Raw genomic sequence first — 72,089 nt, forward strand, 5'->3', positions numbered from 1 at the left:
AATTTGGAATTGAAAGTACAATGCAGTTAGTATGATGCGCCGAGCCTGGTGCATGCAAAAACAGATGAATGATGCAAACATGCTGTCATACTGTATGCTAATTGAAATATGCCCTAATCTAACCATCATAAGCGGATAAATAAAAGGGAGAAAGACGTGGGGTTGGAAGACATACAACGAACTCACGCACACTTATTACAGTTGTGCCCTCGCGCAGAGGGTCCGAATAAATAATACAGTCCCGAATAAAAGAATATTACAGTCCAAATATTACAGTCCAAATAATATACAAATTCCTAATTAATTAACAAATTAACTAAGAAAGCTGTAAAAACTGGCGTGCAAGCCAGGGACTGCCTTGTTTCTGATTAATGATGTATGTTTAGGCTGCCTTGCGCGAAAATCCACCGGGATGCCCCAATTAGCCTCTGTTTAGCAATTATTCTTGGAAAGCGTGCCGAGCTCTGAAAAGTTGCTGATTCTCTATTTTGCTGCAATAGAGAGCAGGAAAGGGGCATAGCAATGTATTTTCACAGTATATGCATGCCTCGATCCTCGTGCCACCAATCACGCATATCGAGGCATGATGGCCGAGGAGTCGAAATGCACAATTCAATATAGGATGAATGCACATGAAAACACAACAAAAACCTAACTCCATCATGGATGATCCGGAGTGTCGATGACTGGGGAATTGAGACACGTTCCATCACTCGGAGTACGAAACGCACCTCGTCTCCCGCGCCCGGGCTAACTCCTATCCCGAACGCGATGCAATATGCATGACATGTATGAATGCAACTAAGACACAGCCTAGCATGCGCAATGTTTATGAAAATGAGGTGCCTCGAAATGCGCGGACACGAGAACACAAACCGAGGAAAATGCATGAATGTGATCTAAGATACAACCTAGTATGCACTATGCGGTTCAAAATGAGATGCCTCGAAATGCGTGCACACGGGCACGCAAACCGAGGAAAATGCATGAATGCGATCTAAGATACAACCTAGTATGCACTATGCTGTGAAAATGAGATGCCTCGAAATGCGTGCACACGAGCACGCAAACTGAGAAAAAAGCATCAAAAATGGCATATAGAATGCAACATGGACTTATACTAACATGAGAGAGCCTCAGCCACACTCACATAAGAGGCCGATGGATGAAAATGAAGTGCCTCGAAATGCGTGCACACGGGCACGCAAACCGAGGCAATGGCATATGGAATGCAATATGGCTAAAATGGCATATAGAATGCAACATGGACTTATACTAACATGAGAGAGCCTCAGCCACACTCACATAAGAGGCTGATGGATGAAAATGAAGTGCCTCGAAATGCGTGCACACGGGCACGCAAACCGAGGCAATGGCATACACAATGCAATATGGCTAAAATGGCATATAGAATGCAACATGGACTTACACTAACATGAGAGAGTCTCAGCCACACTCACATAAGAGGCCGATGGATGAAAATAAAGTGCCTCGAAATGCGTGCACACGGACACGCAAACCGAGGCAATGGCATACGCAATGCAATATGGCTAAAATGGCATATAGAATGCAACATGGACTTACACTAACATGAGAGAGTCTCAGCCACACTCACATAAGAGGCCGATGGATGAAAATGAAGTGCCTCGAAATGCGTGCACACGGGCACGCAAACCGAGGCAATGGCATACGCAATGCAATATGGCTAAAATGGCATATAGAATGCAACATGGACTTACACTAACATGAGAGAGCCTCAGCAACACTCACATAAGAGGCCGATGGATGAAAATGAAGTGCCTCGAAATGCGTGCACACGGGCACGCAAACCGAGGCAATGGCATACGCAATGCAATATGGCTAAAATGGCATATAGAATGCAACATGGACTTACACTAACATGAGAGAGCCTCAGCCACACTCACATAAGAGGCCGATGGATGAAAATGAAGTGCCTCGAAATGCGTGCACACGGGCACGCAAACCGAGGCAACGGCATATGCAATGCAATAGCATGAGAAATGATATGCAAACATGCTAATGGAATTTCAGCACTGAAATGTGGGGGAAAACAGCCCCGAAATGAGGCGAAAGTACACCCAATGCATGGAATAGTCCCGAAACATGAATTTTGGCACCCGAAATGGGCTATAGCTATACCAAACACACACAATATGGACATGCAATGAATAGACAATAGCAAGGCAGCCCCAAAATTAGCCTTTTTCCAGTTCTAAGCATGGCCAAACAGGAAACAAAAATAGGGCAAAACAAGCATACAAAAATGGCCCTAAATGTGAGACAAAGAAGCAACTCACAGCTGCTGACCCAAAACAGGCTAGGGGCCTTCTACAATATTGAAGAGGGACCAAAAATATGATGTTTTACAGAACTGTAAAAACCCCAAAAACAAACATAGGTATGGCTAAGCTCTTATGCAAGAATTGATCCGAAAGATGGACGAAGAAGCAAGTGGTATATGCAAAGCCCAAACAAAGAAAGACTCTTCTACAACACTGAAGAGAGACCAAAAATATGACTATTTACAGTAGATGGAAAGCCCCAAATCAATATACAAACATGCTCAAAATGCAACGCAAGATTAAGGCCACTAGAAGGCTATAACACAAGGTATACAAAATAAACCCCCCAAAAAAAAATATTCTCAATGAAACATGACAAAGGGGTCAAAATATGGCCACTTTCAGTTCTGATCATGGCCGAAAAACAAAAACAAAATAGGCTAAAAAAACATGCAAAAATGAGGGGGAAAGAGGGCTATAATCGTAGGTGGCGTATAGAAACATCAAATGGTGATGAGCCTTTCAACAATGTTGAAGAAGGGCTCAAAATAAGCACACTTACAGTTTATAACATGCCTCAAAACAGATCACACACAAGCCAAAAATATCATGCAAGAAAGATGGCATATAAGAGGGTAATGAAGCAAGTGCAACAAGGAGGTCCCAAATAGGGTAAGACCCTTAATGAAAGATGAAAATAAGCTCAAAATATGGCCACTTTCAGTTTTGGTCGGAGCTCAAATGTATAAGCAAGAGGGGCTAAGATATAGACCAAGGAAAGAGCAAAAAAGGGAAAAACGAGACTCACCCTTGAAGACTAGTCTTTAGCAACCTCTTGGCTTGAGAAAAAGATGCTCCTTGCCTCTGTAAATGACCTCCAAACTGCTGGTATAGAGTGGTGGTGGTGGTGCTAGGTGGTGGTGAAGGAATGGTGAAGAAATTGTGTAGGGAACTTGGAGTTTTGATGGTTGGAATATAGAGAGAGAGAGATATATAATATAGGAGCTCTAAACAAAAATTTATAACCCTTAATACAGACCTAGGGTGCTGTATATATAGGCAAAAGGGGTGGAAAAAGGGGGGGGGAAATGGAGGGAAAACAATCCAAGTTTCCCTCCAAAAAAAGCCAAAAAGTGGGATATAAAGGCAAGTGGTAGCTTCTAGACCCAAATGATCGAGAGCCCTTCAACAAAGTTGAAGAGAGGCTCAAAACAAGACACTTTGTAGTTTGTGACCAAGTCCGAAACAGCTCACAAGTAAGCCTAAAATACCGCGCAAAAATAGGCCTAAAAGAGCGTTAAAGAAGCAAGTGATAGGAGGAGATCTCAAACAACAAAAGGTCCTTAATCAAACATGAAAAGGACCTCAAAATATGACTATCTCAAGTTTGGGTCGGAGCCCAAAAATGCAAAATGATGGTTCGGGAGCCAAAACACGCAATTTGGGGCCCCGAAAGTGGGCTGTTAGGCACTGGAAGTGGTTCCGACCACGAAGTTGGTCTCTCGGACCACAGTGTCCCTCAAAAGGGAGCAAATAATATGCATGCCAAAAATCGGAGCAAGTGGAAGTGGTTAGGCGGTCCCGAACCGAGGCACACGGCCTGACGGCTCCGAAAATTGGGAACCGGGCTCCGAAACGGGCAAAATGGCCTACGACCACGAAATGTAGCCCACGGCCACTGAGAGATGGTCTACGGGACCTCTCCCTCCCCTCAGGAAAAGAAACAGAGAAAACCGAGTCTGGTTCGCGAACCGAGGCAAGGTACAAAAGAATTCGGAAGTCTGGAGGCAAGGCTCGCAGCCGAGACTCTGAAACTTCTGAACGAGCACAATATGCAACGTCACCGAGCGCTCAATCGGTGATGTCTGAGTCTTAAGGTCGGTCAAAAATGGGGTGTCTACAGTCGCCAGTTTTGGTAGCGGGGTATGAAGAGAGATGTGCCTGTTTTCGTATCGAAGTACCTTACCTGCCAGCAAGTGAAGGCCGAGCATCAGAGGCCAGCGGGTTTGTTGCAACCCTTGCCTATTGCCGAGTGGAAGTGGGAGCATATCACTATGGACTTCGTTGTGGGTCTTCCGAGGACTCAGCGGGGTAGTGATGCCATTTGGGTGGTTGTAGACCGGTTGACTAAGTCGGCGCACTTCATTCCTATGCGCGTGAGAGATTTGGTAGATCATCTTGCCGACTTGTATATTCGGGACATAGTGAGGTTGCACGGGGTCCCAGTGACGATCGTCTCAGATAGAGACCCTCGTTTTACTGCGAGGCTGTGGCAGAGTTTGCAGAGTGCCTTGGGCACTAAGTTGACCTTTAGTACGGCTTATCATCCTCAGACTGATGGGCCGTCCGAGCGTACTATTCAGATCCTCGAGGATATGCTTCGGGGTTGTGTCCTTGATTTCAGTGGGACATGGGAGAGGCACTTACCCTTGGTAGAGTTTGCCTATAACAACAGTTTTCAGTCTAGCATTGGTATGGCACCGTTTGAGGCCTTGTATGGCCGACCGTGTAGGTCTCCAGTTTGTTGGGCCGAGGTGGGTGATGCACCTTTGTTGGGTCCGGAGTTGGTTAGGGAGACGACGGAGAAAGTTGAGCTTATCCGTAGGAGGCTTGTTACAGCCCAGAGTCGCCAAAAGAGTTATCCCGACCGTAGGAGGAGGCCTTTGGCATTTGAGGTAGGTGATCATGTCTTTCTGAAGATATCACCTAGGCGAGGTTTGATGAGGTTTGGGAAGAGTGGGAAGTTATCCCCTCGGTTTATTGGTCCTTTCGAGATCCTTGAGAGGATTGGCGAGGTTGCTTATCGGTTAGCTTTACCGCCGCAGTTGTTCGGAGTTCATGACGTGTTTCATGTGAGTATGCTTCGGAAGTATGAGCCAGATCCATCACATGTGTTGGATTGGACCGGTTTAGAGGTAGATGAGGATGCCTCGTATGAGGAGAGACCGATTCGGATCTTGGATAGGTGGGATCAGGTCCTGCGTGGCAAGACCATTCCTTTGGTGAAGGTCTTGTGGAAACATCACGGAGTGGAGGAAGCCACTTGGGAGCGTGAGTTGGAGGTCCGTGAAAAATATCCGGACTTGTTTGTTGTTGTATAATCTTGTATTTACATTTTGGACTATTGCTGAACTTAAGAGCTTTTATATATGTCTTAAGTTGTGAAACATTGAAAATGTTTTGGTTTATTGGAAGTATGTTTTGGAACTTGCCTCATATGGAAGTTGAATGTAACATTATATATATGTTGAATATATTGTTGAAATTGGAAAGGAAATGCGTAATGTTGATGCATGTTGAAAGTACATATGTTGTTTACATATTGTGAAATGCCTCTTGATAAGAGATGGGATGACCGGTAATGGGTCGAGTTTTTGAATGTTAAAATGTAACATTGTTAAAAATGGAGGAAAACCTGTTTTCGAAATTTATGCTTAATTTCGGGGACGAAATTCTTTAAGGAGGGGAGGTTATAGCGATCCCGGTTGTCCCTTTACTGTTCTGTTGTATTCCAGACTCGGCTCCGTGGAGTGGTAGTGGTATCTACCTTGTTGTTGTCCTTTAATTCCCTTTGATTGAGTTTTAGGATGTTTTGAGGAAGGTTGTTACAGGTTGGTTAGGCCTTGGTTTCAAATCCTTGTTGTTCAGCTTTTAGGCGGTCCGCTCGAGCGGGTCTTCTTGCGCTCGAGCGGAGATTGCACACTTCCAGTATTTTCGTGTTCCTGTAAAACTTCAGCAGATGTGATTTTTACGCTCGAGCGGGTTTGTTTACGCTCGAGCGGTGGCGCTCGAGCGGGTCGTTTGGGGCTCGAGCGGGTAGTACTTTCTGGGTGTAAGTTCTGGGAGGTGGAAATCTGCGCTCGAGCGGACTGGTTTTCGTGCTCGAGCGGATGTGCTTTATTCTTGTGTCTTGGCGCTCGAGCGGGCCTTATTGCGCTCGAGCGTGTCCAGATTTTTGTTCTTGGCGCTCGAGCGTCGTGTTCTCCGCCCGAGCGGGTCATACGTATATGAGTTATCCGCTGGGTGATTTTAAATCACTTTTTACATTTCTTTCTCTCTCCTACTTTTTCAAAAAACTACTTTGAGAGCTCCTCTCTCTAAAACCTTGCCTTCTCTCTAGATTTTGATCTAGCTAGGGTGAGTTCCTTACCTTTAGCCTTTACAAAAAAAGTTATTGATCGTCGAGGGCTACATTCTAATCTGAAAATTTCGAGATTTGGAGCACGTTGGGTTTTGTCATCTTCTTCTTTGGGGCTATGGATTTGAGGTAGGGATATCCTACTCCTCTCTATGGATTTTGTCTTTAAATTTTAGTATTTTGAGATGTTGGGGTTGGTTTGGTAATTTTGTGAAAGTTTGGGGCTTTTGTGTAATTTTACAAAAGTTGGGGTTTTATTTATAATAAACCTAGATGCATGGTTGGCATAGAGAAATGGAATAAATGTTAAATCATTGATGAAAATGGGGCCCTAAGGGTTGTAATGTTAATTATGGAAAATGACCTAATTACATTGTTTGATTAATTGGGATAATTAATGGTGAGAAATGAGGAACATAAATGGAATTGTCGAGATCGGGAATGTATGGGTTAAAAGGGTGTAGTTGAATTAATTATCACTCACCGAACTGAAATGTTGATTGAATATCCATTTGCGCATTTATTTTCTGTTTAGAAATAACTGCTTTGGGCTATTGGTGGAGGATAGTCGTGATTGTTGTAGACAATGCATGATGATTAGGCAAACGAAAACTAATCAATGGAATGTGTCATGAAATTTGACGGTTGATAGAATACATTAACTGTATGTATTGAATGATGGTATATAGAACCAATGTGTTTGTATACGTTATGTGTAGATGAGGAGATGGGGGATGTACTCCATGGTTTAGGGGAAGATGGGGGATGTACCTCTAAACCGGATAGACTTGGGAGGAGATGGGGGATGAACTCCGTAGATACAGCTTATATGCTTGTCTAGAGAAGTGAAGATAGAGCTAATATGCTTATCTTTGAGAAGTGTAGATACAGTTCATATGCTTGTCTAGAGAAGTGAAGATAGGGCCAATATGCTTATCTTTGTGAAATGTGGATGTAGCTTATATGCTTATCTGTGAACGTGGGATAGTTGAAATGATGATGGAGCTAATACGCTTATCTGTTGAAAAAGGGAAAATGAAAAGTAACTTGGACTCATAAGTCGAATGACATAAAATGTGATTTATGTGGATGTATCAGTGTTGGCCATCTATCAATTGCTAATCTTTTAGTCATTGTTCATGGTTGGTTTAGTGTATTTCTACTGGGCTGTGGCTCACCCTATATGGGAATATCATTTTCAGGTGCAGGTAGCATGCCACCTCCAAGGACGTAGCTTGGGAGGCTAGAGGCAGGCGGAATTTTTGTCGTTTTATTCCTTTGATATATTACATGTATATTCAAGCCAAGGGCTTAATGTGTAAATGAGTTAGCACTCTTTTGTTGTAACCAAATGTTAACTTGGAAAGCTGTAAGCCCGTAGGGCATTTGCTTTTGTTGTTAACATGTAATACTTTTGTAAGAAACTACTCTGATGAATAGAAGAATGTTTATCTTTTTTTTTCCAATGCATATCTCTATTGATGGGTTAATGTTATTTTTTTGAGGGCGTTACAATGCATAACTTTCACAACTCAAATAGCCTACCAAACAAAAAATAACCCATTTTACGTTAGATATTATATTTGTTTGATGAATAACGAGAGTATCACATTGGAGTATCACATTGAAGCATGATGACATAATTATGACAATTAGACAATAATGAGCCATACTGAAATTTAAGTTACAATTAAAGGGTAACAAATATAATTTACCATTTCATTAATTGAAATCGGGTAAAAAACTAAATATCCTTCTTTAAAGGGAGCTTTATTCATAAATCCCATTTCTAAGACTTTTATACCATAAAACCCAAATCATTTTTGATTATTCCATTAGGTCCCATTCAGTGCAGTAAGATGAAAATATCCTTCTTCCATTTCTCCTGCGCATACTCCATTCTGAAAACTCAACCGTTCTTATTCCATCTCTTCACTTCATAACACATTCATGCCCCCAAAAAAACTCATCGTTGGCACCAAAAAATTCCCAAACCGTAACCCTAGATTTCACATCGCCTCACCACCGTCGTGCACCACCGCTAACCATCGCTGGCCACTGCTATTCCACATCAACGTACCACTGTGAAGGTTTACATTAAAAGGATTGGGGTTTGTTCTTCCTAAGTTCTTACCGGTTGTCGATTTACATATCCCACCCACAATGAGGACCAAAGGTAAGCACCATCCTTCCACCATCTGTTTTTCAAACAATGATAATATAATCTAATCACAAATGTATATGTTTACATTGCCCTTATTATTATTGTTGTTTTTGCATTTCATTTTGTAATGAACCCCTTATTTTCACTCTCTATTTTTTTCCCTCTGTCAATGTTGGTACTGTTGATTGTTGATGTCCATAGAACCCCTAATTTCCCCCCAAATTGAAATATGATAGAATATGATGTAAACATCATATTGACAACTGTACAACATTTACAGGGTGATCAACTATGATGTGAATATGGTGTAAATATTAACATTGATGTAAATATCTACTTCAATGGCAATATTCACATTATGAATATAATGTAGATATTCAACTTCTAACATCAATGGAATATGATGTAAATATTTACAGAGTTGTTGGTATTGTTGTGTGTTGATGGTTATAAAGCAATTAGAGCCCTTAATCTTGGATGGTTGTCAACCATCTTTTAGTTCAATGTATATTCCATTATACATAATCTATACAATATTTAAAATGTGATCAAATATGATGTGAATATGGTGTAAATATTCACATTATGAATATAATGCAGATGTTCAACTTCTAACATCAATGGAATATGATGTAAATATTTACAGAGTTGTTGATATTGTTGCGTGTTGATGGTTATAAAGCAATTACAGCACCTAATCTTGGATGGTTGTCAACCCTCTTTTGGTTCAATGTGTGTTCCATTATACATAATCTGTACAATATTTACAGAGTGATCAAATATGATGTGAATATGGTGAAAATATTCACATTGATGTAAATATCTACTTCAATGTCAATATTCACATTATGAATATAATGTAGATATTCAACTTCTAATGTAATCACCAATGTATATATTTACATTCCTTTCCATCCCTCTGTTTTTCAGTCAATGATAACATAATGTAATCACAAATGTATATATTTACATTATTATTGTTGTTTTTGGATTTGATTTTGGAATGAACTTCCTATTTTCACTCTTTGTCCATGTTTTTAATCTTCATTTTCTTGTTGAATATTACATTCATTTGTTATTAATGTTGTTTGTGGTTGTGGTTTGGTAATGAACTTTCTAGTTTTTTCCCTCTATCAATATTGGTATTGTTGATTGTTGACGTCCATAGAACCCCCTTTCTTTACCCAAAAATTTGATGGAATATGATGTAAATATTCACATTGTGAAATCAATGGCAATATTCACATTGTGAACATCAATGGCAATATTCACATTATGGTTGTCAATCCGCTTTTGGATAAATGTGAATTCCATTATACATAATGTCAATATTTACATCAGATTGTTAAATATTGGTAATGTCTTATTTGTCTTAAATTGTCATGTGTTATTGTTTTGTAATACACTTCTTATTTCCTCCCTTGTGTCAATGTCAGACTTGTTGGTATTGTTTGTTGTTGATGGTCATGAAATCATTACAATCCAAACTTTGGATGGCTACCAACCCAGATTTGGTTACATGTGAATTCTTGTAGGCATGCTGTAAATAATAACATCATATTGTTTCACTTGTTATTGATTAACATCAATGTCAATATCCACATTCTGAACATAATATTAATATGCACATTATGACATCAATGGCAATATTCACATTATGAACATAATGTCAATATTCACCTTTCGACATTAATAGAATATGATATAAATGTTTACAGAACTGTTGGTATTATTGCTTGTTGATGGTTATGAAAAATTAGAGCCCCTAATCTTTGATGATTGCCAACCCTCTTTTGGTTCAATGTGAATCCCATTATACATAATGTCAATATCCGCATTAGATTGTCAAATATTGTTAATGACTTATTTGTCTTAAATTGTCATGTGTTATTATTTTGTAAAACACTCATTATCTTCTCCCTTGTGTCAATGTCAAACTTGTTGGTATTGTTGGTGTTGTTGGTCATGAAATAATTATAGACCAAACTTTGGATGGTTGTCAACCCTATTTTGGTTACATCTGAATTCTTGTAGGCATGTTGTAAATAATAACCTCTTATTGTTTCACTTGTTATTGAGTGACATCAATTTCAATATACGCATTCTGAACATAATGTCAATAATTACATTCTGAATATAATGTTAATATTTACATTGTAACATTTTGAACATAATGCCAATAATTAAATTCTAAACATCATGTTAATATTCACATTGTAACATTCTGATCATAATTTTAATATTCACATTCTGAACATAATGTTAATATTCACATTGTAACATTCACATTGAATATTCACATGATATATTTGGCTGTAAACATTCATAGTTAAATATATAATGTAATGATGTGAAGATTAACATGATGTATACATCGTGTTAGTTTAATATTTATAATATGTTATTATTCCATATTTCATCTATTATTTTCCTCCACTGTTTTGGTTATTATCCTTGTTGGAATTGTTGATTATGATCAAATAATTTGAACTCCCAAAATTTTGTTCATTTTTCAAACACATAAACTAATGACATGATATATGATCCATGTGATTGTTCACACAATTTATTTGATTTTTATTGTTTTTATCTTATGTTGTACAGTGTTCATGTGAATATTGACATCATGGTTTTGCTCAATGCAACCATGGTCACATTATTCAACTATTCACAACACATATAGTTTGCACTTATTATGATTTACCATTTGTGACCATTAATAGTAAATTTGTTTCTAATTAAACAGACAGAAGTTGCTCATAGATTTCATGGCAAAAGAAAAAGAGAACAGTTCCACGTCAGAGACAAACTTGAACAAATAGCCAACCCCCGAAAGTGAACATGAAAAAGGCCATCTACCGATCTAACATCATTGGGTTAGTGAAACTAATGACGAGTACCAAGTTCTCGGATCCTCAGCTGGATTGTTCGAAGGAAACGCCATTTTGGCAGTTGTTCGATGTGTTGAGGATTAGTAAAGTTGACCTCAACAAATGCATGAAGTTCAACGATGTCATCGCATGCGTGCTAGAGACGTTCAAGGCATCAAAAGACACATTTTACATCGGTGAGAAAAATATAAATTTCAAATCATTTGCGATTTTGTAAATATTAGAATACATTAGACAAAAGAACCATAATTAGTTATTTGATTGTGCTTAATAAGATACAATGACATGTTGTCATAATATTTGCTACTAGAAAGTCAATGTTAATAGTCATATTGGTTTATATTGTCTTATAATTATGTGCACATAACCATCGGCTTAATGTAACTAAATTAATTTATTTGATATTTTATTTGTGATATTAACATTCACATCAATAATCTAATTGTGCATAAATGTACAATTATGACAATAACAGAATCATGTTCACCTTAACAGAATCATGTTCACTAACCTAGCTTTTTGTCCAAAACACCCCTGCTACGTTTTTGAATGTCTCTTGCCATTCAAACCAACAGAATCTAAAAATATAGGAGCACTCCTAGGCAAAGCGGAAATAATTCCACAAAAATGTTATATTCCATACGTGTGAAATTGTCTCATCATCTCATCGTTTCATCACCTTAACTCCTTTATTGTCTCCTTTACGTCGTCGGCCGTCAGAATCACCATTGTCATCCTTCGTTTCTGCTGTGAATCTTCACAATGATTATCTATGACAATCCAACCGTCTCATAATGGGTATCAAACATCACTGATTTCACTTAACCCTAACTATTTTTTGTCCCAATGTGAACTTCTACACATCCCTATGATTATATTGATATGCTTTTGGTATTTATTGTTCATATTATTGTTGTTATTTCCCTTTCTTGCAGTTGTTGTTGGTATTGATGATATCCCTGAATGGATGTAAATCCCCTAAAGTTTTTGTTTTTTTCCAGATATATATATATATATATATATATATATATATATATATATTTTAACTGTTGTTGTTGCTATTCCCATGATGTAAACATTCACATAGAAACCATGGTGTGCATAAAATTGTTACATGATTGTTGTGGACCACTTCATTTGTATGTTACATTGTGAGATTTACATCAAGCTAATACTTATGAAAAACCTCATTTCTTAGACTTGTTATGTGATATGTGGATAAAACTATTGCTTTCTAATGTTGACATTCATACCAATGTGAATATTCACAATATGTTTTGATTCCCACAAAAATTATGGTGTGTGGTTAATGTATTGTTAATACTGTCATGTTTTTGTGCTTTGTAAGTTATAAATGTGAACATTCACATCATTCTTATATTCAAAACAAGACTTGTTTTTGTGGTTGTGTAATATGATACACTGTTAATGTCAATCTCCACATTAACATTGTGAATTAACATGTGTATGTGGATATAATGTGAAACATACCTTTGACAATTATCCATTCTCACTTAATGTTGTCCATGTTTGTCAACTTCATATTCACATCATGTTTGGGTATGATGCAAAAATTTATAGTTTGTAGTTGATGAATTGGTGCTATTGTCACGGTGTTTGGTAGTATGTAGTTATTGTGAATATTTACATTGGTGCTATTTGGTTATAAATGTGTGCACATAACCATTGTTTTAATGTGCATCGTTTTAAATGTCATGTTAATGTAAACTTTAACATTAGCAGTGGTAATGAGCTTCCCATTCTACAAAACTTAGTCACACCCAATGTTACATAGGTGTGAATATTATCATTCATGTTTGTGACCATTCCTATTTATGCCTCATTAGCAATGTGGACATTTACGTCTCTAATTGCATGAATATTGTTGAATGTGAACATTCACAGTGACTAATGATGTGATGATGTCAATGTGCACATATGCCCCACAATTCTATTGAAACCTAATTTAATGTTCATATAGACACTCACTATTGTGCATGTCCATATAACAGATATTGCACCTTAAATCTACACAAAAAGAAAGAGGAAGGAGTATCATGTCAAAAGGAGAGCATGCCTATAGAGAGAAGCACCCACATCAACATGAACTGTGTCAATTACTAATCGAACATTATGAGCTTAGTGAAACTGATAACAAGCACCAAGTTCTCAAAGGCTCAACTGACTGCTTGAGGCAAACTCCATTTTGGATATTATTTGATGTATTGATGAATGCTAAGATCGACCAATGCATGAAGTTTGATGACACCATCATACGTGTGTTGGAAACATACAAGCCCATCAAAAACTATTATTGCTATGAATATTATGATTTTCTTTGATACAAAACTCATGATGTGCAAAATCAATGTATCCACTACCAATGGATATGAACTTCATATCTTTTGTGATTTTGTAAATATTGGAATACATAAGATAAAAGAATTAGAATTAGTTATTTTAATTATGCCTACTAAGGTACATTGGTATGTTGTCATAATGTTTTCCATTACAAAGTCAATATTAATATTTACATTGGTTTCTGTTGCTTTGTAATTGTGTATACATAACTATTTGCTTAATGTGACTAAACTAATTTATTTGATATTCTATTCATGATGTTAACATTCACATCAATAATCTAATTGTGAATAAATGTATAATTCATGTTTGTGAACATAGAAATAACGATTTGTGGTTAATGTAATGTTTATGTTGTCATATTTTTAAAGATTGTAAAATCAATGTAAGCATTCACATTATTGTCAGTTGTTTTACAATTATGTACACATAATCATTGGTTTAATGTGACTTGTGGGCAATATAATTTTGATGTGAACTTTAATATCACCATTACATAATGGTAATTAACACTTTAAAATCATATTGTCTTTATCTGTATTCCAGAATTCATGTGAACCTTCACATTTGTATGTTTTAGTGTGAACATTCATATCATGTTTGTATTCAAAATGAAAATTGCGACTAGTGGTTGTGTAATTCGATCCAATACTGATGTGAACCTTAACATCATCTTGTCACAATGGTAACGAAGAACAGTGAAAACGTATTTACCATTTAATATTATATGTGTGTGTGAATATTAATATTGATTGACTACGCAATGACAATTTCTCATTTCAAATTAATGTGAATATTAACATTGGTTAATAATGTGATGATGTTTACAAAAAAATTAGAAACAATGGTGTGATAATGTTTACAAAAAATCAAAAACAATGGTAGCAACGTAACCAGAAATCCAAAAAATCTCAATCTCTCCAAAAATAAAAACCATCACCTACATCCTTATCTTCAGCATTATCATCATCATCATCACTATCATTAACAACCCCTGCAATTCCATCATTACACCAATTCAAATTAAACCAAACCCAACTTTGATGAACGAGTCTATAAGAAAATAAACTTAATACAATATCGAGCTTCAAATCATTCTCTCTCTTTTCGATTGACATCCTTCTCTCTACTTTCCATCTCCAGTTAAAATTGCAACCATGGCAGAAATAGTGCTTTGAAACGTTCTCTCTCCCTTTAATCTCAACCAACATGTAAGAACATACTTTGACACTCATCATCATTGTCCAAATTACACCTATTAATCTCAGGTAGCCGATAGAACAATAAAACACAATCAGCAGATAACTCGCTCCATTTTTCACACATATACTCCACAAAATGTGAATAAGACAGCGTTCGCACCATATTTATTACAATAGTACTACACTCATATGAGCACACCAACAACATGAATGTATTCATCTGTTGCAAAAATACAAAAATAAGGAAATGAACAACCACATTATAGCCAATGATATGTGAATATTTACATTGTTCACATAATCTAAATTATCTAACCAAACAGAGATGGCACACCAAATACTACAAAAATCGTATGAAAACAATCACAAAACAACAAGAAAAAATAAACTAATCAACAAAAAATAACATTTTACCAATGATCCACCACAATCAATTTGTTCAAACAACTGTACATGCATCTCTGTCAAATATTTGAAACTTAAACAACAAAAAATATGCATGCACTACCACTAAAAAAATCAGAATCTCATTCATCAAACATTCACTTGCATTACCCATGTATTCTAAAAAATGCACATGATTCAAAAATAGAGCATGCAATCCTTCACATAAATGAACAATACTAACCTTGAGAAAGAAATTCTGTAATCATATATTGTGAACATTTACGTTTGTGCTATATGCTTATAAATGTGTGCGCATAACATTACCATTACCATTTTTTTTTATAGTTGTTGTTATTATTGTTGTTGGCAGGGGTAGGGGCAGCATGTGACCACGGGGGTCGCGTGCCCCCCCTGGATTTTGGAATTTTTTTTTTTTTGCAAACATAAAAAAAAAATTTAAATAAAAAATTACAAAAATATTATTAAAGTGAAATGTCAATGACATTTTAAAAATTATGAAAACAATAATGGTTGTTTTGATTGAAAATGAAGAGACTATTATCAATAAACTATATTAGCTATAAAATTTTTTGAATGTAACGACGATATCATTATTAGTGATATGTAAGTATAAGTAATCCCACTATAAAGATATGAAATTTATTAGATTGTTAGTTACATTTGACATGTGAGGTTCACTTTTTATGCATTTATTTACCATTAGTGGGTGATATTACATACCAATGATGACATGATATTACCATTATATTGAATTTTTAATCAAATTTTGTATCAAAAAATAATTTATCATTATATAATTTATTTTAAGGCTTACATCCATATTTTTTTTTTGGTATTGTCCATAATACACTAGTTATAAATAATATTTTTTTTTTTATGCTTCCTGAAATCAATCGTAAAAAATTTACGTGAAATATTTTTGGTAAAAATTATTATAATTAGTAAGTGTCCCCTCTAAATTAAATTTCTGGCTCCGCCACTGGTTGTTGGTATTGTTCAAAAGATGTGAACCCCTTTAAAAAAAAAATCCAAAAAATAATGATATAATTGTCTGTTATGATGTCCATTTTTGTACACTTGGTTTGCTATGACCATTCACACAATGTAGACATTCACATGGGAAATATGTTGTGATGTTTTCTAAATATTCACATTGATAATAATATTTGCATATAAATGTATACACATTACAATTGTCCTAATATTTTCTAACCATTCACCAGTCCATAATGGTTATTATATCTTTTGGTTATGTGACTTAATAAAATGTTGATGTCAATGGCAAAATCACATATGTGTACTCACTTGTGTTTGTTAATGTATCCATTAATACTTACATATAAATGATCAACTGCTTATTTTCAATATGGCAGTAACCCTACGTCGAATTGATTATAATAGAGATTTATCATTCTAGTTGGAGGTAAGTTGGCAGCCCATAATGTGAATGTTCCAAACAATGTAAAGTGTGAACATCCACATCTGGTCTCTTATGTTGAAATTGGTGTGAATGTTCACATCATAATTTATGTTAAGACCCATTTTCAATTACATTATATCCTATGTTTATTATAGTTGACTATAGATGTAAATATTCACATTGTACATAAATAAAGTGTATGTCCATCCACAAACATACTAGAATTAATGTGAATCTTCACATCTATTTATTACATTGTGAATATTCATCATTTTTTTGTCCAAATAAACATTGTGGCTTGTGGTTATATGACTGAATACAACAGTTTGATGTGAACTTTAACATCATAATCGCATAGTAGTAATGAACACGGTAAAAATATATAGGGAGCTTTTTCCATAAATCCATCTTTAATTACTTATGTTCCATCCAATCCATATTCTTTTTGACTATTCCATTAGGTCCTATTTGAGATAAGAAGACCAAAATACCCTTTTCATCTACTTATGTTCTATTTAGTTCATATTATTTTCTTATGTTTCAATAAGTCCTATGGGTGACATAATTACCAAAATACCCCTAATGTGAATGTTCACACCGTCAATGTGAATGTTCATATCGTCAATGTGTAGGGGCTCGGCCCATGTACAATGTGAATATTCACATTGACATGTTAACATTCACATATGATAGGAGTGTAAAATTAGCCCACGGCCCGGGGCGAGCCCGGTCCAGCCCGTAACAATGTGAATATTCACATTGACATATTAACATTCACATTGATAGGACTGTAAAATTGGCCCGCGGCCTGTGGGCGGCCCGAAGCCCGCCCGTTGTCGGGGCGGACCTAGCCCGTTGATAATGTGAATATTCACATTGACATGTTAACATTCACATTGATAAGAGTGTAAAATTGACTCACGTCCCGTGGGCGGCTCGGGGCGAGCCTGGCTCGGCCCGTGATAATGTGAATATTCACATTGACATATTAACATTCATATTGATAGGAGTGTAAAATTAGCCCGCGGCCCGTGGGCGGCCCGAAGCCCGCCCGCTGCCCGGGGCGGGCCTGGCCCGGCCCGGCCCGTGACAATGTCAATATTCACATTGACATATTAACATTTACATTGATAGGAGTGTAAAATTGGCCCGCGGCCTAAAGACGACAGCCTCAGGTCGGGCCGGTGGACCTAGGCCTAGGCTCGAGCTTAGGCCGGGCTTGGGCGGGCCTGGCCATTTTTTTTAATTCTTTTTAATTTTTTCTACCAAAATTTTATTATTTTCCACAAAAAAAGACATTGTACCTCAGGCGGGCTGAGCCTTGAATAGGCCTTAAGCGGGCCAATGGGCCGGGCTTCAAAATGATGGCCTAGACCCTAGCCTAGGGCCTCGGACATGCTCGGGCCCGGACCCAAACGAGCCTGGCCCGGGCCGTGGGCGTGCTTCGAGCAGCCCAAGGGCAGCAGACCAATTCTACATTCGTATCAATGTGCATGTTAACATATCAATGTGAATATTCACATTGTCAACAGGCTAGGCCAGGCCTACCCCGGGCCGCGGGCGAGCTTCAGGCAGCGCTCAAATTTTACACTCCTATCAATGTTAATGTTAACATGTCAATGTGAATATTCACATTGTCACGGGTCGGGCCAAGCCCGCCTCGGGCTGCGGTCGGGCTTCAGGCCATCCACGGGCTGCGGGCTAATTTTACACTCTTATCAATGTGAATGTTAACATGTCAATGTGAATATTCACATTGTCAATGGGCCGGGCCGGGCCCGCCCCGGGTTGCGGCGCGGGCTTTTGGCCGCCCATGGGCCGCGGACCAATTTTATACTCTTATCAATGTGAATGTTAACATGTCAATGTGAATATTCACATTGACAACAGGCTGTGCCGGGCCGCCCACGGGCTATGGGCGGGTTTCGGGCAGCCATGGGGCACGGGCCAATTTTATACTCTTATCAATGTGAATGTTAACATGGCAATGTGAATATTCACATTGTCACCAGGCCGGGCCGGGCCCGCCCTGGGCTGCCTACATGCCGTGGGCAGGTTTTGGGCAGCCGCGGGGCGCGGGCCAATTTTATACTCTTATCAATGTGAATATTAACATGTCAATGTGAATATTCACATTGTCAACGGGCCGGGCCCGCCCCGGGCCACCCACAGGCCATGGGCTGGTTTCGGGCAGCCACGGGGCGCGGGCTAATTTTACACTCCTATCAATGTGAATGTTAACATGTCAATGTGAATATTCACATTGTCAACGGGCCGGGCCGGGCCCGCCCCGGGCCGCCGGCGGGCTTTTGGCCGCCCACGGGATGCTGGCCAGTTTTATACTCTTATCAATGTGAATGTTAACATGTCAATGTGAATATTCACATTGTCAATGGGCTGGGCCGAGCCCGCCCCGGGCCACGGGCGGGCTTTTGGCCGCCAATGGGCCGCGGACCAATTTTATACTCTTATCAATGTGAATGTTAACATGTCAACGTAAATATTCACATTGTCAACGACCCAGACCGGGCCCGCCCCGGGCCGCCCATGGGTAGGTTTCGCGCCGCCACGAGACCCGGGCCAATTTTACACTCCTATTAATGTGAATGTTAACATGTCAATGTGAATATTCACATTGTCAACGGGCCGAGCCCGCCTCGGCTCGCCGACGGGTTTCGGGCCGCCTACGGGCCAATTTTACATTCCTACCAATGTGAATTTTAAAATATGAATGTTCACATCATAAAATTGCTAACCGTTCAAAAAATATTTATAAGGGTATCAAAATTAAATATAAGGGCATAAGTGTCCAAGAAAATAGTGTAAATCAAGAAAAATGACTTTATGGAATAAACTATACATACATGGGACTAAATGGGTTAAAAAATTCCTTCATGGATTTCTTGGGTTAAAACACTTCTAAATAGGATTTATCAATAATTTTCTCAAATATATATACTATTCAATATTATATGGATGTGTGAATATCCACATTGATTGACAACACAAATGACAAATTTCTATTACAGATAATGTGAATATTAACACTAATTAATGATGTGATAAGATTAACAAAAAACCAAAAATAATGGCAGCAACAGAATTAGAAATTTGACAAATCTCAATCTCTCAAAAAATAAAAAACCATCACTCACATCTTCATCTTCATCTTTATCTTCATCTTCATCTTTATCACTATCAATAATAACCCAAGCAATTCCACTATTACACCAATCTAATTCAAATCAAACCAAATGCACATTCAAAGAATAAGTTTGTAACAAATTCGACTGGATACAAAATTGAGTTTTGAATTCGCTCTCCCTCTTTGATTCAAATCCTTCTCTCTCCCTTTGATTTTTGGCTGGAATTACAACAATGGCAGAAAATAGAGTTTTGAATCACAACAATGAAAGAAGACAATCTTCGAACCCAAAAATTATTAAATTTTTTTTTTAACTACATCTATGGAAGAACTTATATGAGAAAACCAAAAAAAATATACATGCATTACCAGTAAAAAATCAGAACCTCATTCATCAAACATACACTTGTATTATCCATGTATTCAAGAAAATGTCATGATTCAAAAACAGAGCATGCAATCCTTTACATAAATGAACATGCATTCATAAACAAAATGATACTAACCTTGAGAAAGAAATTCTATAATCATTCTCCACCTTCGATCAACGACTGGTCTCCAACAATTATGTAACAAACCAAAGCACACACAAACACCAAACTACGAAAACGAACACACCTATGGACAGAAACCCAGCGTCATCTTTTTCTCTCCCACTGCACAGAAACTCGTCGTCGTCTTCTCTCCACAGCACCGAAATCCTACCATAATGGAACCTTACCATAAACAATCGACATTGATTAACTGAATCAGATCCATCAACATGAATAACACTAACAAACAAAACAGAGACATGTATTTCCCTTTTTTTTGTATATATTACGTATCAACGTAATATATAAGGGTATAATAGTCCCAAAAAAATATAAAATTAGGAAAAATGATCTCATGGAATAAAAGTACAAACATATGGGACTAACTAGGTTATAAATTTTCTTCTTGGACTTATAGGGTTAGAACACTCCTAAATGGGATTTATCAATAAAAATCTCTTCTTTAAACCAATCTAGTACTACGTACGTTAGCTAAAAGTGTGTACATCGATGGGCATACCTTATCTATTCAAATAATCTAGTGATTTTTTTATAAGATTTTTATAACATTTCTTGTGAAAATGAACTATGGTATAATAGAAAAATGCACATCTATATGCAAGCCAAGAAAAAATTACATTTTTTTCGTCATGCAATATATGATGATTACACGTACTATAAAACCAAAAAACGCAAACATCAATAAATAAGTTTTGATTTTAATATTTTAAAATAAAATATCAATCAAAATGGTTTAAATTTTTTTTAGCCAATCTATTTCTCTCAAATTTATGCTTTTTTATTAAAAAAAAGTGATGCTTTTTATTTACTTTTTTATTTTCAACAATCAAGACAAAAGATATTGTATATGGAAAAGTATAAAATAAAAATAAGAAAATAGCTTAAAATCTAAAATTACATTTTAGTATTTATCAATAAGTTGTCGGGATAAGTTTATCTAGATTTTTTTTTTTACTTCTATTGTAATTTAAGATTAGATAATTATCAAAAGAAATATGCTACACGCACTACAAGAAAACCTGGCTAATAACACGAAGGTTTTTGTGACGGGGTGACTGCCGTCGCAACAAAGGGTTTTTTGCGACGGTATATAGTTGTCGTCGCCAAAAAAGGATTTTGCGACGGCGTGTATCTACCGTCGAGAAAACATGGACTTTTGCGACAGGGTGTATTCTGTCGCTAAAGATTGTAAAAAGAAATTTGCAGAAACATTGGCGACGCACGGTATACCGTCGCAAAAAACGTATTATTAGCGACGGTAAGATGTTACTGTCGCAAATGCTGGACCATCTGCGACGACAGAAGCCCATCGCAAAAAACTATGGGTAAAACAACATCGTTTCATTTGGGAATTATGCTCATTTGCGATGGTTAAAATATACCATCGCAAATAAATAAATATTTGGTATCCTGCTTTTTGTATCCCATTTCGCGGTCAAAGTCCTTAATTCCTCAAATCTTCAAAATCCCTAAAATCGAAATCCCTCAAACCAAAATTGGTTCCTAAATTGCTCAAACTGAAACTTGAATTCGAGGACCCTAAAATCATTCCAAAATCATTCCCTTACTTGGGCCATTTTTGCCTCAATTGTATCTATTATTGCCTCAATCATTCCTAAATTGCTCAAACCGAAATCCCTAAAATCTCCAAAATCCCAATCCATTGATCCAACTAGTAGAACCAAAATCCCCGAAATCCTCAAATCAAAATCATTCAAAATCAAAATAGTGGTGACCGACGAGGGTGAACGACGGCCTTCGCCGGAGTGACGAGCAGCAGCGACTGTGAACGACGAGTGACGAGCAACTGTGAGCGACTATGAACGGCCATTCATAAAGGTCAGTGCATTCCTTCTCATTCCATCTCCTGTGAATTTCATAAACATGAAAAGGAGAGTGTAGGTATCATTGTATGATTTAAGAACAATTTTTGTTCTTAAATTGTGATTGACGTGTTCATGCTTATAATTCAAAATATGCTTTCTGAACATATCAGGTTGTATAGTCAAACCTGTCCTCCATTTTAAAAAAAAGAAGAAGAATTGGCTGCGAAGATTCTTTCTCATGTTGGTCTTTTTCTGATAGTTTCTCTGTAGATGCAATTCATATTATTGTGTTGCTGTTGTTTGAGTTATCATACTTGCATTATAACAGTTTTGTGCTTTAATGGAGTTGTCATTCAAATTGTCTAATTTTAGCATCATTATTTTTAGTGTCAAATTAGTATAAATTTTGACATTTCTATTAACAGTTATATGTATTTTATAAAAATTGAAGAGGGGTTACAAATATGAGGTGATGGTTGTGCTGGAAAAATGATATAAATATTGGAGCAAAATTATCAATTTTTAACATTTTTGTACTGTAAAATATTAATATTAATAGTCCTCATCATCAATTGATAGAGGGGAGTGTCTGCAAAAGTTTGGTATTTCATCAAAATTTGTGTAGAGAGAGACAAAGAGAGTGGAACAGTATTTTGGTTTTGCTTGAAGAGATTCTCATCTTAATCTGACTTTTTCCCACATGAAAAAAGAAAAAGAAAAAAATAAATAAAAGGTATCGGTTGCTTATGAGAGTTAGGCTTGGAATGACATTGATTGGGTTGGGGGGGATGCCTTTGATTGAACAGACCATATGGGAAAAATAATGAAAGTGAAAGTGAAAGTGAAAGTGAAAGGCCTTGTAATTATATTATGTCTTGTAATTTACAGCAAAAGTTCAATTAATATGTGATATTATGTCTTGTAATTATATTTTTACCCTTACATTTCATTATGACTTACATTTGTTGTAATTATATTTTTTTCTAGGGCATATTTGTTTTGCATGTGAGATGTATATCCAAGTGACTGACATTTAAATATATTTATATATATATATATATATATATATATATTATTGAGAAGATTACAAAAGAAGTGAAGTGTGCATTTGAGGGAAGTACAGATGATGGATAAGAGTTGGATTGATTTTCCAAATAGGATGTCGAGCGAATACATTAATGGGATTGATGAATTCTTTGTGTTTGCCTACACCAATAGGGTTGAAGGTTCGATGATCAGTTGTCCGTGTAGGAAGTGTGAGAATCGATACCATCTTGTACGAGAGGGTGTACGGGAGCATCTGATTTTGAATGGTTTTTTTAAAAAATACAAACATTGGATTAATCATGGGGAATCTTACGTATCTCTGCATGGTAATCGAGAGAATGAAACATTAGTTAATTTAGACATTGGGGATGATATGATTGGAATGATACAAGGGGCTATGGGAAATCCACATGCTGGTACAAGTGTTGAGGGAAATGAACCACAGGGGCTTGATCCCCATGCATCTGAACCCCAGCTCGGTCCAAATGCAAAGATTGCAAAGTATTTCAAACTTCTTCAAAATGCACAAAGTGAATTGTATCCGGGTTGTCAGAAGTTCACATCTTTGCCATTCATTGTTCGACTTCTACATTTGAAGGTGCTTAATCAATGGACAGACAAGTCTGTTGACATGTTGCTTAAGTTATTGAACGAGGCATTCCCATTGGGTGTGAAACTCCCGGACTCATATTATAAAGCTCAAAAGGTCACAACAGATTTGGGTTTCACGTATGAGACGTGGGATGCATGTCCCAACAGTTGCATGTTGTTTCGAAACGAGGACGCCAATCTTGATAAATGTGTCATATGCAACAGTTCAAGATGGAAATCAAATGGTGATGGTGGTTCAAATGGTCCTCACAACGGTGGCAAACAAATAGCTGCAAAACAAATGAGGTATTTTCCTTTAAAGCCAAGGTTACAGAGGTTGTTTATGTCATCCAAGACAACTAAGTTAATGAGAGGGCACGCAGAGGAACGAACTAATGACGGTGTCTTTAGGCATCCTGCAAACTCCCTTGCATGGAAAGATTTTGATCGTCGGAATATTGACTTTAGTAATGATTGCCGAAGTGTAAGGCTTGGCTTAGCATCTGATGGTTTTAACCCATTCAGGACGATGAATATAGTTCATAGCACTTGGCCTGTTGTACTCATTCCATACAACTTACCGCCATGGATGTGCATGAAACAACCATTTCTAATTTTATCTGTGCTTATTGACGGCCCGAAAGGACCTGGTGACAAGATTGATGTGTATATGCAACCGTTGATTGAGGAGTTGAAAGAACTATGGAATGACGGTGTCTCCACATTTGATGCATCAACAAATCAAATGTTTCAAATGCATGCAGCTTTACTGTGGACAATTAGTGATTTTCCTGTATATGCAAACTTGTCAGGATGGAGCACTAATGGTGAATATGCATGTCCTTGTTGCAATAAGGAAACTACATCGTGTTGGTTGAAGCATAGTAGGAAACAATCATACTTGGGTCATCGCAGATTTTTACCTACTGGCCATAAATTTCGGAAGGATAAAGTATCATTTGATGGTAGTCGGGAAGTCAGACTCAAACCAAAATTGTTGTCTGGAACTGAGATGTTGCTACAATTAGAATCTGCAGGTATTTTAACCCAATATAACAGGTCATGTTAGTTCTTCATCAACCTCGAGTAGGCGTGGTAGAGGATGTGCCAAGGGCATTAGGGAGTGGGGTACTGGTACAAAGTTGGACATACAATTTGATGAAAATTATTGTCGAATAGGGCCAAACGTGTCTATGTTAACTACACAACTTGGCATTATTGTGCGAAATGGTAACATTGTTCCTCTTACTTTTCTTGACTGGAACACAGGAAGGATGTGAAGGTAAAAGTATATTTTTGTCCAAAAATTTAAATTCCAAAATTGTGTTATTATTATTTAAACTTTGAAATTGTGTTTTGTAGGACAATTTGAATATATGTCCAGAGGAGTAAAAGCCAATCTGCATGAAAAACTGTAACAGCATATGGAAGGATCACAAGAATAAGATTAAGTGTAAGTATTTCAAGCCTAGAAGTGAAGATCCTAATTTGAAGGATGATGTTCCTTTGCACATTGTGCCAAGCCAGTGGGAGGAACTAGTGGAGTATTGGCGTACTTCCGATGCTGAGGTATACAAATAAGTTATATGTATGATATGTAAACAAACAAATCATATTTATATACTTACATTTTTTGAACGTGTTATAGAAAATTGCAACTAGGAACACTAAAAATCGACGAGCTCACGGCATAGCTCATACCACAGAGCGTACTACTTTCGCTCAGATACGGCATGAGGTTTATATTTTATTGTTTTATTTTTGTATATAAATAAACATTGTATATTTGCAAATTATTTGGATTCTAATTTTCATATTTCTAAAAAAATGTAGATGACCAATAAGGGGGAGTCTACTGATAAGATGAATGTTTGGCTTATGACACGTAGAGCAGACGACCGAGAGGTTATCCAGACCTTGGTAGTTTCCAAACACCTTTGATTGTATTTAAAGTTTATTTTTGATTTTTTGTGTGTCAACCATCTTAATTTGGCATATACTTGTATGTCTTATTTAATACAGGATGAGTTTAATGGCCAACTCTTTATGCTACCTGAGGATTGTCGGACTTTGGAGGCTAGGAATGCCATTTTCCATGAGTTGATAGGTCATGACAATCATGGATATTGTCGCACATACGGGAGAAATGTGCCTCGGAGAACAGTGTACAAAGATGGTGCAGGGCCATCACAATCAGCACCCCACCCATCGACTATTGTTCAGATCACCCAACAAGTTCGTGTGGAGCTAAGGGATGAGTTGAGGGAGGAGTTGCAAGCAGAGTTCTCGACACATTTACAGCAGCTGAGAGCTAAGATGATGGCCTTTGTGTCACAGGGGGCAAGTGTGGATCCCAACGAACAGGTTTGATATAAATTAAATTGTTTGATAGTTAAATTTTCACACAACATTATGTATAAATTCGAATATGATTAACACATTATGCATTGACAATCATAGGCTCCTGATGCATCGAGTGGCCACCGGGCATTTAGGGAATTTGCAGAAGATGAAAATCCATATACACAACCACCAGAAGATCATGTATAAAATGTATCTTTACATTCTAAGCTAAAATGTATATTTGAATTCTTTGCATTGTAAGCTAAGAGACTTGTGGGAGAAGACGGGACTCAAATCGGGTTCTCGGTTTGGAAGTTAGAGCCCTAATTCGATCTAGGCAAACTAGTTCCTCAAGAAACTTGAATTCGAGGTGTTGACGCCCAAAAATACCAAACGGGGTCGGTTTGGCACGAAACTTGGCACACACGACTGCCTAGGCACGAGAGACTTGTGGGAGAAGACAGGACTCCAATCGGGTTCCCGATTTGGGAGTTAAAGCCCCAATTCGGTCTAGGCAAACTAGTTCCTTAAGAAACTTGAATTCGAGGTGTTGAAGCCCAAAAATCACCGAAATGGGTCGGTTTGGCACGAAACTTGGCACACACGACTGCTTAGGCACGAGGGACTTGTGGGAGAAGACGCGGCTCCAATCGGGTTCCCGGTTTGGGAGTTAGAGCCCTAATTCGGTCTAGGCAAGCTAGTTCCTTAAGAAACTTGAATTCGAGGTGTTAACGGCCCAAAATCACCAAACGGGGTCGGATTGGCACGAAACTTGGCACACACGACCGCCTAGGCACGAGAGACTTACGGGAGAAGACGGGACTCCAATCGGGTTCCCGGTTTGGGAGTTAGAGCCCTAATTCGGTCTAGGCAAACTAGTTCCTTAAGAAACTTGAATTCAAGGTGTTGACGCCCAAAAATCACCAAAAAGGGTCAGTTTGGCACGAAACTTCGCACACACGACCGCCTAGGCATAAGAGACCTGTGGGAGAAGACGGGACTCCAATCGGGTTCCCGGTTTGGGAGTTAGAGCCCTAATTTGGACTAGGCAAATTAGTTCATTAAGAAACTTGAATTCGAGGTGTTGACGACCAAAAATCACCGAAATGGGTCGGTTTGGCACGAAACTTGGCACACACGACCGCCTAGGCACGAGGGACAAGTGGGAGAAGACGGGACTCCAATCGGGTTCCCGGTTTGGGAGTTAGAGCCCTAATTCGGTCTAGGTAAACTAGTTCCTTAAAAAACTTGAATTCGAGGTGTTGACGCCCCAAAATCACCAAACGGCGTCGGATTGGCACGAAACTTGGCACACATGACCACCTAGGCACGAGAGACTTGTGGGAGAAGACGGGACTCAAATCGGGTTCCCGATTTGGGAGTTAGAGTCATATTTTGGTCTAGGCAAACTAGTTCCTTAAGAAACTTGAATTCGAGGTGTTGACGCCCCAAAATCACCAAAAGGGTCGGTTTAGCACGAAACTTGGCACACATGACCGCCTAGGCACAAGAGACTTTTGGGAGAAGACGAGACTCCAATGGGGTTCCCGGTTTGGGAGTTAGAGCCCTAATTCGGTCTAGGCAAACTAGTTCCTTAAGAAACTTGAATACGAGGTGTTGATGCCCCAAAATCACCAAACGGGGTCGGATTGGCACGAAACTTGGCACACACGACTGCCTAGGCACAAGGGACTTGTGGGAGAAGACTGGACTCCAATCGGGTTCCCGGTTTTGGAAGTTAGAGCCCTAATTCGGTCTAGGCAAACTAGTTCCTTAAGAAACTTGAATTTGAGGTATTGATGCCCAAAATCACCAAACGGGGTCGGATTGGCACGAAACATGGCATACACAACCGCCTAGGCACGAGAGACTTGTAGGAGAAGACAGGACTCCAATCGGGCTCCCGGTTTGGGAGTTAGAGCCCTAATTCGGTCTAGGCAAGCTAGTTCCTTAAGAAACTTGAATTCGAGGTGTCGACGCCCAAAAATCATGAAAAGGGGTCGGTTTGGCACGAAACTGGGCACACACGACCACCTAGGCATGAGAGACTTATGGGAGAAGACGGGACTCCAATTGGGTTCCCGGTTTGGGAGTTAGAGCCCTAATTCGGTCTAGGCAAACTAGTTCCTTAAGAAACTTGAATTCGAGGTGTTGACGCCCCAAAATCACCAAAAGGGGTTGGTTTAGCACGAAACTTGGCACGGAATGACCGCCTAGGCACGAGAGACTTGTGGGAGAAGACGAGACTCCAATGGGGTTCCCGGTTTGGGAGTTAGAGCCCTATTTCAGTCTAGGCAAACTAGTTTCTTAAGAAACTTGAATTCGAGGTGTTGACGCCCCAAAATCGCCAAACGGGGTTGGATTGGCACGAAACTTGGCACACAGGACCGCCTACGTACGAGTGACTTGTGGGAGAAGACGAGACTCCAATCGGGTTCCCGGTTTGGGAGTTAGAGCCCTAATTCGGACTAGGCAAATTAGTTCTTTAAGAAACTTGAATTCGAGGTGTTGACGCCCAAAAATCACCGAAATGGGTCAGGTTGGCACGAAACTTGGCACCCACGACCCCCTAGGCATGAGGGACATTTGGGAGAAGACGGGACTCCAATCGGGTTCCCGGTTTGGGAGTTAGAGCCCTAATTCGGACTAGGCAAATTAGTTCCTTACGAAACTTGAATTCGAGGTGTTGACGCCCAAAAATCACCGAAATGGGTCGGGTTAGCACGAAACTTGGCACCCACGACCCCCTAGGCACGAGGGACATTTCGGAGAAGACGGGACTCCAATTGGGTTCCCGGTTTGGGAGTTAGAGCCCTAATTCGGTCTAGGTAAACTAGTTCCTTAAGAAACTTAAATTCAAGGTGTTGACGCCCCAAAATCACCAAACGGCGTTGTATTGGCATGAAACTTGGCCCACATGACCGCCTAGGCACGAGAGACTTGTGGGAGAAGACAGGACTCCAATTGGGGTCCCGGTTAGGGAATTAGAGTCATATTTCGGTCTAGGCAAACTAGTTCCATAAGAAATTGAATTCGAGGTGTTGACGCCCGAAAATCACCAAAAGGGGTCGGTTTAGCACGAAACTTGGCACACACGACTGCCTAGGCAAAAGAGACTTGTGGGAGAAGACGAGACTCCAATGGGGTTCCCGGTTTGGGAGTTAGAGCCCTAATTCAGTCTAGGCAAACTAGTTCCTTAAGAAACTTGAATTCTAGGTGTTGACGCCCCAAAATCACCAAACGGGGTCGGATTGGCACGAAACTTGGCACACACGACTGCCTAGGCACAAGGGACTTGTGGGAGAAGACTGGACTCAAATCGGGTTCCCGGTTTGGGAGTTAGAGCCCTAATTCGGTCTACGCTAGCTAGTTCCTTAAGAAACTTGAATTCGAGGTATTGACGCTCCAAAATCACCAAAAGGGGTCGGATTGGCACGAAACTTGGCACACACGACCGCCTAGGCACGAGAGACTTGTAGGAGAAGACGGGACCCCAATCGGGTTCCCGATTTGGGAGTTAGAGCCCTAATTCGGTCTAGGCAAACTAGTTCCTTAAGAAACTTGAATTCGTGGTGTTGACGCCCAAAAATCACGAAAAGGAGTCGGTTTGGCACGAAACTTGGCACACACGACCACCTAGGCACGAGAGTCTTATGGGAGAAGACGAGACTCCAATCGGGTTCCCGGTTTGGGAGTTAGAGCCCTAATTCGGTCTAGGCAAACTAGTTCCTTAAGAAACTTGAATTCGAGGTGTTGACGCCCCAAAATCACCGAAAGGGGTCGGTTTAACACGACACTTGGCACAGAACGAACGCCTAGGCACAAGAGACTTGTGCGAGAAGACGAGACTCCAATGGGGTTCCCGGTTTGGGAGTTAGAGCCCTATTTCAGTCTACGCAAACTAGTTTCTTAAGAAACTTGAATTCGAGGTGTTGACGATCCAAAATCACCAAACGGGGTCGGATTGGCACGAAACTTGGCACACACGACCGCCTAGGCACGAGGGACAAGTGGGAGAAGACGGGACTCCAATCGGGTTCCCGGTTTGGGAGTTAGAGCCCTAATTCGGTCTAGGTAAACTAGTTCCTTAAAAAACTTGAATTCGAGGTGTTGACGCCCCAAAATCACCGAAATGGGTCGGTTTGGCACGAAACTTGGTGCCCACGACCCCCTAGGTACGAGGGACTTTTGGGAGAAGACGGGACTCCAATCGGGTTCCCGGTTTGGGAGTTAGAGCCCTAATTCGGTCTAGGCAAACTAGTTCCTTAAGAAACTTGAATTCGAGGTGTTGACGCCCCAAAATCACCAAACGGTGTCGGATTGGCACGAAACTTGGCACACATGACCGCCTAGGCATGAGAAACTTGTGGGAGAAGACAGGACTCCAATCGGGTTCCCGGTTTGGGAGTTAGAGTCATATTTCGATCTAGGCAAACTAGTTCCTTAAGAAACTTGAATTCGAGGTGTTGACGCCCCAAAATCACCAAAAGGGGTCGGTTTAGCACGAAACTTGGCACACACGACTGCCTAGGCACAAGAGACTTGTGGGAGAAGACGAGACTCCAATGGAGTTCCCGGTTTGGGAGTTAGAGCCGTAATTCGGTCTAGGCAAACTAGTTCCTTAAGAAACTTGAATTCTAGGTGTTGACGCCCCAAAATCACCAAATGGGGTCAGATTGGCATGAAACTTGGCACACACGACTGCCTAGGCACAAGGGACTTGTGGGAGAAGACTTGACTCAAATCGGATTCCTGGTTTGGGAGTTAGAGCCCTAATTCGGTCTAGGCAAACTAGTTCCTTAAGAAACTTGAATTCGAGGGATTGACGCCCCAAAATCACCAAACGGGGTCGGATCGGCACGAAACTTGGCACACACGACCGCCTAGGCACGAGAGACTTGTAGGAGAAGACGGGACCCCAATCGGGTTCCCGATTTGGGAGTTAGAGCCCTAATTCGGTCTAGGCAAACTAGTTCCTTAAGAAACTTGAATTCGTGGTGTTGACGCCCAAAAATCACGAAAAGGAGTCGGTTTGGCACGAAACTTGGCACACACGACCACCTAGGCACGAGAGTCTTATGGGAGAAGACGAGACTCCAATCGGGTTCCCGGTTTGGGAGTTAGAGCCCTAATTCGGTCTAGGCAAACTAGTTCCTTAAGAAACTTGAATTCGAGGTGTTGACGCCCCAAAATCACCGAAAGGGGTCGGTTTAACACGACACTTGGCACAGAACGAACGCCTAGGCACAAGAGACTTGTGCGAGAAGACGAGACTCCAATGGGGTTCCCGGTTTGGGAGTTAGAGCCCTATTTCAGTCTACGCAAACTAGTTTCTTAAGAAACTTGAATTCGAGGTGTTGACGATCCAAAATCACCAAACGGGGTCGGATTGGCACGAAACTTGGCACACACGACCGCCTACGCACGAGAGACTTGTGGGAGAAGACGGGACTCCAATCAGGTTCCCGGTTTGGGAGTTAGAGCCCTAATTCGGACTAGGCAAATTAGTTCCTTAGGAGAATTGAATTCGAGGTGTTGACGCCCAAAAATCACCGAAATGGGTCGGTTTGGCACGAAACTTGGTGCCCACGACCTCCCTAGGTACGAGGGACTTTTGGGAGAAGACGGGACTCCAATCGGGTTCCCGGTTTGGGAGTTAGAGCCCTAATTCGGTCTAGGCAAACTAGTTCCTTAAGAAACTTGAATTCGAGGTGTTGACGCCCCAAAATCACCAAACGGTGTCGGATTGGCACGAAACTTGGCACACATGACCGCCTAGGCATGAGAAACTTGTGGGAGAAGACAGGACTCCAATCGGGTTCCCGGTTTGGGAGTTAGAGTCATATTTCGATCTAGGCAAACTAGTTCCTTAAGAAACTTGAATTCGAGGTGTTGACGCCCCAAAATCACCAAAAGGGGTCGGTTTAGCACGAAACTTGGCACACACGACTGCCTAGGCACAAGAGACTTGTGGGAGAAGACGAGACTCCAATGGAGTTCCCGGTTTGGGAGTTAGAGCCGTTATTCGGTCTAGGCAAACTAGTTCCTTAAGAAACTTGAATTCTAGGTGTTGACGCCCCAAAATCACCAAATGGGGTCAGATTGGCATGAAACTTGGCACACACGACTGCCTAGGCACAAGGGACTTGTGGGAGAAGACTTGACTCAAATCGGATTCCTGGTTTGGGAGTTAGAGCCCTAATTCGGTCTAGGCAAACTAGTTCCTTAAGAAACTTGAATTCGAGGGATTGACGCCCCAAAATCACCAAACGGGGTCGGATCGGCACGAAACTTGGCACACACGACCGCCTAGGCACGAGAGACTTGTAGGAGAAGACGGGACTCCAATCAGGTTCCCGGTTTGGGAGTTAGGGCCCTAATTCGGTCTACGCAAACTAGTTCCTTAAGAAACTTGAATTCGAGGTATTGATGCCCAAAAATCACCAAAAGGGGTCAGTTTGGCACAAAACTTGGCACACACGACCACCTAGGCACGAGAGACTTATGGGAGAAGACGGGACTCCAATTGGGTTCCCGGTTTGGGAGTTAGAGCCCTAATTCGGTCTAGGCAAACTAGCTTCTTAAGAAACTTGAATTCGAGGTGTTGATGCCCCAAAATCACCGAAAGGGGTCGGTTTAGCACGAAACTTGGCACAGAACGACCGTCTAGGCACGAGAGACTTGTGGGAGAAGACGAGACTCCAATGGGGTTCCTGGTTTGGGAGTTAGAGCCCTATTTCGGTCTAGGCAAACTAGTTTCTTAAGAAACTTGAATTCGAGGTATTGACGCCCCAAAATCACCAAACGGGGTCGGATTGGCACGAAACTTGGCACACAGGACCGCCTACGCACGAGAGACTTGTGGGAGAAGATGGGACTCCAATCGGGTTCCCGGTTTGGAAGTTAGGGTCGGATTTCTATCTAGCCAAAATTATTTACTTTTTTATCTTTGTAATTATATAGTAGTTAATTTTTTATGTTTTTATGTAATTAAAATATTAACACATAATTATATTGTCATTAATTTTTTTTATTTTTTATTTTCAGATATTTCCTGAGTAGCAGTTTGCTTCTTGTGGAATGCAGGCGTGTGAAGTTTGTGACAAACTTTTTTTTTTGTAACCCGCGGAAGAATCATGACGAATACATTTATTTTTGATTTACGTTATTTAGATTTGTGAACATTATGTATGTATTATGCAGCATTATGTGATGGGATAATTTTGATGATGTGTTGTTATGAATGTAAGAATACTTTAATTATGGATGAATTTTTATTTATATACAGGAATTTTTATATTATTATATAATTATCGGTTTTTTTTTTAGTTATTTTCATTTAATACAGGTAATTTTCATATTTTTAATAATTGTGTTGCAGTGTTTTTTTTTTTTTTTCATTTGAGACGGTATTATACTGTCTCAAAAAAGGTTTTTGCGACGGCAAGATAGCCGTCGCTAAAGATATTTGCATTATTATTAAATTGAAACAACAGGACTTTTAGCGACGCCATCGTTCACTGTCGCCAATACTATTTTTAGCGACGGTATGTTTACCGTCGCAAATAACCATTTTCAGCGACGGCATTTTTTTCGTTCTCAAATAAAACTTTTGGCGACGGTATTTTTACCATCGCAAATAACCTTTTTAGCGACGGCAACACAGTTCTGTCTCAAAAAATTCAAAATTTTACACATTAATAGCGACAGTATTTTACCATCGCTAAAAGACACTTTTGCTGTCGCTAATATTTTGCGACGGGGTCATACCATTGCTAAAGGCCTTTAGCAACCCCCTTTGTTGCGACGCCCCTATTACCATCGCTAAAACCTAGCTGCCATCGCAAAAAAGCTTTTGAGACAGGGTTTTGGGTATTTGCGACGGTATTTTACCGTCGCAAAAAAGTGAATTTTTTGTAGTGACGTCATTTGTTTCCCTTATGGCACAAGTTTATCCAGGCTTTTTTTATTTCCATTATAATTTAAACCGGAAAGTGAAAGATCAGAAAATTAGGAGGAAAAAAAAAATGCCACATGTCACTTGTTTTCCTCTTGTGAACTGAACACTAATGTCAAAATTATACAAATGAATCTTATTTGAAGTATAATTGATATTGTTTAAAATGTAAGACTCCATTATTTTATCTAATTACGAAATTTTTTTTGTTCCAAGTGTGAACAAAAAAATAGAAATACATGCATTAGATGTAAATACATTCGGCCTCTAAAATGGAAGATTGATATTAAGAATGCAAATTTAAATATTAACGAGTCACTCTTGAAAATGTGTGACCGCAAATCCAAAAAAAAAAAAAAAACAAACAAAATAAGAAAACAAAAAAAAAACAAACAAACAAACAAACAATAATACTTTTGTCCCATACTATTAATTAAATGTTGAGGACACGTAAAGCACGACGCCCATATAATTATTGTGTGAAATTATATAATCTTATGTGTATATATATATTTAAAAAAACCAAGAAATAAGTGTTGATCTTATTATTTTAACACAAAAAAAATTTATCAAAATGGTTTAAAATTTCAAGCATATCACTATCATATCATTTTGATTATAAATTTGATAAGAACAAAGTTTTCCTTGATCAATTTGTGTTTCCAAATTTACATTATTTATTTATTTATTGTTTTGTTTTGAACAATCAAAGAAAAAGATATTATATAGTATAACATTGTTCATAAGAAATAACATGCACTTATTAGTAGACATAGCCCTTCATTTCTCTAAAGGAGGTAACCACATAACCTTTTGATATTGGAATCAAAATTTATATAGTAATGCTAGTAATTAGGTACGTCTTGATCTCTTAATTTCTTAGATATTGAGTGGGAACGACTAATGTAGATTTTTAAAAAAAGAATCAACTTTGCCCTCGGGGTAGGCTAAAAAGTTCAGTTCATTGGTTATAGACCTATACTAAACTCATCTTAGTAATTTCAACTGTTCATACTCATACAAAAAAAATAAATATTTCATATAATTTTAATAGACCGTCCATTTCAACATAACCTGAAGGCTTGGAGGTTCCATTGGTTTGGAGCATTCATGCATTGGCATCCTTCCAATGCTGTCTATTAAGCACTCCAATCTAATTAGTTAGACAGTTGTTTTATGCTATTTATTTTTATTTTTTTGTTTTCAATAATCAAGAAAAAATAATTGTAAAACGTAAAATAAAGTAGGCAACAGCAAGATATAGTCTAAAATCTAAACTTGTATTAGTATGTGAATAAAAAAAAATAATAAAATATTACATTAGTGTCTGTCAAAAGATTGCTGGAATTGAATGAAAACAAACGAAATGTCATTGGGAATAAGTTTATCTAATTTTTGTTGCTGATGTTGTAACTAGGATAAAACATGTATTGTTCACACTTCATTTTATGCTACAGGATATTACGTTAAAATATTTATTTTTAAGATTTTGAGTAACTCTTAAAAATTCATAAAATTAAATTTAAAGTGTGAATTGTACATAAATCTTTTAAACAATAAAGAAAAAGTCCATAAATTTTTAGATAAATTACAAAATCTAACCCTTTGCATTAGTGTCAATCAAAAGGTTTTAGAATTTAATAAAAACAAACAAATAAAAGGTGGTTAGGAATAAATTTATCAAGTTTTTGTTGCCGATATTGCAACTATGATAAAATTATCCCACCTTTAAAAGGAATGCTACATTAAAAGGTTTATTTGTAACAAAATTTATCAAATTACTATTTGAAGTGTTAATTGTACATAAATCTTTGATAAAATTTATATACTTCTGTAATTTATCTAAAAATTTTATGGGATTCATTTTTCCTTTTGATATTCACCTAAAAAGTAAATTATTTATGAATAATAAATTTTAAAAAAATCCGAGAGAGTAGACAAAGAGAACGATCAAGACAACTGCTTTATCTGCAATTTCAGATACTATGGCTAAAGATGCTTGTGGTGCCATTAACATCTTCAAAGTCATTCCTTTATGGAGGCCCAGTAGAGAGAGAGAAAGAGAGATCAAGCAGTGAGAGCCTCTCTGTAGAAATTTCAGGTGAAGCTCCGATGTTGTTTTGGCAACCTCCTTTACATTTTTAAAATGTAGATTTACACTCCTAAAATATATATATATATATATATATCTACACTTTTAGAGTGTAGATTTGGACTTTTTATGTCCGGAACAAGAGTTTTAAGTTTTTTTTTTTCCGATTTCGACATAGATTTTTGATTTTTCAACACCTACAATGTTTCCTTCTTCTCTCAAGCTTTCTCCTATATCATTGTGAGTATTCTTCTTCTTCGACTCTAACTTCTGGCAGTATCTAAAGTACGGGCGGCGACGGACTTGAACAGCAGCGATAAGGACAATGTCAATGGCGACGACGGATGTTGATGCAGATCTAACTTTCCAAACAACATTTATGAAAAGATCGGTAGTTTTTCCTAGATTGCAACTAATTTTTGACAAATTTGTTTTTGTTGTTTGTTGTTTGGTCCTTTGGGATCTTATTTTATTTTACTCTGTATGTTCTTTGTTTTTATCTTAATATAACTGTTTATCATCTTCCTCAAAAAAAAAAAAAAAAAAAAAAGTTCATTCCTTTGTAAAGACTATGCCGTAAACGATGGATAGATGTTTGTGAATATCATCTCTAGTGCATACCCTCACAAGACTTCACTCATCTAACAACTTGGAAGTTTACAAGGTTTGTTGTATTTGCTAAAAGCAATTGCGTTTCCAAGTGACTTTCTTTGCTTTTATTTTTGGTTGTAATAATAACCGAGGTGATTATTTATCCAAGCACCATAATAAAATAAAATGAAATAAATTGTGTTTCCTTTTTACTTATTGGGTTTTTTATTTTTTTTATTTTATAATCTTCCCTCTTTATACGAATGAATCACAATTATGATTTTTAAATACATCATCAATTTTTTTAAAATAAAAATAATAAAATAATGTAATTACAATTATCAGACATATGTTTATAAATATTAGAATGAAGCTAAACATACAAGAAAATTTTGATGTCCACGTGAAGGGCTGTATTGTCTTAAATATAATTAAGACCACAGATAAAATATATTTAAACGGTTGGCAGTTCAATGAATTATGAAGGGGGGTATTAATTTTAATATTTTTCCTAAAAAATAATCAAAACCTAATAGCGCTAACTGATGGTTGGTTATGAACTTTAAAATAGTTTTCAAGTTGCTTTGCTCACTCTTCACAAAAATGATTAACTGGGCAACAGACTCACTTACCTGAAAAAATAAACATAACAGAGAGACACCAACAGATTCTAAGTCAAAATGTATGTTAACCAAAGCTTCATTTATAAGATGCACAAAATTTTCGAAATTTTACCTTTGCAATCCGAACAGGAGAAAGCTGAATAGAAAATTCAACTTCTTGTGAAATGTTTATCTGAGAATTTTTACAAATATATTCCTAAACCGAGCTCTTTTGGATTTGTTTCCACCATCCATGGAGGCCTGTTGACAGGAAAAGTTATGGAAAACAACATGCTCATATGAATGGTAATGACAGAAAATTGTTTTTATCTGAAGCAAAAGTTATTACTTGTTCATTACAAAATTAATCGTTCCTTGTGCAGCTCGTTTTAGAAGAGCTTCCCTTGCCTCAATTGCAATTCCTTCAGGCTGCATGGTAAATGTATTATAGAATTAAAAGGCACGGTAAAAGAAAATCTGCAACCTAAATTATTTGGTAGTTTGAACATATATATGGAAGAAAAAGAAAGAAAAAAAAATGGAAGAAATCAAAATTTGAAATAAAAAACTTAAGGCAGTTATATAGGGGTAATTTGGACATGAAAAAATGCATGACATAGTTTCGTCAAGTAAATTGTCTGCTTTATGTAATAGAATTGATATATATACCTCTTCCGGGAACCAAACACCTGGTTGTGTGCTTCCTTCAAGAATGGCAAGTGCAAATGCAGCTGTGGCAGTTCCAACTGATCTGCAAGGGATTAATTAAATACACACATGTTATGACTTATGAGTCAAATAAATCCTTGGAAAATTATCTTCTTTAAAGGATAATCAAATCAATTAGCAAGGTGAGAATAGGTAGATCAATGCAGGTAAAGAGTACAAAAAGACTCTAGACAATAGAACTTACACAGAGAGTCTTTTGTGACTAAATAGAGCTAATGTATTGCGCCCATCTGCACACTCCAAATCGACCTGTTCATAAGAAAAATGAAGATGAAGCGACATACTTGATGCAATGTATAAGTCCAATAAAAAAAAATTCAAAAAAAAAAGCCCTGAAATAAAACTAATATAAACCTGTAAGAATTTATGTATTATTGATTGATGTTATTGATAGATATCTAATGTCTATTACAAATGGTTCCTTATATAGATGTAGGTGTAGTGGATGGTGGTAGTGGTGTAGTGGGTTAGGTTTAGTGGAGTAGGTGAGGTGGTAGTGGTGTAGTGGGTTAGGTTTAGTGGAGTTGGTGAGGTGGTAGTGGTGGTAGGTAATGGTAAATTCTAACAGCCCCCCGCAAACTCAAGGAGGATAGAAACTAACCAACTTGAGTTTGAAGAGAGGAACAAAACAAGAAAATACATAAAAATAAAAAAGGATAGGAGACACTGTATGGTCGTGTCAGACCATTGGTGAAGACACTGAATGGTGGTGTCATAACGTGGTAGAGGACACTGTATGGGGGTGTCATAACGTTGTAGAGGACACTGTATGGTGGTGTCATAACGGTGTAGAGGACACTGGATGGCGGTGTCAGACCGATGTAGAAGACAGTTTATGGGGTCATGTCGAACCGTTGTAGCAGACAATGTTGTGACAGTTGTTGTGACAGTTTACAGAGTCTTGCTGGACCCTTGCAGAAACTAACCGGAATCAATGTCGGGACAGTTTACAGAGTCTTGTCGGATCCATAAAGGAACTAACCGAAATTAATGTCGGGACAGTTTACAGAGTCTTGTCGGACCCATAAAGGAGCTAACCGGAATCAATGTCGGGACAGTTTACAGAGTCTTGTCGGACCCTTGTAAAAGTTGCACCCTCAAAAGGTGTGCCCAATTTTTTCAAAAGGCGTGCCATCAAAAGGCGTGCCCAATTCATCAAAAGGTGTGCCGGACATGATGGCGAGGCACGTGAGTGCCTTGGTTGGCGCGCCCGTTTGTCGTCTGGCGTCAAGTGGCGCGCGATACGCGTGGCTTCCTTGGCTATTTAACCAAGACGAAGGCTGAGGCTGAGGCAGAAACTGAGACAAAAAAACTGAGAGAAACCTCTGAAAAATTCTTCGTTTTGCTGAGAAAGATACTCTGCAACATTCTGTTGCCCAGAAAAATGGCTTCGTCTTCCCGCGGGCTGCTCACCCTCTTTCCCGACCTCAACGAGTCAACAAGAGAGAGAACTGGTGCGGTGGCACTGGAACCTCAACCAAGCGCCCCGGAGTTTGCTCCGTTGAACTTTCCGATGCGGTCGGTGGAGCAAAGAATGGCAGTGCAGTCAGATGTGGAGGCCAATCAGTATACTTTGAAGTCATGTGTGGAAACCATGACTGCGGTTACAAACTTGTCGAACCGGCTGCAGAGTAGGGCAAATGAGGTGCAGCATTTAAACTCCCAGCTGGCTCTGCTCCAACGCATGTATAAGGATGCGCGAGCAGAGATAAGTGTGCTAAAGGCGGAAAATAAGGAGCTGAAGCGGAAGGCCACTGTTATGTTCCGATTTGGAGGGCCGCCATATGCTGTAGTGGAGGAGCAGGGAGGAGGCAACTTGCTTGGTGGTCTAGGAAGCAGCGAGGCTGGGCAGTCACGGGACAACCAAGAGAAAAACAAGAAAAAGAGACCCGCAGCAGAGTAGAGAAGAAAGATCCCTCTGTGGGTGCGGTTGTTTTGTTTTTTGTGTGTTTTTTTTTTTTTTTTTTTTTTTTTTTTTTTTTTTTTTTTTTGAATGTAAAATGGTGATCGGGGTGAGCCCCGAGATGAATAAAATGAGTTTGGTCTGCAGTCCGTCTTCGTCTGCTTTGTTGTTGTTGTTGTTTTTTTTTTTTTTTTTTTTTTTTTTTTTTTTTTTTTTTTTACTTTGAATATCAGAACAAATAAAAAAAAAAAGGGAGATGTTTGTTTTGGAAGGGTAATCAAAATATATTTGTGGGTGTGTGTAAGGGTGGAGAAAAAGTGTCAAAGAGCACATGGAGTGTGAGTGGGTGCATAAGAAAAATAATAAAAGGAATGAGTGGAGAGAGGGTGTTATGTTTAAAGAAAAGAAGAGTGGTGAAATAATAAAATGGTTTTTTTTTTTTTTTTTTTTAATAATAATAATAATAATAATAATATATTAATTGAAGGCATGTGCGCTGGGAGACACAAGAGTGGTGGAATAATAAAATGGTTTTTTTTTTTTTTTTTTTTTAAATAATAGTAATAATAATAATAATAAGAATATATTAATTGAAGGCATGTGCGCTGGAGACACAACCTTTGGAGAATCAACCCAAATGGCAAAGAACAGCTTGCCGAAGAAAGGGCCCCATGATTGATACCCACTGTTTATGGCATAGGAAACATCGGCCACTATACCCACCAAGTTAAAAATAAGGACTGTGGTGGGAGGGATGAGAAAAGACGTCCATTTGAAGAGGTGGGGTTGACGTGGCCGCCGGAGATGTTAGCTCCGATCGAGACGGCGACGAAAAGAGCAAAAACATGGACGATGGCAGCAGAGATGACGCCGGAGGGGGTGGTGCAGACGCTGGGGAGGCCGGAGGCGCGTGCGTAGCCCTCGGCTGTTAAATGTTCTTGATCTGCACCGGAACAACTCCATCGGCGGGAGAGATGTATTGTTGCTGCTGATGATACTGATGAGGCCATGATGTCGAGATCCAGATACGGATTAATATCAGCGAACAGATATTCCGAAGACTTGAGATCAGTACTGTTGTCGACGATCTTATGGTTCGGATTCGGAAGCAGCCACGACGCCGCTTCGGATTCGGGAAGAGGAGATTGGTGCACTGGTATGTGGGTGAAAAGTATAGAGGAAGGAAGGAGAGAGAGAATTAGAAAATTTGGGTTTGTCCGGCGGACGGCCAAGGCGAGGCTGCCGCCCGCCGGTGAAGCGGAATCACTAAGTTCTTAACCTTGCTCTGATACCATGTAATAATTTATGTATTATTGATTGATGTTATTGATAGATATCTAATGTCTATTACAAATGGTTCCTTATATAGATGTAGGTGTAGTGGATGGTGGTAGTGGTGTAGTGGGTTAGGTTTAGTGGAGTAGGTGAGGTGGTAGTGGTGTAGTGGGTTAGGTTTAGTGCAGTTGGTGAGGTGGTAGTGGTGGTAGGTAATGGTAAATTCTAACAAAACCAGTCAATTCATTTAAGTATTTATGTGGTACCATACCCTCATTGAAACACGCTCTCCGGCAATTCCATCAACTGCTCGAACCACTGGGTCAAATTGTTCAACCAAGTTCTGAACTTTACTCCTGTCTCTTAGAAATTCCTGCAAGACTAGATCAAAATTACATAGGCCTATTGGGAGGAGCTAAAATAATAGTGAATCATACAATTGGTGTTTGATCACAATGGTAATCAAGTATAAATCATGAATCATTTGTTTCTCAATTCTCATTGCTCTGTGTATTGCAAATTATCATTAAAACATTGTATAAAACTCTCGTAAAAAAACAAAAGTGATCCTTAATATATTAATAAAAAGGGTTTCTGCATCCACTGTAATGAAATGCCAAACTCTATCCAATAAAAGCGGATGTCAGAAGTAACTAAGTCTAAATTATCTCACTTGAATTCAATAACCAACTTAAAAAAATATCATTGCTATTATCATTTGTTATTGGATTTATAACCATTTTGCAGTAACTCAAAGATAATTTATAGAGCAAGGCAGCAAGGAAAATAAAAGCAATGTGAAGTAAACAAGTGCAAATTAAGTGATTTTCAGAATGTAAAAGCATACTGTCACGATCCGCTCCCCGTACCCAAGGGTTAAGCATCGTAATGGTCAGTAACTGAAGTTACTTACGGCCAATTCTTAAACAAATCAATAAACGCAAGCGGAAGTAATATTTAAATAAGGGTACGAAAATAATCATTGGAGCTTCTATTTTTAGTATTATTTGTATTTTGACCCCTAAACTTTTAATAATTATGTTATTTTACAAAATTATACATAATAATATATAATAAATTATATGTTTTCCGAACTGAGATTAAATAATATTAGTATAAATTCTATAGAATAATTAAAAATCTGAGTTGTTACAATCTTCCCTCCTTTTAAAATTTCGTCCTCGAAATTTTTCACATGTAAGCTATCCGCTGCGCACTCTGATAAATATATATTAGATGATTAATCTGATAGAAAATAGTACCTCAAAAAAAAAAAAACTTTACCAAAAATAACGCACTGTCTAGTTGCCAAAAATTGTTTTGGGCCAAAATAAGAAATAAGGAGCGACTTTAAAAACTTTTCACTCGTTTTGTTGACGATAAAAATAAATAAAAATGAGAACACAATGACAGAATTATATGCAAGAATTAAAAAATTTGAGATGAACTTTTCATTGATTAGTATCTTTATAATTTGAATCCACTTTTAAAAACATCAAAATAAATTTTTTTTTTCTTGAATACTGAACTGAAAATTATATATATTTAATTATATTATAATTTTGGTAGGTGATTGAACCCGATATCCTTCTTTTCTTGTCCTACTTTTACTATAACAAACATAAATTATATCTAATATCCTTCACAAATTAGGCACACTAAAAAAAAAAAATTATTATATATGTATAATCATATAAAATTATAATATAATTAAATCGACGAACAAAATATAATAATTCGGTACTAATTTCCCGCCATCCTACTTAAATGTGCGTGTGTCCTATGCTCCAATGATGTTTTTTTTTTTTTTATAAACCATTGCTCTGATACCATTTGTTACGACCCGCTCCCCGTATCCAAGGGTTAAGCATCGTGATGACCAGTAACTGAAGTTACCTACGGCCAATTCTTAAACAAATCAATAAACGCAAGCGGAAGTAATATTTAAATAAGGGTACGAAAATAATCATTGGAGCTTCTATTTTTATTATTATTTATATTTTGACCCCTAAACTTTTAATAATTATATTATTTTACAAAATTATACATAATAACATATAATAAATTATATATTTTCCGAACTGAGATTAAATAATATTAGTATAAATTCTATAGAATAATTAAAAATCTGGGTTGTTACACATACCCTGGGAAGAAGATTAGTCATCACTGCCATTCCCCAATTCCAGAAAAATGGTGCAGTTCCAAATCGAGCACTAACAGTTGGTACTCGTAGGACCTCATGGGCACTTCTCACCTCTGGCAAATTCCTGGAAACAATGTTCTATGACTTAAGCCCTATCATTAAAATCCAGTGCAAACTCTGATCATTGAATTTAATTTAAGTACCGACTCTATGTTAATTGTGGAAGTTAATAACACAAAATCTACAATTTTTTTTTTTTTTTGTGGCAAGCGTTTCACATGGCATGACAAATCAACTTCTACTTTCAGGGGTGCCTTCCAACTTTAATAGAATTCAACTTGGCATGGGCCTGTAAGAATTTTTTGAGGGGGTTCTTAAATATGAATGCAGCTGGGCTTCAAAAACAGATGTAACAAATAAACTGGTTTCCTTATCGTTGTGTTATTCTGCAAGAGGCTGAAAATTTTAAAAACATATGGACCCGATGGATGCAAATTTTCTTATCTGTTGATTGTATTTTATGAAATAAATATTGTGTTTTACTTTATCCAAAGAGTTTTTGTTGTTGTAATTTTATGTAACTAAAAGTTGATATTAGTGATGTACCCCACTCAAGAAAATGTTGGCTCACTGTATCTGTATGCATGCAAGTTTTGCTGTCTTAAGAGTAGTTTGTATCTTACGAACTTACAAGAGGTAAACATCTCTTTTTCCAATCCCCTTCCCAAAGTCGATGTTTAGCATTCCAGTATAGGGCTTTAGCTTGATCTTTTCTCCTGATAAATTTAATCCATTATTTCGGTGAGAATGATGATATAATATAGGTCAGCGATCAAAATTAGAGAAAATATTGTAGCTATACATTTGAAACAAACCTCTACTATATGCAACAACCTCCTCTCCAAGAAGTAAAAAACTAGTGGCTAATATTGTTGGGCCAGCACCTCCAGTGCCTGCTGTGTAGTAGGAGAATCTGAAGTAATATACCAGCATGTAAGTTGCCAAATTCTTTAAGAAAGAATTAGAAGAAAAACAAAATATTTGTCGCTTTTCAACCCCAGTTCGAGATAACTCTCAAGTAACACTGATGTATGCACAAGTAATACTTATGTATGTGCAACCATGTTGGATTTGCATTTAATCAACTATCTTTACTATTAACACCAAAGTAGTAGACAAAAGTAGTAGTCAAACATTGAAAAACTGCATACAGAATGTGTTACATGGACTCTTCTATATCCCCCAAGTACCCGTGTCCACCAGATATGATATGGGTAAGGGTGTGAAATATGTGTCTGACACTCGTACCCAATTTAGACACTCGGACCTTTTAAGTTGTTACAATATAAGAAAAAGAAGAAACTCATATGTGCTAGCAAAGCAATACTTTTAGCCACCCACATGAATTAGATATAGAAACTTTACATTTTTTCTGAATCCTATTTAATTTATAGTATATTTATGTATAATGTACATTTCATCTGAAAATATTATATAATATGCAATATATATATATATGTATATGATGCGTCTCCGTACCTATATTCAATTTTGGATATGTATCTCAAGATCGTAAGATTTAAATTTTTTAAAGTCTAAAGCTTGGATACACACCTGCACCCAATACTCATATCCAAGTCCATGTAACATATCAGTAACAATGGCCTCAGTTAAAATCAGCAAAAAGAGAGGAAGATGAAGAAGGATGTTGACTTGGAGCTAAAACAGTGTGAGGAAAGAAAATATGTGCCATTCCTTTTACCTGTGTTTGAGAAGTTATAGGTGAACAGAAAATGCTACTCAAGTTATAAAGAGATTTTCAATGTTGCAAAGCTTGTAATGATGCATGGGGCCGAGTGTCAATAAATTAAGACATGTTCAACGAGTAAATGATACAGATGAGGATAGTATGGTGAGGATGATGAAAGATTGAGGACAAATTAGAAGAATGTTACAATAAAGCCTAGAACTCACTTCAATAGGAGATGTTGTTGCTTGCAGTCAACAATCATCTCTGCTTTTTGAGATGATTGTTGCCTTGCCTTCTGGAAAAATATAACAGCCTAGGAGACTAGTATAATTATAATGCCTTTTCCACAGACAAAATAATAAATTAAAAAAAAAAGAGTTCAAGGTGCAAACAGATAAGCTGGCGCCAAATATCTGGCAACTTATGGCTCTAGATAGAGATGAATGGTGAAATGTTGATCAATGTTTGATATTATCAGAAACTGATGGAAAAAAAGCAAATCTTGGAACCCACATCAAGGGGGTAGCAGGTGAAATGATTACCTAAGTCTCTCAGGCTCCCCCTTGCTTTCACTTCTTGCAGCACGAACTAACTCTGCTGCCATCACTGTCACGAAAATGTTATGAATAATCAAATTCCAGAGCTGAAGCATATTATCATTATCAGACATAATAAAGTAATCATTTTCCACATAAACATATTCTGGCTTCATTACTAACTAAATATGAATTCCAACCCATAGTAATATTGAAGTTCTATTCTAAGATTGACTAAAGGAGGAAGGTTTGTGTCGGGTCAATAAACCATAATATTTGAGAAAATTCATATTGGAAACACCAAAGAGTTACTCCGACATGATGTGCAATCCACTAGTTGGCATAAGACCATTATTTAAACTAATGCCTCACAACAATATATGCTGCAGAGACAGACCTACAAGATCACTCGTTGCTTCTATGCTGTGTTGTGGATATTTGTTGTCAAAACATTCGTTTCACTTTGGGTCACAGAATATTTCACAGTGAATTGAATGCGTAAAACTTTAACCAAGACTAAATGTGTGGGCACCATTGCTCACTCCGGGATAGATTCCTCCAGTTGTTATGGCTGGAATATTTGCAGCCAGTGCTTTACTCATATAGGATTTTGCACGCCACGCATAGGTTGTATCGTCACATACATCAACGTATGCTGTCTGTTTGGAGACAAAACATTAGCAAGCTAAGGTTATACTCTTTTGTAAGAAGACACGTTATATAGATACCTACTAATTATAAAAGATGAGATACAATTCAAAAAATGAGGAATTAAAATCGCGCTAATTACCTGTTTCTCACCTTGGTCTTTATAGCAGCTTCCAGCACAGTGCATCTCTCTGCCTGTTGGAATGGCCCCGCAGTATGAACTACAAGATCTGCATCTGTAAAGGAAATATTGTAGTTTGAATACAGAGTGTTTAGAATATATACCAAAAGATTTTGTTGCAGCTACCTAAAAATGGTGGGATTGCCTCAGAAATTAATATATACCATTGTTGTCATCATGGTTATCTTTACCAGGGATTATAAATTTATTATCTAAAATCATGTCTTTCATATGGCCTCTACTTCTTCTCCTTTACATACATCCCCTCCGCCTCCTCATCGTAATCCCCCTCGGAATCGACATCCTCCAAACCGTTGGGGGTTATTTGAGTAATACTAATTATCCCATTTTCCAGTATCTTTCATATGACAGGGTCTCCCCTACCTATCGCTCTTTTCTTGGCAAGCTTGATCCGAGGCCATTCCTTGTTTTGTGTCAGAGGCCCTTCAAAATCCAAAATGGGTGGAGGCTATGTAGGTTGAGATGGCAGCTTTAGAACGAAATCATACTTGGAATCTAGTTCCTTTACCTTCTGGCGAGAGTACTGTGGGTTGCAAATGGGTATTCACTATTAAATATCTAGCTGATGGCTCCATTAACCGTTACAAAGCCCGCTTGGTGGCCAAAGACTTCACCCAAGTTCTTGGCGAGGATTTTGGAGCCACTTTCGCACCTGTTGCCAAGCTTACCTCAGTTCGTCTTCTCATCTCTTTTGCAGCATCCCATTCTAGGCATCTTCATCAGCTTGATGTCAAGAATGCCTTTCTTCATGGGGATCTTCTTGACACGATTTATATGGCACCTCCTCCTGGTTTTCGAGCTAAGGGGGGAGTATACGAAAAAAGTGTGTCGATTGTGCAAGTCTTTGTATGGCTTGAAACAATCTCAACGAGTTTGGTTTAGTCGTTTCAGTTATGTCATCATCTCCATGGGGTTTGTTCAATGCCACTCCGACCATACTTGCTTCATCTGTCGTAATTCAACTGGTCAATGTATAGTCTTGTTGGTTTATGTGGAAGATATTATTCTCACAAGTGATGATTCTATGGGCATTAATCAAGTAAAAAGGGATTTGGGACACACCTTTGATATTAAGGATTTGGGAAGTCTAAAGTATTTTCTTGGGATTGAGGTGACTCGCTCACGGCAAAGAATCTCCTTATGTCAGAGAAAGTACACTCTTGACTTAATTCAGAATACTGATATGTTAGGGTGTAAACCTGTTTCTACTCTCCTATGGATCCCAATGTCAAGCTTACATCAAAATCTGGCGAGTTGCTAGAAGACCCAAGCATGTATCAACGTCTTGTTGGACGTCTAATTTATTTGATCAACACTAGACCTGACTTGACATTTGCAGTCAGTGTTGTTAGTCAATTCATGCATGCACCTCATACAAAACATCTTGATGCGGTTCATCGTATTTTGAGATGTTTTGAAGACCTCTCCTGGCTTGGGATTATTCTTTACAGTCGCTCCTTAATTTCCCTGATGCTGACTATGCAAGATCTAGAACTAATCGGCGTTCTACTTCTAGCTTTTGTACTTTCTATGGTGATCATCTTATATCATGGAAGAGTAAGAAGTAGGCAGTTGTTTCTATATCTTCTGCAGAAGCTGAGTATCCAACTATGGCACAGGGAACATGTGAGATTCTATGGTTTCGTTCTGTCCTCTGATTCTATTCTTCATGAACGTACTAAGCATATAGAGGTTGATATTCATTTCATTCGAGAGAAGGTTCAAACTGGTATTGTGAGTCCATCCTTTGTCTCTCCTTATCAGCAATTAGCAAATATGTTCACAAAGTTCGTAGGACCAACATTACTCTAGTCATCCATTGGCAAGTTACGATTGTTGAATATCTTCACACCAGCTTAAGGGGGAGTGTTGAGTATAGAAATTACAGTACATAGAATTTCTTTTTTTTTATTATTATGTATATAATTTGTGATTCACGGTTTATATACATAATACTAAAAATAAAAAGATTTTATCTACTCTAATTTTTATATTCAACAAATATGAATTATGAGTTTAGTGGCCTTTATTCAAGTCAAATAGATGTGTGTCAGGTCTTCTTTGCTAATGACAGCCTATGATGAAGATAATAGTAAAAGGTACATTGCTAGCATTTCAAATAAACCTCATGTAAAGCCAATGTGAACAGATAAGTGAAGTTCATTACCAGTGTCAGATGGAACAAAATTTTCATAATTCTGAATACGTTTTAGTTGTCTACTTTCTGTTATTTTCTATAGTAAACAATCAAATCCTGTAACAAAAGGGCAGAGTCTATTAAAAAACAACTGTAGTTTGAGCAACAGAATCATCTTGTTGAAAGTTCGAACTTATTAGATGGCTCACCATGTAACGTTGCTTCCAAAGATTCCATATCATCAATGTTGACTTCAGCAAACTCTGAATTCTTCCCAAGTTGAGCCACCCTAGTAGCACCTTTTTCCCTGACACAGAACACAATCCAGAAAATTCAGAATTTAAGTTTGAAAAATCAAATCATATTTCCAAATTCCATACTAGAAACATCAAGAACAAGGTTTCCACGCATTCCACAAATTTCAAGAACTAAATCTGTGATTGGTTCAAAATGTAGGAAAATTGAAAGATAGTAGTTTTTTTCCTTGGAGGCTGAGAAAGCTGAAATTTTCCTCCCAAGTGAGTTCACCAGAACTACTAGGATGAGTTACGGTGAATTTTCTATTTCATTTAACAAAAAATAACATGGAGCAGGGTACTCAAAAGCATTATTTTCATTCCGTCCCTTGTGTTTCCTCAGAGGGAAAAGAAAACCTTCGATGTATTTGAAAATTTAAGGCAATTTCAAATATTTACATAACTAAACTTAATCCATTTGGATACACAAAAAAAATAATAATAAATAAAAAAGGAAGATGAAAGAAAACTAAACTTTATTAATCAGAAGAAATTTCATCATTTGCAATCTTAATACATTTAGTGGCATATTTATCCAAAAACTACATATAAATAAGGCTCAAAATTCTAGTGTTTTTTTTCCTGGAAACCAAACAGAGCAGAAAGAAAAAATTAACAGCAACTTGAAAAATCAAACCAACCCAAAATAGTTACATCATCAAGTTTACTCAAGTGTGATACTCAAAAAACGCAGGAAAATACAAAGCTCAAAATTCTACTTTATTTTCTCATCATCAACCAACAGAGGAGGGGAAAGAAAATTTAACAGGAACCTGAGAATTCAAAATGACTTTGTAAATTGTAAGTTAAGCCATTTGGATGCTTCAAAAAACACGGAAAATAAAAGAAATTAAACATAAATTTTTATCACTTGCAACCTCAATACAACTGATTTCCATTTTGGGATACGTAGGCAACTTTGCCAGCATTAATCACCCGAAAACTAAAGATAACATAAGGCACAAAATTTTACATATATTTTCCAAACAACCAAACAGTGGGAAAATAAAAAATTAACAGGAACCTGAGAAATTAAAGCAATTCAAACGGTTTTTGTAACAAAAGTGATGCCATTTGGATATGCTCAAAAAGTATAATGAAAGAAAATTAAATGGACAACTACAAAAACAAATCCTAGGTTTGACCTTGTAATAAAACAAGTTATCTCTGCAATAGATTAAATTATAAATTTTTACTTTTATTAATTTAAATTATAATCTTTTAAATTTTTTAAATTTAAATTATTTGACTATTTCGTTTACTAAAACCAATCAAAAAATAATCTTTTAGCTATTAAAATTAATGTAATTATATATAAAATGTCTGAAATACTCAGGCAAATTGTTCATATTGAAAATAAATTAAAAGTATAAAATTTAAATTGATAAAATTAAAAAATTAAATTTATTTTGTTACAACAGTCAAATTCGGAGTTTGTTTTTTTTTTATAATTTTTTCAAAATAAAACTTTAATCAACAGAACTTTATTTTCTCGGCAACCAAACAGTGAGAGAGAGAGAGAGAGTGTGTGAGAACTACTTGTTTCGACCGCCGACGACGATGCGGAGGTCGGGACACAGGGCGGAGAGAGCAGTGGCGATGGAGCCTCCGACCCTGCCGGTTCCTCCAAGAATCAAAACCCTAGAATTTCGAACCTTCTCTGGAAGTTGAACTCTGTGTTCTGTCTCTTTGCCACTGGAGGCCATAGTACTCAGAGCTCTGTTGTAGTTGTTCAAATGTAGCCATGCTCGCGCCATCTCTCTCTCTCTCTCTCTCTCTCCTTCTTCCTCTTCTTCTACGGGGAAGGCCCTTTCATATCCAAGTTATCGTTAGTGGTGACGTGGCATCATCATATGGGAACGCGACGTGTGATGATGTATATGGCAACAAGGATGGGTACACGTGGCTGGCTGATTGCGGTGTTTTGAACAGCGGGGCCCACTCACAATTCAAAGTGAATTTTGATTAGGGAAAATGTCACGTAGCTCAAATTTTGTGGCTCAAAAGTGGCTCAAATGGCCAAAACGACGTCGTTTTGGCCATTTTTATGTTGTTCTGTACTCAAAACGACGTCGTTTTGACCATTTGAGCCACTTTTGAGCCACAAAATTTGAGCTACGTAACATTGTCGTTTGATTAGAATGATCTTTGATATATTGAGGGTGACATACATCGACACCTTTAGTCCAATTACTATTTATTCTTTGACGGTTTAAAAACGGTAGTTCTACGTAGCTCGAAAAGTGAAGCTTGAAATTGGCTCGAATTAGAAGTAGAGAAGAAGAAGAGAAGGAAGAAGGAAGAAGGAGAAGGAAGGAGGAAGGAGGGAGGAGGAGGAGGGACTGGAGGGGGCCCAACAAATGGGGCTGGAGGCGAGGGGCGGAGGCGAGGCAAAGTCGACGAGTAGCGCCGATCCTCGGCGGCGGCGGTGGTGCTGGCTCTTCTCTTTCTCTTCTCCTCTCTTCTTCCTCTCTTCTCTCCCTCTTTTTGTTCTGTCTCTTTCTCCTCTCTTCTCTCCCTCTTTCGAGCCAATTCGAGCCAACCAATTCGAGCTACGGCTCATTTCCGGTTTAAAAATTACATTTTCACTCTACTAATTAATAGTTTCATTTCACAAACCTTTCTATTTATATAAAAAATAATAATTCCTACTAAAAAAATAGAAGAAATTATATTAAAAAAAATAAAAGAAAGAAGAAAAAAAAAGGAAGAGAAAGTAAAACAAAGCAAAAAAAAAAAAAGAATACATGAGTTTAATGTTTTCATTCCGTCTAAATAGTTACAATGACAAGGGAGGTCAGTGTAATTTTCCAAACGTCGGGGGATGATATGTATTAAATCTAAATCTCAGGAGCTGTAAGTGTAATTTATCCATTTATTAATTAGTATATCAAAACTAACTGAGTAATATTAGGGATACCAAATAAATGATCAAATGTCTTATGAAAAATGTTTGGTGGCTCGAATTTTTGTGACTTGAATGGCCCGAATATGTTAAAACGACGTCGTTTTACATCCAAAACGACGTCGTTTTACATCCAAAACGACGTTATTTTGGGTGTTTCGAGTTATTCAAGCCATGATTTTTCGAGTCACTTAACATTGTTGATATCTTATATGGGTATGGGGTTCGCAATGTGAGATATTTGGTCATTTATTTGATAAAAAATTTAGAGTGTATAGCATTTTCCAAACTAATTAGTACAGCATCATTATTTTAATTATGATGAGAGATGTGGAAAATGTCATAACACTTTTAAAATAAAAATATAATAAAATAAAATATTCTTTTCATTTTAAAATATTAATTTATTAATTTATTTTTTATTATTTCAAAATACTCATTCTTGTTTAAAAATTAATAATTTTTTTATTTTTTCTCTTCTTCTAAGTTAATTACAAAATGTAATAATTTTACTATCAAATGGTAGTTTAAAAAAGTTAATATTTTTGAAATATAATAATTGTACTATAAAAAATTATTAATGTTAATTAATTTAGAAGAAGAGTTAATATTTTGAAAAGTTAATATTTTTTTAGGTGTAATAATTGTACTACCAAAAAATATAAATTCCCCAAAAATAATTAATATTTTGAAACGGATGGAGTAAACAGTAAAGTTGACAAGTCTAAGGGGAGACTAGTGTAATTTTAAAAATTATAATTAAATCAAGGAGAATTTTTTTTAAGGTCCCCTGATGATATTAAGATTTTATAAGATAAGAGATATGCAATATTTTCATAATAGTTAGGGTCACTCAACATTTTGCTAAAGAAATTTTGATCCAAAAAAATTTCAAAGCACAAAGAAATTTCAAACAAATTTATGTGTATTTTGAAATTTCTCTACTCCATTTCTCCGATTTTCTATGTGTTTTAAAATTTTCTGAGTTGGAATTTCTTTGTATTTTGATTAATTTTCTTTAATTTGATCACAATTTTCTATATATTTAACAAAATCAGAGAAATTTAAAGACTATGCATACAAGCAATCATTGTCTTGTTGACATCTTATCTATTAACTAAACCCTCACTAGTCCTATTACTACCAGATTGTAAGTTGGTTTTCCAATCAACTATAACTGTCCCTTCATGATTCTTATCATCAGCTATCGTGTCACAACCCAAACCCGTCCCTATAGGTTTAGTGACGTAACTGGCCAGTAATCCTGGGATTACCAAAGGTCTCTTAACATAATAACAAAATATAAGGGGCTACAGAAGCAATTATACAAAATACAAGATCCATAGAGCTATGTAGACATACATGAGATAGGAAAAAAATTTTAAGCTTATATAATGCCAAACTTCCATAAGACTTGTAACACTGTACATATAATGTCATGAGGGACTCAGCCCAGCGTACAGATAAGCAAAACAAACAACAAAACATCTACAACGGTTCCCAAAACTTGACTTCTCAAAAAGGAACCTCCCTGGGAGGCACAATGGTTGGCTGACCCAAAAACACTCCAGGCAGCAACTTAGGCCTGATCACGCGCCTGCTTACCCACATACATAATATAAATAGTGAGCGGAAGCCCAGTGAATAATAACAGAGTAAAGGGTTTAAATGAATAATGTCTATAACAGATTTAGAAATTAGAGTTCATATCAGAAACAGATTTATATTCATATTCTTGTTCAAACTACATACAGAAATAAGAATTCATGCTTCTTCATACATGGTACATCCATTAGCGTTATCATGCTTGTCAGTTCCATAAGGAACCTCCGATACCGGGAACTTGTAATATACTTGAGCCACGGTATTATTACCTCCCAACAAGGGCCATGAGACCACGGTATTATTACTCTCGGACAAGGGCCTTGTACTAACGATGCCACGAATACTAGTAAAAAAATGGGACAGCCATTCATCGTATAGAACATAACATTTCTTAAACATATCTTATTTCTTCATACAGAAAATAATTAAAGTTGAACATAGCTTTACTAAGTTATTACTCACTGATGGCTTCAGATGCGGACAGACAGAGCAGACAAAATCAAACAGTTTATAGCGCGTGACCTACACAAACATAACAGATACACATCTTGAAACACATACCTGAATACACATAACTTCTTTCATTTCGTTCTTAGTGTATTTCTAAGTCTCATCCTCATTATTAGGTCTTAATTATGGCCTAGGAATATCTAGGATGCAATGAGGATGCCAAAATGCACTTTGGAACTCTTAACAAAACTTGTTGAAAACAGAAGGCCCGCTCGAGTGCAACTTCCCTCGTTCGAGTGGACATGCAAACATATAAGGGACAGCTCAAGCACAACTTCCTTCGCTCGAGCAGTCTGTAAACTCTGAAAAGTACTGGTTATGTGAATTCTCCACTTGATGGCCGCTTGAGTGTGAGACTGGGGCCCTCGCTCAAGCGTAACTCTTGTTGTTCGAGCGGTCTGCAAAATATGTAAACTTCTGGGAGCTTGCATTTCACGCTCGAGCCAACTTTTGGTCTCTCACGCGGAAGTGCAAGATCACAGAGTGGTCGCTCGAGCGTAGCTTCGGTTGCTCGAGCGGAAAACCAAAATCTGGAATTTCCATATTGCACTCCCAAGCTCAAAACTCGAATCAAACACTTTAAAACTCATTCTTTTGGGCCAAAAACTTGAGCAAACTTGTATAAACTTGAAAAACATCTTGAATTCAAAACTATTAGCATGCCCATTGTTCAAAAGTCAACTTGAAACTTATGAATATGCCATAAACATGACTTGCATGAATTACTATGAACTTAGACTTTCCAAAACATGATCAATTAAGGTCAAATGGTAAGAGATGTGATGAATTCTCAAAACCATGTCAAAATAAACACATGCATGTGGAAATTATTTAGAAACAAACTCAAAATGCTATGATATATGCATGCATGCATGCATGAATGGCTCAATTTTCTTCATTTCTAGCTTAGTTCTTCCATTATTCAACTCAATTCTCTTGAATTCAAGGTCTAGATATCATCTTTGAACAATCCAAGGGTTGAATTCTTACCTAGGCTTGCCAGCGAGAGGCTACAGGCTTGCTTCTTGTATCTTTAAGTTCAATTCTTTCAATTCCTAGCAAATCCTTTAATTTGAGTCCAAGGTTTCTTCTTTCTCTCCTCTCTCACGTTTTGTTTGCTTGTATAGGCTCAAAGATGTGTTGAAGGAAAGAAATGAAGCACATATGGGAGCCTTATATAGGCTTGGTTAATGGTTTATTTAAATTGTTGATCAACTAATCAATTGGATATTAAATTATTCTAATTTAATCGTTCCGAATTGAATTTTAATTAAACCTACCATAATGTTTTAAAAATCCTAAATAACACATAAATCAAGCCAATTTCATGATCGGATGCCAATAAGGCCTTCAATTCACAAAACAAAACAGAAACTCAAACAGATATTTCTATATTAGACAGATATAAGCACAAATAATGCGACACATATGCAATTAATTCAGAATTTCACCTTAATTACTGATTAAGCTTATTTAATCATGAATTAACGTTAATCAGAAGTCGGGGCTGTTACAGTCTTTCCCTCTTAAAGAGTTTGATCCTTTAAACTCGAATTACCTTCGTTTTGAAAGAACGTTGGGTTCAACGGAAACAAATCTGGATATCTCTTCATCATATCCTCTTCAGTTTCCCATGTAGCATAAGTTTCTCCATGCTTCTGCCAATCAACTTTCACCAATGGAATTTCCTTGTTCCTTAATCTCTTGATTCTTCGATTAATGATTTGAATTGGTCGTTCTTCATACGTATAATCATCATTTAAAAGTACATGTGTCGGCTCAATAACATGAAATGGATCCTTCGAATAGTCCAAGAGCATTGATACATGAAAAACATTATGCATATGCTCCATGACTAGCGATAAGGCTACCCGATACGTCACTGGATTGATCTTCTCTAAAATCTCATATGGCCCAACATATCTCGGTTCTAACTTGCCCTTTACACCAAACCGCGTCTAGCCTTTCATAGGAGTTACTTTGATAAATACATGATCCCCGACTTCATATTCCTGATCTCTTCTTTGAACGTCCGCATAACTCTTTTGGCGGTTTTGTGCAGTTTTCAATCTATGTTGAATCAATTTCACATTTTCAATTGTTTCTTGAACAAGTTCTGGCCCCAACAATGGTCTGTCACCTGCCTTGGCCTAACAAATTGGAGAACGACACTTCTTACCATACAAAGCTTCATAAAGAGCCATGCCGATACTCGAATGGTAGCTATTATTATACACAAATTCGGCCAATGGTAAGTAGGTTTCCTAATTGCCTTGGAAATCTAGGGCACACATCCGTAACAAGTTTTCCAATGTTTGAATGGTCCGTTCAAATTGGACATCTGTCTGTGAGTAATAAGCACTACTTAATCTCAATTCAGTCCCCAGAGCTTGCTGTAGACTCTACCAAAATCTTAAAGTGAACTTAGGATCTCTGTCAGATATAATAAATACTGACACACCATGTAATCTCACAATCTCATTAACATATTAGTTAGCCAACTTATCCGCATTATATAAAGATTTGACAGGTAAGAAATGTGCGGATTTAGTCAAACGATCAACAATTACCTAGATAGAGTCCATACCTCGAGAAGAGCGAGGTAATCCCACAATGAAGTCCATCGTGATATATCCCCATTTCCATTCCGATATTGGAAACGACTTAGCAATCCAGCAGGTCATTGATGTTCAGTTTTAACTTGTTGGCAATGTAAGCATCGTGCCACAAAATCAGCAATGTTTGTCTTCATTCCCAGCCACCAGAAGTTTTGTTTCAAGTCGTGGTACATCTTTGTATTCCCTGGATGCAAAGAAAATTTAAAGGTGTGGGCTTCAGTCATAACACATTTTCTCAAATCCAAACAATCAGGAACACAAAGTCTATTATGGAATTTGAACACATTGTTCTCTAGCACAAATATATCCTGGCTTTGGTTTTGAGTCTATGTCATCCATAATCTTTTTTAGAAATTCATCTTGCAGTTGTTTCTCTCTAATCTCTTCAATGATTGTAGGTTAAGCAGAAATGGCGGCCAAGATCCCGCCCTGTTCATCTAATACAATTTCGATCTCATTCTTTTCCAAGTCACATAATAACTTTCTTTGACTGGTGAGCAAACAAGACAAATTTTCAATAGATTTTCGTCTCAAGGCATCCCCCACTGTATTAGCTTTCTCTGGATGGTACAAAATCTGCAAGTCATTATCCTTGATCAATTCAAGCCATCACCTCTGTCTCATGTTCATTTCCTTTTGGGTGAAGAAGCATTTCAAGCTTTTATGGTCAACAAATTGGAGAACGGCACTTCCTACCATACAAAGCTTCATAAGGAGCCATGCCGATACTCGAATGGTAGCTATTATTATACACAAATTCGGCCAATGGTAAGTAGGTTTCCCAACTGCCTTGGAAATCTAAGGCATACATCCATAACAAGTCTTCCAATGTTTGAACGGTCCGTTCAGATTGGTCATCTGTCTGTGGGTGAAAAGCACTACTTAATCTCAATTCAGTCCCCAGAGCTTACTGTAGACTCTACCAGAATCTTGAAGTGAACTTAGGATCTTTGTCAGGTATAATAAATACTAGCACACCATGTAATCTCACAATCTCATTAACATATAAGTTAGCCAACTTATCCGCATTATACAAAGATTTGACAAGTAAGAAATGTGCAGATTTAGTCAAACGATCAACAATTACCTAGATAGAGTCCATACCTTGAGAAGAGCGAGGTAATCCTACAATGAAGTCCATCATGATATGTCCCCATTTCCATTCCGGTATTGGAAGCGGCTGTAGCAATCCAGTAGGTCGTTGATGTTCAGCTTTAACTTGTTGGCAATGTAAATATCGAGCCACAAAATCAATAATGTTTTTCTTCATTCCCGACCACCAAAAATTTTGTTTCAAGTCGTGGTACATCTTTGTATTCCCTGGATGCAAAGAAAATTTAAAGGTGTGGGCTTCAGTCATAACACATTTTCTCAAATCCAAACAATCAGGAACACAAAGTCTATTCTGGAATTTCAATACATTGTTCTCTAGCACAAATATATCATGGCTTCGGTTTTGAGTCTATGTCATCCATAATCTCTTTTAGAAATTCATCTTGTAGTTGTTTCTCTCTAATCTCTTCAATGATTGCAAGTTAAGCAGAAATGGCGGCCAAGATCCCACCCTGTTCACCCAATGCAATTTCGATTTCATTTTTTTCCAAGTCACATAATAACTCTCTTTGACTAGTGAGCAAACAAGACAAATTTTCAATAGATTTTCGGCTCAAGGCTTTCGCCACTGTATTAACTTTCCCTGGATAGTACAAAATCTGCAAGTCATTATCCTTGATCAATTCAAGCCATCGCCTCTATCTCATGTTCAGTTCCTTTTGAGTGAAGAAGAATTTCAAGCTTTTATGGTTAACAAATTGGAGAACGGCACTTCCTACCATACAAAGCTTCCTAAGGAGCCATGCCGATACTCGAATGGTAGCTATTATTATACACAAATTTGGCCAATGGTAAGTAGGTTTTCCAACTGCCTTGGAAACCTAGAGCACACATCCATAACAAGTCTTCTAATGTTTGAATGGTCCGTTCAGATTGGTCATCTGTCTGTGGGTGATAAGCACTACTTAATCTCAATTCAGTCCCCAGAGCTTGTTGTAGACTCTACCAAAATCTTGAAGTGAACTTAGGATCTCTGTCAGATATAATAAATACTAGCACACCATGTAATCTCATAATCTCATTAACATATAAGTTAGCCAACTTATCCGCATTATACAAAGATTTGACAAGTAAGAAATGTGCAGATTTAGTCAAACGATCAACAATTACCTAGATAGAGTCCATACCTCGAGAAGAGCTAGGTAATCCCACAATGAAGTCCATCGTGATATGTCTCCATTTCCATTCTGGTATTAGAAGCGGCTGTAGCAATCCAGCAGGTCATTGATGTTCAGCTTTAACTTGTTGGCAATGTAAGTATCGAGCCACAAAATCAAAAATGCTTTTCTTCATTCCCGGCCACCAGAAATTTTGTTTCAAGTTGTGGCACATCTTTGTATTCCCTGGTGTAGCTCGACTTTTTCGTGCCCCCTTTCAGAAGTCGAAATAGGCCCTACAGTATCGGACTCCCACAGTTCTGAATCTGATTCCACAAGTGCAATGTAAAATAGATAAACACCAAAGAGTCCAAATTCGGCAAATCTTTTGAAAAATCGATTTTGAATTAAATTGCCAAAAATGGACTGCTTTGCTAGATACAGAGTCGCCACCTAAATATTTTATTTTGGGAAAATTTAAGAAACCCATGACTCGTACCAAAGGCCACGTGTCCGTCATCACCAAGACTGTCTCGGCTCGAGAACTTAGGTACGAGAAGGGAAGATCATGAATTGAGCACCCCCGCTCGCCCGATCAAAGATCGACCTCTACTAATCATGATATGAATCTTACTTTGTATTATATGTTCTTGTTTCGGTTATTAATCTAGCCTTACTATGTGATGCGCACATATAAGTATAGACTAACTTACAAAAATTGAAATACTTGAGTCATGTTTGTTTCCTAAAAGAGTTTGAATTTGCCACTTGAAAAGTGGGCTTAAATGTGTATGGCTCAAATTATTCCAATTCAAGCAATTAGCCTTCATCCACAGGCATACGAGCAGGTTGTAGACCACCCGAACTTTCTCTGCGCACCCCCTTTTGGAGAGGGTGCGGATTTGGGTTCATAGCTACTACAGTTCAGACTCCTGTCACGGTTTTGTATCTAGTCTCACAAAGTGCAATGTAAGACTGATAAATCACTAAAGAGTCCAAATCCGGCAAATCATTTTTGAAAAATCAATTTTAATCAAGAAGTGCCAAACATGGACTACTTTGCCAGATTACAGAGTTGCCACCTAAATATTTTATTTTTGAAAAATTTAGGAAACCCTGACTCGTGCCTAAGGCCACGTGTCCATCATCACCAAAGTTGCCTCGGCTCAGGAACTTGGGTACGAGGGGGAAAGGTCATGAAATGAGCACCTCCGCTCGCCCGATCAAAGGATCAGCCTCTACTAATCATGATATGTTGTTTTGAAAACACATGTGTTCTTATTCTGGTTATTTAGCTAACTTACTACGTGATGCGCATAGCATACAAGTATAGACTAGATCGCCTAAATTGGAACAAAACAATTCAATGTTTGTTTTCGAAAATGATTTGAATTTGCCACCCTAAAGTGGGCTTAGAAATGCGGATCTGCCACCAAACAAGGTGGGCTTAGAACATGATGATTTGCCACTCCAAGTGGGCTTAAAACTCACATTTTGATGAATTGTTCCAATTCAAGTAATAAAGCCTTCATCCACAAACATTCATGCAGTTATAGCAATTAAGCAAATAGCCTCATGGCAAGCATGCTATCATAGCAACACTCGCACACATGCAAGTATGCTAAATCGTAAACATTTATAGTGTACTCCAAGCCAAAACAGAGAACTAGTTAGAAATCAATGCATGAATCTAACTGTGTGAAATGCCTAATGCAACACATGCAAAAATACAACTAAATAGGCTCGGCTATGTAATATGGCATATGAAATGTAACAATTTGATAACATGCTTTGAAACACGTATTCAAATAAGTATTGAAAGTCAATGCGTTTTGAATGATACGCCGAGCCCGGTACATGCAAGACAAATGAATGATGCAAACATGGAAGCATAAGGTATGCTAATTGAAAATGACCCTAAACTAACCATCGAAAGTGGTTAAGTAAAAGGGAGAAAGACGTGGGGTTGGAAGACATTCATACATACACGCACACTTATTACAACATTTGCCCTCTCGACAGAGGGTCCGAATGAATTAGCTAAGCTAATCTAAGCTAAGCTACTTAACTAATCTAATTAAGCTAATTAGATTAATTATTACACAACAAAACGAATAACTAGTAAACTACTTACTAATTATTACAACACTTAATTAATTAACAAACTAATTAATTAAATTACCAAATTAAGCTAACTAACAAGTAAAGCTAATTACAAATCATATTGCCTCAGCTCTGTTCCAAGAGGTTGAAGATGCATGCTCGGTTGGCGTTCGCTCAGAAATCCATTAGTATGTTGTTAATTGCCTCCATTTGCACTTGTCTTGATCTCTGAAAATTGTGTCAACCTCCAGACTGCCTTTACCTTAAAATAGGGATCTACTGGTGGGCTGCCAGCCAGAAAAAGTGGCTGCCAGCCACTAAAACTGGCCGGTCGGCTAGTGCTACTGGTCGGTCGGCTAGTAAAACTGGCTGCTTGGCTAGTTGCTTCTCCAGGCTTCTGGTTTTGCTGCAACAAAGAATAATAAAGGCACAACAATATATTTGCAAGACAATGTAGGCACTGCCACTCTCCCAATCATGTCTCAAGCTCAAAGGAGCGTGGCACTCAGCTCTCAAGCCACCAACCAAGCATGTTCAATGCATGGTGGCCAAGAACCAAGCTTACACCATGTTTATGAATGCACAAACAACACACAAAGAGCCTCCACCCTATCATGCTTGAACAAGGGTGTTAGCGACCAAGAAATGTGACACGTTTCATCACTTCAAGTACGAAACGTTCCATGTTTCTTGTGTTTGGATTAACATCCGATCCAAACACATGCAATGCAACACACATGTGTTATCTTGGCATGTTTTAGTTGACTCAATTCTTGTTTACACATTTTACATTACCAATCTATTCTTTAATTGGTTAAGTCCAATGTGCAAGTCCTCTAAGGAGAGGAGGTCAACCAAAAGAATGGTTTAAGGCATAGGAGAGACCATGCCTTTGACTAGGAGGAACCCTCAAAAGAGGGTTAAAGTCATTTAAGCACGAGCCTCAATCCCAAGCTCAAACACAAACTCAAGGCCAAACAACCCTCAAATGAAATGGAAGAATGAAGAAATGAGGGAGGTGGCAGAAGTTTAGTGCTGAAATGGCCTGCTAAAGACCTTAAAGCATGCAAGCAATGCAAACATGGCATGTTGAGGACCAAAAACATCAAAGCTAGTAAAGAGCAATACACAAGAGGCATGCAATACATAGCACAAATGACCAAACTAACTCTGGACAGAGCTCAAGCATGCCAAAATAATGGCCTAAACATGCTGAAATGGAAGCTCAAAATACTAGAAGAACATGCACACATATTAGCCTATAAGTAAGGCATAATACATAGCCCTCAAAAGCTATAACGAAGTGAAATATATGAGAGTGTGACTACACTATATACACTGAAATTACATGCCAAATGGTGCCATACCATGCAAACATCACATGCACAACATGTTAAAGGCCTCAAAACTCAAAGCTAGTCAAGGTCCTTTATACTACAACCATACTAAGCAAAGCTTAAATGACCTTAACCACTCAAAACAGACCTAAGGCAGGTCGAAACAATAGCAAAAACATGCTAGACTTGCAACATAAATGACAAGAAAAATAAGCTCATGAATTGGCTTGCAAACAAGGCATGAGGCTCAACTTCTCAAAAGCATTGAAAGAGTGATACATATGAGAGTATGACAGTGATATATGCTCTGAAATCACATATTAAATGATGCCAAATCATGCAAACAACCCAAGCAAAGCATGCTAGAGGACTCAAAACACAAAGCTATCAAAGCCTATCATGCTATAGGTATACAAAGCAAGCCTCAAAGGGCCAAGACCACTCAAAACAGAGTTCAAGCATGCTAAAATATGATCAAAAACATGCTGGAGTGTAGCCAAAATAAGCTAGAATAATGGGCTAAAGTAGCAAGCATGCAAAGCTAGTGAGCAAGGTTACACTACAAGTGTAAAGAGCATGTAAGAGGTGACTCAACCAGGCCAAAACATAGTTACAACATGCTGAAATAAGACCAAAAATGGGCTGAGATTAAGCCAACACATACTAGAATAACAAGCTAACTCATTAGGAATGCAAGGCTAGTGAGCAAGATTACACTACAAGTGTAAAGAGCAAGCAACCAATGATCAAACAAGCCAAAATCAGAGTTATGGCAGGTCTAAAAAGTCACAAAAATATGCTTGAACAAAGCCACAAAGAAGTAGAAACACATGCTCATTTGGTGGGCCATCAACACATGCAAACAAGACAAGAAGAGAGGGGACCATCCCCTCCTATTTGGGACCTCAAAACCACATTTTCACCACTGAAATTCCTCTGGAATTCAGTGGTTAAAAGGCCAAAAAGAGATAGTTTGAATAACCTTAAAATGTGGTACAAAAGCTTAGCAAATAAGCAACCAAAGAGGGTACACCACCCCTAACCCCAACAAGGACTCAAACCAATATTTTTAACACTTAAAAATAGAGCTTTTTGTAGTTAACAACCAAGCCTAAAATAGCATGCAAATGTGGCTAAGATGGTATACAAAAATAAGCTTAAAAGGCGAATATGCTCACCCTTGAAGCACAGCAGTAAGAGGACAACTTCACTCACTTTCAAGCACTATAGAGTATAATATATATATATATATATATATATAGAGAGAGAGAGAGAGAGAGAGAATTCTAGAGAGAGAGTCAAAATTTGCTTACAAAATTTCTGAACCTCAAACAAGGGGGAGGGACCTCCCCTTATATAGGTAATGCAAGGAAAAGCTTGCTTGACAAGCTTAAAGCTTGTCTCTATCCCTCTATACACGTGTATGGAGGATAGCCTCAATGCCCAACAGCTGGCTCAAAAGATCTGAAAATATCAGAAAAAGGAGAAAATTGGCTGTTAGCCAGTTCAAGTGGCCGACTGGCCACTTTAACTAGCGGACCGACCACTCCAACTAGCTGGCAAGGAGAAAAAGTGGCTAGCAAATGCCAAAAGTAGCCGGCAGGGCCCCACTCTCCTTCAGCCAAGAGGCACCAAGGTTTGGCTTAAAGAAAAGGCCAAAACACAGAGGGTTTAGAGGCTCAAAGACAAGGCGCTCGGCCAAGACCTTCGGGCACCCAAAACTAGCACAAACATGAGGAATCATCGAGTGCACAGACGATGACGTCTGAGTCTTAAGGTCAGTCAAAAATGGGGTATCTACAGTTGTCCCTCTTTGACAGAACTCAGAAGTCATGAAATGACGGGAGTGAATGTCAAAGCCCAGAGACGACCCATTTTTGACAAGGCCGAAGACTTAGACAAATAAGCAAGATAACAAAAAGATGCGCCTACAGGCAGGGGCAAAATGCAAATGGCATGCAGAATGTAGAACATAACTTATGATCATGTAAAGAAAGCTGTAATGAAGCATCTAGATGCAAATTTTATGCAAAGAAATACTACAGCAAACTCGCACATAAGCAAGTAAACACAAACCAAACCACATCTTATGCAGAAATGATGTAAGAAAATTATGCAATCTTAACCACGTACCACATAGGAAAGACTAAAAGCGATCGTTGGGCACACCTGAGGTCTCGAACAAGATTGCGACACGTTGCACGCGAAAGGAAAAGGAGTGGTATAAGCGTTGGAACATATTCCGAATGCTCTTAACCAAAGAAGGTCCAGCCCACTGCGCGCGCGAGGAGAAACAACAACAACACCCAAGGCATATGAGGTTAAATGTGATAGATACACAGAGTGAAGATGTGCAATGGATGCACAAAGTGAACATGTGCAATAGATACACAAAGACGAGCATGTACGATAGATACACAAAGCAAACATGTGTGATAGATATACAAAGATGAACATGTGTGGTAGATACACAAAGTGAACACGTACGATAGATACACAAAGTAGAACATGTACGATAGATACACAAAGTAAAGATGTGCGATAGATACACAAAGTGAAGATGTGCGATAGATACACAAAGTAGAACATGTGCGATAGATACACAAAGTGAACATATGCGATAGATACACAAAGTAGAACATGTGCGATAGATACACAAAGTGAACATGTGCGATAGATACACAAAGTGAACATGTGCGATAGATACACAAAATGAACATGTGCGATAGATACACAAAGTTAACAATCTTAAACGAAACTTCTCTGAATGAACCGCACATCCAATATCGCCTGGCTGCGCCAGCTTCAAATGAACTGTACATACAATATCGTGCCTGTACAAAAGAGAAACTTTGACAGGTACAATATGGTAGAAACACATGTTTATCGTTACATCAAGATATAATTTCAATACGAGATAAACGCATGCATATACAATGCGTAAATGAAAAGGTGCATAACAATGCATGGGAGACGTGCATAACAATGCAAGTGAAACGTGCATAACAATGTAAGTGAAACGCAACATACATATTCTGTGCATAATAATCAATGCATATTCGATGCAATATGCTCAATGAAGAAATGCGCATCTTGGAAAGATCGATTTAGTTGTGATCTCCGATTTACCTCTCGAAGGGGTTACAATGTATTCTAAAAGGATATACCTCGTGCATGCCAGCTGATGATGAGCTACGCATCAAAGACATGAGTTGAAATTTCCACAGAAACATTTTGAGCTGAAAAGTGGGCTTTTCTTGCACTTTCTCGGGAACCAAGGACTCACAACAGTTTGAAAACACACAAGGGGAATACTAGGCACCTGCCGAACACCCTGGAAGCTTGCCAGCCACTTTCCAAAGCTGCCAGCCAGTTAAGTGGCCGATCGGTCAAAAAAACTAGCCGGTCGGCTAGTTAGGGAAAGTCGGGGCAGTTTGGGCTTTTCACATGGAGATCTTTAAAAACCCAACTCCAAAACACTTTTCCTCACACATCCATTGCCGAAATACACTCCTCTTCCTTCCTAGACCCATTTTTCTCTTAGATCCGGGCTTTTCACGCATTTTCCAACGCTCCCCGCGAAGTTGATTCGCGAAAAACTTTCGATTCTCTTTTTTTTTTAACCGAACAAAAGTTGTTTTTGAAGCATTTTCCTCCATTTTCATCATTTGAGGTTTGTTTCTCTCAACTTTTTCTTGAGTTTGGCGCCCTTTTCCCGGGCTTTGACTTTCTTGACTTTTTCTCTTCCCAAGAGTTGACTTTTGTTGACTTTTTGTATTTTCGTCCCGTTTTGCTCATTTTTGCCTATTTTTCACCTGCTTTCTAGATGGTAGAAGACGCGCCACACGATGGAGGTCCTCCGAGGATGGAGGGGGGGCCGGAGTACATCCCATTACCGCCGAGGATCCAGCCATTCGATCCCGCGACGTACCGTCCTGAGGCACATGTGTTACCACCTAATACGGTCTGTCATTTCACTGACTTTGCACGGGGCGCACCTGCAGATCTATTGTTACGGGAGCCGGACTCCCATTTGTCCCACGACGTACCAGGGGTACACACTGCACTTTTACATTTTCTGCGATGTACTTTACATTTCTTGCATAGTTCACATTTTTGCACTGTATTTCATCTGCTCATTGTGCTCATCTGCTTTTTCTGAAACACATACACACACTATATTCTTGCTCATTCTGAACACACATACTACACACTGTATTCCTGCTCATTCTGAACATATTCATACTGTATTCCTGCTCATTCTGAACATATTCATACTGTATTCCTGCTCATTCTAAACATATTCATACTGCATTCTTGCTCATTCTGAATATATTCATACTGCACACTGCATTTCCTAAACATTCTGAACATATTCATACTGCACACTCATTTCTTGAACATATTCATACTGTATCTCTGCTCACCCATACAAGTTGACTCCCGTTTCACCCGTGGGTAGGGATCTACCACGGCGAGGGAGTGATACTTGGAGCTCCTTGACAGCGTCCAGCAGATCATCGATGAGGTAGGGTTTGGCCTGTTCTGTTCGAGGCTCTCGCGTCTCTTCGCGAGTCGGATTGTCTTGGGCGCATTGGTAGAGAGATGGTGGGACACCACCAACTCCTTTTATTTCTCTACCACCGGGGACATAACGATGACCCCGTTCGACTTCGCGATGCTGATAGGCCTTGAGGTGAGAGGCCAGCTGATCCCATATGATGCTGATATGGGTGAGTGGGAGGCAGCTTGGACGCATTTACTGGGAGCACACCCACCCGTCTACCGATCATCGGGCTCAGTCCAATATACCTGGTTCGCCGACCATTTCAGAGGAGGAGAGCCCACGACAGTAGAGGGGACAGAGCAGTACGCTTGAGGCTTCCTTATGTTCCTCTTCGGCACTACCCTGTTCGCGGATAGAGCGAACACAGTGGGGCTATACTTGCTTAGCGCATTAGTGGACCTGTCCCAGGTGCAGCACTATGATTGGGGGGGCGCCGACCTTGCTACCCTCTACTGTTATATGAGCTCGACCTTCCGCAGGAGCGGGAACATAGTAGGCGGTTACTGGAGAGCCCGGGAGGTATGCTTTACTGTTCAGCTTTACATTTTTTGCTATGCTTTTTGCTTTGCATTTCTGTATATTGTACACTGCACATACAAAATCTAATCTCTGTTCTGCATTTGTATTTTCTATACACCATGCCATGCACCTTGTTTTCTACATTTTCTGTATTTTGTATTTGTTGCATTCTATATTTTCTGTGTTTATCTGTATTCTCACTGCCACCCTTTTGCTTTTCACAACTATGGGTATACACCTATTTCCTAGCACTCGCTCTTGAACCGGAGGTTGGGACACCCCTTGAGGTCCCCTACTCACGCCGATATGACGGTCGGTGCCAGCCTAGGCCCCGGGAGACCCTCTCATACTTGCGGTAGTACTTTGACACAGTGAGGACGATGGAGGTAATCCAAAACCCACAGGTTTTCCTGCTTTCAATTCGATTCACTTTGCATATCTAATGGCAACTTATCAGTCTATGCACTTACTGTCTGCAGATCACATGGCAGCCTTGGGCGACGATGCCAGAGTTTGCCTGGTTTCATTTTGCCGGAGCTTAGGGTGCCTCCTGATATTGGATCTTGTTCGAAGGACCAGTAGGTCGCGCCTGGTTCTTAGGTAAGCGCTTCATGCGCCAAACATTAGGCTTGCCGCTATATTCAGTTCCTCTATCTCCTCTGCCGTCTATGCAGGCCATGGAGAGTCTCTCCCTTCAGGAGCTTATTGACGTCATGTGAGGCATGAATGCAGATAGGTACATTGGAGAGAGGGACTACACAGCTTACATCGAGGTATACCTCATGTCCCCATTAGCAGGTGCTCATGCTCCCACGGGTAGGACAGCTGGCATTGCTTCATCGAGCAGGGCTCGGGCTGCTGACGCCCCCTTGACGAGCAGAGCTCGGGCACCGAGGGGTGAGACTAGAAGGATGCCTTCTGCTAGGCAGTGTGTTGGATGAACGGATCCCCCAACTGAGTTGACAGGTTGGCGATATGGGACACCTTATCAGATTCCACTTAAGCCTCCATTGCCTGATCACCGATACGTAAGGACGCCTGGCTCACCATTGGTACATTTTATAGCTTTTATGCATTTCAGTTTTGCTCAGATATTTGTTCATTCATTCACTCATGGCTTCACCTTGCATTCGCAGCCCTCCATAGGATATGTTGAGGGGTTGCTCGAGGCAATGGCCTCACTTGAGGGTATGGTCTTGCGGAGAGAGACGATGCTGCACTCCCACGACATTCCGATATTTTTCAGTTTTCTTGCATCTCAGTTATCATACCTCTACTGATATACTAAAACTAAACATTTCATTGCACTAATACGTTGTATAGATCACATCTGACACGACACACTATATGTACATACTGTATATGATTTCTACATATACTCTGCATACCGCACTTGTACTTGATACTTGCTGATAAATTCAAAATGTCTTTTCAGGTCACACCCTTGCAGACAGAACCCTCTGGCCTTCTCGAACAGCAGAGAGAGAGGCTCCGGCACGTGACCGAGGGAGGCATCGAGCTCCTGTTAGGCGCGATGACAACGACGAGTCTGGTAAGGACGAGGAACCAGCTAGTCCTCAGTCAGAGTCCTCCGAGGGTGGAGGCGACGGCACGGGCTCAAGTTCTGAGGGTGACGACGATGCCGAGGAGGGCTTTGGTTCGGACAACAGTGCCGACGGTGATGATGCAGAGTTTGCTGAGGCGAGGAAGAGGATGAAGAGGATGAAGAGGATGAAGAGGGCCTCTTGATCCTGAGGTGGCTGGCACCGATTCAGATGCTTTTTCTTTGTTTTCTTTTTACTAGTAGTATTAGCTCATTGTACAGTCCTAGGCAGTTTTATTTCTTAAAACTTGTACCTTTGTAAAAAGACACCATGATGGAATGAAAACAGCTTTTCGATTGAAAAAGTGTTACATTTTTATATTCTAAGCATCTCACAACACCGCACGGCATGAAAATGAGATTGATTTTTGAAAATTACGCGCTCAAATGGAGTTGTCTTAATCAGGTGGTGAACCAACCAAACAACTGGAAGAACAAAACAACTCAATAAGCAACACAAGGTCTTGACAGGCCAAACAAAGTAATTACAACTCGATAAACAAATTGTGACAACTCAATAAGTAAAACAACAACTCGATGAATGAAACAAATTCAATTCAATAAGCAACTTGCAACAACTCAATAAACAAATTGAATTTGAAACAACTTAACTAAACTACTGAACAAAGAGCCAGACGCATCCAAGGTAGAGCAGAACACAGGTTTTCAGCATCCTCATCACACAGGGGGACCTAAAACTCTTTTTCTGGGGACAGAAATAGGCTGTCAACCACTTTGGATTTCTGCCAGCCACTTTTCACATCTGCTAGCCACCTAAGTGGTCGGTCAGCCAGAAAAACTGGCCGATCGGCTACTTGAACTAGCCAGTCGGCCATAAATTTTTAAGACCTCCAGATGGCTACCATCTGTCTTCCACTCAATGCCTTGTCTTCTACAAAGGCCCCAGCTTCGTGGTTTCTCCATTTCAACATTGTTTTTGCCCCAAATGGAAGCATTTCTTGCCCAAAAACTCTTTGAGTGGCTTGCAGCTTTAGATGGCTCGGAAAAGTTGAATTTTTGGGGTTTCGGAATAAATGCACTATTCACGCTGAGTCGCACCCCGCTGCATTTTCCGTTCCTCTATGCCGCGGCTAGGTGTTGGAACCCGATAACTCATGTTTTTAGCTTTGGCGGACAAGAGCTATGTCCCACTTTTGAAGATTTCCAAGCTTTGATGGAATCTCGGTGCGATGAAGAGATGTTGCCCCAATTCTATTTTGGCCACATCCAAGCTTTAGGACGGATGTATGGGCTTACTTTGCATGACGCTCGGTCTTTGATTCATGACGGGGAGTTGGACATCCCCAGCTTGATTCATTGATTTTCTGATGCCAGTGACCGTTGCGATCATCTTTGGCAAAGTTTTCAGCGACATGCCCTCTACTTGTGCATGTTGTCTTATTTCTTGCTTGCCCCTGGCTTTGGAGGGTCCAACATTCGTTTGATTGAAGTTGTCCAAGGCTTAAAAGAGGGTAAGAGCTGCATCACCATGACACTAGCTGAGACTCTGATGGGTTTGGATCCCTTCCATTGCCGGGAGACCACCAGATTCGCAGGGAGTCCACTACTCTTACAGGTAATGTTTCCCACCCTTCTCACATGTGTGTTTCTCACATCATTCGGCCCTCAGGCTCTATTTTTCTCTCAAAACCCTTTCTCACTTTTCTCTCTATGTACACCTCTCTATTCTTTAATCTCTCTTATTTTTCATCCCTCCCCAGATATAGCTGATGGACAAGTTGAAAGTGGTGGACTCATGCCCAGCATATTCAGCATGCGGCTATTTCTTCCGTCAACAGCTAGTTGATGCCCCAGATGAGGGATAGTGGTGCGAATGGATGTGCAGCCGATCTGCAGTTAACATTGCTTGGCGCTGCCCCTAGCTTAATCTGCTGGCAATGAGTTACAACATGGCTCGGCAGCGCGGCATCCAGTTGATTGGTTTGACGCACTGCATTTTCTATTTTCCTTTCCGGTTCCAATGTCAGTTTGGACACATCCAGACTTGTCCAGAAGAGGGAGTGGAATACCTGGCTTCATATCCGATCAAAGGTTCACATCTGGCTTGGTACATCACTGCATGGAGGACAAGAGAGCTTCAAGCCCCCACTCCCAATTTCAGTTGCGCCCTTTCTGATGAGTTCATAACTTGGCTTGATGACGAGACGCAAACTGGGCCTCCTTTAGCATCGGAAACTTCCACGAGCTCTGGGAGGGGACGCAAGAACACCTGACTATGCCCTGAGTTTATTGCTTTAATATGTACTTTCAAGTTTTCTTTATGAATGTAATAACAAGCAACTTTAATTTGTATCAAGAGTCGGAGAACTCTGTATTGAAATCAATGAAATTGAAGGTTGTGGGTACTGAAAATTTTTCGCTTGGTCCAAAAATGGTATAAGTTGTAAAAAGATTAATTTGAACAAAATCAACTTTTATTAAAACTTTTCAAAACCATTTTCGATATGGATCAAAACTGGACACACCTGAGATCTATACTCGAGACGTACAACCCCGGATCCTGCAACTGGAAAGTTGCCCTTTGTCTGAGCAGCACTGCACTGTAGCTCACAACTGAACTCTTAGATGCAGAAAAGATAGAGATGGCCAAAACAATCACATGGACAAAGTTGATTTGGAAGTGTTTATGGCTGGACTTCAGAATGAAGTTGCCTATGTATCTCGAAGATGGGAATTAAGCCTTACGTAGTTCGGTTCGGGTTCATTCGTGTGTTAACATTCTCCTTTTATGCTCTAACTTTTGCTAAGGCCGCCCTTTTTGGGTTTTCAACCTTGCGAGCTCAGTTTTTCTTATTCAAATTTTTCATGCTCTAACTTTTGCCTAGGCCGCCTTT

At 38.5% G+C, this 72,089-nt stretch overlaps 1 protein-coding gene across 1 annotated transcript; it reads right to left on the reverse strand.

Moving 5' to 3' along the window:
- Window positions 1–37,313: 37,313 nt before the first annotated feature.
- On the reverse strand, window positions 37,314–51,100 carry LOC114267790 (Saccharopine dehydrogenase). Its single transcript, XM_028208851.2, has 14 exons — window positions 50,797–51,100; window positions 49,171–49,268; window positions 46,776–46,858; window positions 46,507–46,633; window positions 45,981–46,044; window positions 44,564–44,661; window positions 44,380–44,464; window positions 43,689–43,812; window positions 41,814–41,915; window positions 38,549–38,613; window positions 38,305–38,386; window positions 37,985–38,064; window positions 37,769–37,896; window positions 37,314–37,665 (listed from the first exon to the last, which is right to left on the reverse strand). The coding sequence occupies exons 1-13, from the start codon at window positions 51,012–51,014 to the stop codon at window positions 37,839–37,841; spliced, it is 1,284 nt and encodes a 427-aa protein (XP_028064652.1). The 5' UTR covers window positions 51,015–51,100; the 3' UTR covers window positions 37,314–37,665; window positions 37,769–37,838.
- Between the last annotated feature and the right edge of the window lie 20,989 nt (window positions 51,101–72,089).

This window comes from Camellia sinensis, chromosome 12 (assembly GCF_055761805.1).
Source record: "Camellia sinensis isolate YWXY chromosome 12, ASM5576180v1, whole genome shotgun sequence".
Lineage (NCBI taxonomy): Eukaryota > Viridiplantae > Streptophyta > Magnoliopsida > Ericales > Theaceae > Camellia > Camellia sinensis.

Excerpts from the sequence above, each read along its gene's own strand:
- LOC114267790 (XM_028208851.2), bottom strand. The coding sequence starts at position 51,014 with ATGGCGCGAGCATGGCTACATTTGAACAACTACAACAGAGCTCTGAGT. Across the intron at positions 46,634-46,775 it reads AAGCTGCTATAAAGACCAAG|ACAGCATACGTTGATGTATG; the intron begins GTGAGAAACAGG and ends GTCTCCAAACAG. Across the intron at positions 44,662-45,980 it reads GGGGAGCCTGAGAGACTTAG|ATTCTCCTACTACACAGCAG; the intron begins GTAATCATTTCA and ends ATATTACTTCAG.